Genomic DNA, 72,089 nt, shown 5'->3' with positions numbered 1-72,089 from the left:
CTGCTTGTCGTTAGCTGTTTACCGGCACAGCGAGGAGCGATGGACTCTGGGTAAAATCTGAGTGGGACTGGGGTGTATTATGTCCCGTTCTGGTTTAGCTGCAGAGATTAAAACGGCTTACAGTCCAAATGTACTGAGCATCTTCTTTTCTTTTTTTTTTCTTTTTTTTTTTATCAAACATCAGCTGCCGTTTGAGTAGCGGATTAATTCTGCTATCAGACTGTGTTTTTGATCCAAAGAAGAACTAATAAAGAGGTGGGAAACAACAAGGCATTTTAAAGGTGAAGGTGGCAGATACACTGTAAGTAATTAAACCTAATTTGAAATGACATCTGTAATAAGCTTCTACTGGAGGGTGTGTGTGGCTGTTTGTGTGTGCAAGCGTCTCGAGTGTGTGTGTACGCTGCACACATGAGTGTACATGCGTACAAATTGATGAAAGGTGGTGCTGTCATTTTAGATTAAGTGGCGTTGAAAGCCTCAATGCTTCATCTTACAGGAGATCCCATTTGATCAAAACTCCACCATACCCGCCAATTTTATACCTCAATACCTCTGGCTTTAAACCCTGCAGAGAAATGTGGGTTTTTCCAGCATTCTGTGGTTTTGCAGCCTGTAATCAAAACCAGCTATGCTAACAGATAACGTGGTTTTACAAATGATAATAATATAACTATAATAATAACGACTTGTCATCAGTTTTGTTGGATAAAAAAACAATATAGGTTCTATCACAGTATACAAAAATGTAAATGATGATAGTGACCTGGATATGGAGAGCAAAATGTCATATTAAAGCCTTCAACCTTCTTCTGTTTTATGCGACTACTGGCAGCAAATGATGATGATGGTCTTCCATCTGTCTTTATGTCTTTGTTAAAAAATAAATAAATAAATAAAATTTGAGAAATGGCCATTTTCAATTTCCCTTGCATGTAGCTGCATGTCTGTCTGCTAATCTTACGTGATCCGAGTATGAAAAGCCATTAAAACTGCAAAATACAATATAACACACAAAATGCTCAAACCACTAAATAATAACCAAGAAGGAAGGGAAAACCGAATCTTCTCAATTGACTGAGGGTTTCATAGTGTCCAGAGGATTTTAGCATGTGGACAGGAATGAAATGGTTTCAGTGATATTGCTTCAATAATCACTGTTAGTGTGGAAGCATTCTGAAAAGGAAAAAAAACTGTAAATAGATAGCCTACATTCATCTGTCTGCTTGTAAAAATAGAGTTTGGGTGAATATGCAGCGTCCTTGCCTTGCTATAAATATTTGCATATACATAAACAGGATGCGCTGTGTTTTTATTGCTGCTATTTACATTCCTTCTGATTTATTTTTTTTCAAATGTGCTTCAGGAATGCAATCCTGTTTTTTCTTTTGTTTTCTTTTGTTCTTATAATAAATGGACACAGCTGCAACGACTTGAGTGATCCTTGAACCTTGAGTGGATGTTTGTGTTTGTGTTGTGAGTGGATGGGTGCACAGATGGAGGGTTGCCAGTTAAAAACTATTCACCTGGATGTAGCTGTTGAGTCTTCCTCCCTCGTAAAAACACGTTCAAAAGGCTTTCACCTGAAGTTAAAAACAGCCTGAGCTTGCCAAGGAAGAGCTGCTCTCGGTGGGCGCAATCGAGTGAATAGAAAAAAAAAAATCAATTTGAAGGAGAGACGGAGATGAAAGCAGCCCAATTTTACAGAGTTGGAAGTAAATGACTAAGCCATGATGAGGTTTTTAGATTCTTAATATTGTCATTGGCCACGTTGCCAAAGTGTGTATATGATGCCTGCGGATTTCGTAAAACTCATTCAAATCCACTGGGTGTCTGAGAAGATGGTGATGATGGAAATGAGTCCCTAGGTGTCCTTTTCAATCTTCTAGCTGATGGGTTTATGAAGTCGAAACTCATGATGCTTCAGTGTGTAACCGCTTGTTATTTATTCAAATCGGCTTTTATTTACGTCCTGTGTCTCCGTGTGTATTGCTCGGCAGCGGGGAGGTACGAGCAGCCAATCACAAATGTGAGTTTTCCCCACATGGATATGGAGAAAACTGTGAGGTGGCAGCGGTGACTAACTCGCCACACACACACCAGTCGTACAATGGGAACCGGGGATGACAACCATTTTTGGTGAGATGAACTGACAGAGAGAACAAAGACAAAAATGAATAAAAGAGTGAGTTGAGGTGAGGTTAAGTATAAATATATATATAGTAGATATATTTTTTGGAAAAATACATTCTTCATTCTTCTTGAAGCCAAAAGTTACCCTGATTTGCTGCAGGGGTTTCATCGTTGCTGTGGTAATTAACATAATCTTCATTCTGGTTAAAAGTGTGCAAAGAGCAAACAAATTACTCTTTCATTCGTCAGACAGACGGATAAGAACAAGAGGAGAGAAGACTTACAAGCAAATACAACCAAAAAGAGTGTAAGTAGAGACAATATTGTCAAAATGGTTCTGACAGCAGTAACATTTAGTTGCCACGCTGTCAATTTCATAGTAATTTCAAGAAATATGAAGAGTAACCAAGTACAGTTGGTGCAATACAAATTTGTAGTGAAGTAATCATTCAGCAGTTACTCAGCAATCAGAATAAAATTCAACCAGATAGGTTTTGCTAGGATTGGTATTTAAATCATTATAGATTCAGACTACTTAACATAGTTGCTGGTAGATAGTTACTGATTTGATGGATGAATTTAATTGTTGCAATTGTTATATTTGTTACTTAACTAATGCTGCATAGGTAAGTTACATAACCGCACATTTTCTGTGAACGCAGGTTTATTTTGAAAAGAGAACTGTAGTAGTATAGATAGTAAAAGCTCCCCTTCATAGCAGAGATAACTAATCCTTTGAACCGGTGCGGGTAGTGGGGGCTGCATTTTCACATTTGAAGAATTTAACTCAGAATGTGTGTCAAACTTCTTATTGAATACTGTTGCCCTTCCTTTGTACAATTCAGTGTCACGGTTGAAGAAAGAAGAGAGAAGACCTTGATTTTTATAATTACATTTCACAAAATATTTCTTCTAGAACTCGAAACACGATCTCACACTAGATTAGCTTTAGGTGACAAAACTAACGCTGGCTTTAGGCACAAAAAAACAAAAAATGGTTGGGATTAAAATTAGTATGTAAACACATCACTTTGGAACACATAGGTCTCCTGGTTGAAAGTCCTGTGTTTGTTTGACCCATCCACCTCACCTCCCGCTCACCACAAGTTGTCTCAGTGTTTAATCAAATATACACAAGGGTGCATTTAATAAGTAGGTTCACCACAAAAAGGTGCATTGGCGTAATTTCCGTGCCACGACCACATAATGTGCTTCAAAGAGTCGACGTCTTTCTGGGACATCAGGTCGAGAACTCTTTTGAGAACGTTTGCAGCTGAGCTATTCACGAATCTCCTCCGCATCTACTCCGACGTCGAGTTGATCGAGGGGCCGGCAGCCAAGCATGTCTGCCAAAAGTCAACGATTTCTGTTTGTGTTTGGGCAACGAAAAGAATGCTCGGGCCCTGTCAATTCACCTAATGATGATGAACACAAAACACAAAATGACAGCCTGTCATCCATCAATGTAGCAGCATCAGACAGCCATCTGTGTGGAGCGATGCATCCCGCCTGGTCCCTGCTCCCCTGCTAGTTATTCTTCTGCCCAGTTCTTTATTTATTGTCTTAAAGTGAAGAGCGAAGCTCATCGTCGTCCAGCATCTGCTCTTTTGCAAATGATCTGATATCTCAGTGGAGAGATACGCTCGATACGCTCGTTTGAATCTTTCTCACCCGGCATAACTCAAAACACTAATTTGATTTGCTTCAGTGTGCACAAACACCATAAATCTTGCGTTTACATTTTACATTCAGTGCTCACTGAGCCTTTTGCAAAAATAAATGTGGTATAAATGATGTGTTTTAAAACATAAGTGGAGAACACTACACAGGGACTTTTAGAAACGTTACTTAGAAAGACAGTCTGCAGCTTTGTGAGGCTGTGCTAACATAAAGTAGTAGTTTAAGCTAGGCTAGCGTCAACATGCTGACACACTTACAATGTCAGCGACCTTCTGGTGTTCAAGAGATAATATTTACCATAATTATCACCTTAGTTTTGCATGTTATGCTAAAATGTGAAGTATACACGTACCTCATACATTACAATTAACAAGGAAATGAATTAGCAAAGCAAAGAAACACAACTCATCACAGCACGACGGGCTAAAGTGCTAAAGGTTAAAGGTCTTTTTAAAACGATACCCACTTTTTTTTATTCACTTCCAAAGCTGTGTACAACAAGAAATATATTTAAAATAATGTTTTTTCTCAGGACAAGCAATGTGGAGTTTTTTAGGGAGAATCAGAAAAATAAGCCACAGAAGCATTTTCCCTTGTTTTTCTGTCAACAATGAGCTCAAACCTTTTGTCCGTTATTAGTGTCTTATGTTTCTGAATGATATTATGCTTCAGTGCCGGCGGCAGCCTTTTCCCGCCACGGCCCGGAGACATTGTGTTTTCAGGTGTCTGGCTGATCCATTTTCGTGAACACGATATCTTATGAACGCCTGGAGGGAATTTTCTTCAAATTTAGCAAAACTTCGACCTGGACTCAAGAATGAACTGATTATTTTTTGATGGTCAAAGGCCAAGGACACTGTGACCCCACGCCGTCCCATTCTCGTGAAAGCGATATCTCAGGAATGCCTTGAAGAAATTTGTTCACAAACGTCCAATTGGACTCAATAAGTGATGGCGGTCGAAGGTCAAGATCACTTTGACATCAAAAACATATTATACAATGCTTTAACTCAGGAACTGATATGCAATTTATGACAATTTCACACACATGTGCGAATATGATAAATGATAAATTGATGACATTTAGGACAGGCATGAATAGAAACTTGACTGGTTGTTGAGTCGGTTTCTAGTTTGATCTGTGGGATAAATACCTATAAGAGGAAGATTTTTTGAAGTTATACTGAAATGAACAGAATACAGATGGGCAGACTTTATATCTTAGCAGTCTGCCCATCCTGGTGAACTTTAAATGCTCCCTGACGCATACACTTCATTATACTGTACAGAAGGAGATGCACTGAGTGAGCATTCAACATGGATGGACAATCTTGTTTGTTTTCATTAATTTCCTTTCCCCCTCATTTCTTGTTCCTTCCCTCCACATTTCTTTCTCCCACACACTGCCTCAACCCTGCTTATCATTCAGAAATCCAATTTTATTGGCTTTCACAGACTTTCCATTCGTTCTCCTGACCTGCATGGAGCAAACAAAAGCAGGCAACCGACATGTCTGTGTGTGTGCGTCAGGGGGAGAAAGACAGACAGAGAATGGAAATGTCAGTCAGAAAGCAACTTTCATAAAAATCAATAACAATAGAGTTCACATACTATGATTAGGCTTGGCGTGAGCAGAACGGCAGGGTGGATTGGATCGCTGTTGTCATCGTTCGTAGCGTATTGTTTCCTGCAGAGCTGATGAGGTTGGGTAGTTTAAGCTTGACATCAGCCTTTTGAACGTTCAAGGCCACCTCGGTTGCAATGCGATTAGGACCTTGTGTGAGCAATATTATACACTGTCAGTCAATATCAGCGGCCACAGAGGAGGTCTTGATCAGAAACCTTTCATTAGCTCTGCAAAATAACCAACACAGTTCTACAGTATTATCGTTCTGCACACATATAACACCTCCGGTACGGTGCGTTCCACACATGTTCCCCCTATTTTATGTTTCATTGCTGCAAATAAGTTCTCCGCAAATGATCCGTGTCCCACTATTTCAGTGGTAACAAAGACGGAAGCAGCATTACCCTGCTGCAAATTGGTTACAATGTAATAATAAATAAAGAGATGTAGGGCCTTTAAAAAGACGAGTGTGGCTGATTCACTTCCCCTGCACTGTTGTCCTTAAATAACTCAATAGTGTGGCTTGATTTGGAAGCACAGCCCCTGGAAAAGTAAAACACGTACAATTGCAATTATTTTGTCTTTTGTACGGAGTGTTGAAGTTTTCTTCTTCCGATTCCTCTGATGTAACTGCAGTCTCAAAATAAAGAAACTGCCTGCAAAGAAACAACCCTCTCAAAGAAACAGATTCTGTTTTATTATCTTGTTGATTTGTTTCTCAGAAAATAAAAGAATGTATGCTGTAGGTGTAGAAGCCCTTTCCCTGTTATCAGTGGGGTTTTCTAAGGGACTCAACTTTTACCACTGATTTTGAAGTGGAGCTTGTTTCGCAGACAGTGTAAGCCACCTCCCAAACATGGTGCAGGCTAAGTAAGTCTATGTATGTGTGCAGGAAAACAAAAGAGAAAGGAAGAGAAGAAAAGAGGGATCTTGTCATAGCTGACATAAGCACAGAGAAAAACACTTCCAGAGGGAGCACGGTGATGATGCTGTAGTCAAGAGTATGACATTGAACAAGGCCCAGATCTCTATCCTGTCCCATTGCCATGGTGACAGGAATAGTAATGAAAAAATTGACTGCACTATAAACCCCTTTCAGGTGTTCCAGCTTGAATCCTGCAGTGGACATTCACACTACAAGTTAATTTAAAATAAATGGTTATTATATATTATTTTGTATAGTAAATTCTGTTTTTGAGTATGAATTTTTGCCAAAATAGCTGAGATGAAAGCAATCCATGTTTTTGGATTAACAATGGATGAACTGACTGCTGCTACTCTGCTAACCAAACACACTGAAACACAGTGCGGCTTAATGTATTTTACAAGGAGCACCATATACAAATATGAACACATACGTCCCTGACAACCTGCCTGCTAATTAATTACGAAGCTGCCGTTAGAGTGAGGTGCAAGCCGAGCCTGAGTTAGATGAATCCTTTGTTAGCTCTGTGATACAGCTGTCTGCACACACTGCTTCTGTAATAATATTGTTCCAAGTCATTAAGTCTGAAAGACTCTCTGGGCGCAACAGGTGGAACGCTGTCTATCTGTAGATCAATTCGACTTGTTAAATCGTTATGATTGCATAATATTGTAGCATTTTCCTAATCACTCGTTGAATATGAATCCCCTTTGCTGACTCTACGACATGACCCGACTGCGTAATCCAACTGCATTTAGGTGTTCTGTGTGGACATTTCTTGTCTGTACTGGATTATTTTTGAGTCTCCCTTCCGGACAATCCTCTGCAGACAGTTTCAAAATGAATGCATGGTAGGCCATTCAGTCTGAGAGACCAACACACAGTGTCTATTCATAGGAGTCGCATAAACAGATTAGCCAGACAGCATTATTTTGAATGTATATGAGAAGAGTGTAATCAAAACAGTTAATTGGTTGACTACTCTACTAGCATCAGTCTGTTATTGCGAATGAGCTCTTGCTTTGGTCTCTACTGATACAGACAATACAATAAACAGGATGTGTGTGGCTGTGTGTGTGTGTGTGTGTGTGTGTGTGTGTGTGTGTGTGTGTGTGTGTGTGTGTGTGTGTGTGTGTGTGTGTGTGTGTGTGTGTGTGTGTGTGTGTGTGTGTGCGTGTGTGTCTGTGTCGGCTCATTAAAATGTCTGCATTGAGTACTTGGATCCAGACATGGAATTGAAAATACAAAACCCTGAGCCAGCTTGCTTTGAAGTCTGATTTCCTGTTGTACTGATGTTCACGCCTCGCCTTTAAAGCACCTGAAGCACAATTATTATACAGACAGAAGCACAGAAAATTAGAAAGAGAACCCAAATACGGATCCATCAGGGCATCAATAAGTGCAAAGTAAAGCCTCTTTTCATCTGTCTACCAAAGGTAATAGGATGATTATTGTTGATAAGTAGTTGGTCACCAGCCAAGGAATTTGCAATTAAATTGTTTACTTACCACTTTAGTCCTGGAAGACGGACATGATGCTTTATTAATTCTATTTTGCTCTTAAGTCGGTAAACAGCTCCAGGCCATTAAACGAGGCGGTAATTGCAGTTTGCTTTGTGTCGCCCTAAACACTTCTTCTTATGACTTTTAATATAAATTCCATCTATCATCAAGGGGAAATGCTGTGATATCCTCTGTTCTCCAAAGATGACCTCTTAGGAATACATTTTTGCAAATAATGGTCTATTATTCATATTTGAAGTCCTTTTGCAATATTTGTGTTTTTTAAGTGCATAAATAAATTGCATAGGTCGAACCAGGTGTTAAAATTGTATTATTGCTACTACTGTATCTGTCTTCCAGATATGTTTTTATTAAGAAACAGTTCCTACTGCACCTATGCAGTTGACCTTGCAACAGGCTGATTACTGATAAAAGAAGTTAGATGTTATTGTGTTTTTAAGGAGATATTGTAAGATTGTAGTGAAAACGTGCATGGTGATGGACTTAATCAGAATCAGCATTATTTGGCCAAGTATGCATGTACATACAATTAATTTGACTGAATATTTTTGCATATTTTACAATGTACTTAAAGATGAAACGACGCAATGTCGTTGGCTGGAAACAACTTTTTCAACTTTTCAGAGAAGCTGCTCTTTTCTACTCGGATCTCCTTTGTCAGTGGGTTCTCGGCCTGGTTATACAGGAGTCCGTCTGACAAAGCTGCATGAGTTCTGCAGTAAACCACACACATGTCCTCACAAAAGCTGATGGAAAAGATATCAAAGAGTCGGGAAGTACATCTAGATAGCTGCAGCTTCAAAACCGCTCTAATCAGTGCAGTCAAGGCAGACTGGAACTCCAGCTTTGACCCGATGGTGCATCTCCTCACAATCTTGACCACAGGCTTAGCAGATCTGAGTTTCTGGCTGTAGGTCAGGAGGAGATGAAGATTGTGAGGTATCAGCAAATTTAGGAATGTTTTAAGAAAACGTGACAGGTTAGGTAGCTTAAGATCAAAGTGCATACACGTAAAATCTTTGAAACTTTCTTATTTGATCAGCAGAACATATTATTCCTTACAATATATTATATATATCAAAGTGAGGAATGGATTTTGTGAATTGTGGATTCACCACCATGAAATAAAAAGGGTCCCAAACCCCCAAATCAAATTCTGCTTAAAGCCGTCCTTTGGCCTTGGGCTGCACTGTTGTCCCGAGCATTTATCAGCTGGGAGTGTATGGTACGGTTTACCGACGTACAACTCCTCACGGATTTGTAAGCATCAACACTGCCACCAACAGGTCTTAACACAGAAACATTTCCTGCCCCCTTCATCCACTCACCCACGGTCCTCTCAACCTAATGATCTGCTTTGTGCTCACATATCATGCAATTCTTCTCCACTGTGTTTCGGTTTTTTTTCTTTCTTCTCCTTTCTCTGGTGGTCTCATTTTCTCTGTACAAAGAATAGAAAGGCGAGATGAAGAGAAAATGAAAAAAAAAAAATGAAAATGTGATTGTCTCGACGTGCACACTGAGCGTGGCTGCAGAAAACTGCTGAGAGCAAAACAAATGTAAGATGAGCAACCAAAGATAAAGAATACGAGACTATGAGAGAATATTATAATAGTTGCAGAAATTAAATATGGCAGCATGAAGTGAATATAATCAGTAGGCTAAGGGGGAAAGGACTGCATGGTAGGTGGAGATTTTTATATATAAACAAAAAGGAAAATTTAAAAAGAAAAGGCGATTCAGTGAATGATAGAAGTACCAGTAAACAGAAATATTCACAGTTTAAAGGATTCTTCAGCGATGAGTAGATGAGAGCCATCAGCGGTGATATTGTTTCATACTCTGTTTTGGGAGGTTAAAGTCTATTATCTGGATCATGATCTGCATAATAATGGTGTCTCTTTAAAAAAAAAAAAGCTATTTTCTTTATTCAAACAAGCCATTTACTTTTCATTTACTTCCGTGCTGATTTTGAGTCGGCACAAATAAAAGCTAATATCCGGACTTATTGACCTGAACAAGGGCGAATTCTCTGAGCACTGCCATTTTTGTGAGGGGGGCGAAAACGCATAATATTTAGAAATGTAAGCAATTTCCCCACTAATGAAATACATCCACATGAGTGCTGATCGACGAAGGAAAATCTGTTCTTTGTTATGTTGTTCAGGTGCCGCCGTCCCTCCAGGATACCCATTCTGATGTGCCATTACAGTTTCCATTATCAAACCTCTCGGAGTTTACAATGAGGGGATATTACACATTAGGCCGTTCTCAAAGTGTTTTTAATTTTCAAGTTCCACCTTATCTCAGAGAACTCACACTGTAGCTTTTCACCATTTTCCTGAATGTTTGGATAATTGTGCCAGTGGTTTTTATTAATATTGAATATGATTTGCATTCAGTGCTGGTTACTACGGTGACTGGGAAGGGTGGAGCATGAATAAATCATTTTTATTTGTGTTGTAGCTTTTGCTTTTTGCATCACAGCTTTTGCATCCGTTTGAACGTTCTCAGCCACCTTAGATTACAGCCATAAAGTGTAAACTCATTACGTCTGCAGGTTAAAAAGAAATTGGGGATTGTTCCCGTTTGTACCAAATGTGAACCATATTGTGTCCTCTCAAAGCATCCCGAACAAGGCCTCCAGGTTCACAGTGTCGTTTGGTTCTCTAAACTCTAAGTGCAATTGCCAACAGTTTCATCAGACATCACAGCTCTGCGTATGTCCGCAGAACGTAGTCACCCAAAACATTTTGAACACAGCTTCAAAATCCAGTTATTGGATCAGTCAACTGGCCGATGCATGAGCTGTACTGGTCAAAAAGTTCAGATGTATTTCATCATGGCAGTCAACTGTGGAAACGTTTCTTACATACAAATCTCTGTTTTGGTCTACCTTTTTAATAGTGGAATCTGAGTTTTTCCAATTCCAAAAAAAAGGTTTCATGGGAAAAATCAATACATTGTGTTAATTGAATGGATCTTCACTATTATCTCTGCCAGGAGGATGATATTATCGGTTGCTTGTGTGTGCATCCTTGAGTCTGTCCACGACGGATCTCCCATTCTGCTACAGAAAACTGCACAATATCTTGGGTGACCGGTTATGGCTGAATGTTCAAGGACTTCTTCTGGTTGTGGTGACTCACACTTTCTCAAATCCCCTTTTATTGCCTGTTTTATGCCGTCATTGACTTCCTACTGACTCACTCACCACTCACTTCACCTTAAGTTTTTAAGCTAAGAGGCCGTGGTCATTTCATATATTTCTGTGAGATTTATCAGATTCCTTAGACTGCTCTGCACCTGATTTGATCCACCTGTGTATAATAAACTCCTGCTCCGCGTTCCAGCCTTTTGCATAACCCTTGTCTGAAGTGTTGCTGTCTTGCTGATTGGTCTCCTGTGTGAGCAGCATATTATTATTATTATTATTATTATTATTATTATTATTATTATTATTATATAATCTCCATTTATTATACATTCTGCAAAATCAAAGGTATTGAGGCTATTCACAGATGAAAGAAGAAGATCAACTGGTCCTCAACCTGTTCCTTGAACAGTATTCTCTCTAGCATCAACACGCACCATGTGACCGGGGGGTCAGAACAGTCACTTGCTATTGTTCTTCTAAAAGAAAGCTAGAATTAATCATTGCAAGTCTGAACCAACATTAGCACCATCGTTTCAGAATGATGATTTCACCCATCATTAACATCCTTTCTCCTGAGTCTCCGCATAAACAAGGAGAGAAGCAGAGGACGGACAGATGAGGTCATTGGAGGCATTTTGGCCTTGTGAGCTCTGACTAATTTTGCATGCAGTTAACACACCAATTATCGTTTTGTTTTAGTAAAAAGTTTGGGATTTGCTCCAGATGTTCTTCACTTCTGTTTTTTTTTTGTTTTTTTAAGAGAAAATACCATTTGGGATGTTTTTTTTCTTTTTGCCATGGCATCAATTTTTTTTATATACTAGTATTCTATCAAAGATTAGAAGTCCGTTATCGTGACAACTTGCGTACAAAGTCAGAGCGCTTGAACCTGGAAAATTTTAATTTCAAACAATTTTTTTTATCATTTCGAAGCAAAGCACCAAAGGAATAGAAGAGGGTTGTAGAATAGCACTTCTGACACATTTCCTTTCATAGGGAACCTGAAACGTTATCACAACCTTTGAAATTTAAAAAGAGACATCTGTCTTCTTTCCCAAATCCCTACACACACACACACACACACACACACACACACACACACACACACACACACACACACACACGCACACACGCACACACGCACACACGCACACACACACACACACACACACACACACACACATATTGAATTTTAATATTCGAGACAGAGACCTCAGGACCAAGGCTTGGGACAATCAAAAGATTCTGGAAGGCAAAAACGCCTTCAATCAGTATCACCAAACAACAGCAATTACAGTGATTGCTGCTATATAACAAAAACTCTGGTTTTCCACATGGTTTGATAATATTATCTCTCTGTGTCAAACTGCCATCTAGTGTTCAAATATTTTCAACTGGTAAACACTATATATATATAATGTAACATCTAGTATAAAAATAGATAAATAGTATAAAAACAAAGTTATATAAAAGGCAGCATGTGAGACAAAGTTTGTAAACTCAGAGTCAAGTATGAAGTTTTTTTTCTCCTCTGTCATGGATCACTGTCGGCTTATATATAGTCTTCCAAGTTATCATCAAATCTGGGCCGACATAGCGTGCATCAGCTCTGTAACGCACCCTTCATATCTGCTGTTCAGGCTTCTTCCTCCCTCTCCAGCGACGTCACGGCTGTGATCAGCGATGCTTTCCAGGAGTCGATCAGGTTCATCTGCTCCAGCTTTGCCTTGTCAGTGTCCGTTATCTGAGCCTCATTGGTTGAATACAAGATGAGCCTGCAGTTGCAGCACAAGGCTCGCTCATCTACCTTGCCCTGTTATCATAAAGGATCTCTAATAAAGGATCAATCCAGTCATGTGGTTATAGGCCTATATCTGGATACGCAGCGAACGATTAAGCTATTAAAAATGACACTTTTGATTGATTGGATTATCCCTGCTTCTGCCTTTTTGGGCTATAAGCTTTGCAACATGAGCTGAATATTCATAGTTGATATGGAGGTGCTTTTATTAATGAGATTTTCAGGTCAGAACAACCTCAGACGTTTTATTCCCCATCCTCTTAAAATGATCACCAAACATTGTTAGGGCTCAAATCCTTCATCCATTTTTTTCCATTGAAAATGAGGCAGTATACATAAAACCATTATATGAGTCGCTCATTTTATGCACTTTTTTAATGATGCCCTTGTTGTACCACGAATACAATTAGTTTGCTCATATAAAACATTAACCTTGCAAGTGTTGTTACTATACAACAAATGGATTCCTCTTCTTGCCTGAAAGAATATCTATTTTATGTATGCTATTCTGTGTATGCGTTTCGCTCCATCTTCACAGTAAATATAGTTTTCAGCCACCTCAGGATGCAAACCAATCAGAAGAGTCACATATCTCCCTTTACAATCCTCCTCTGGGTTTGTTTTGGCAGCTATCTGTCAGTTGGGGCTCTTAAATTGCCATGCTGCAAATTTCCCTCAACCTGACTCTCGGATTTCCGTGAAAACATGATGGGTACGGGTAAGCCGGGACAAAGAACTGCACTTAGTGTTCTTTTCCTGCCCTTCTCAAACTAACTTGAAACCACAGAAAATCAATGTTTTTTTGTGTCAAAAGAATGTGCAACATGGCACCTTTAGATGCAACGAAGCAGTGCAGGCAGCTTATTAAGAGAGGGAACAAAACCAATGGCAGCCGGGTTCAATGAGAGCCCAGACACTCATTTTTGCAGAGATCTTTAGATACAATAAGTTTGAATAACTGAGCTACTGAGAAAGCAGTTGAGTGCATCATAAGTTCATCTCAAAGGTTTTGGAGGCTCAGGCCAACATTTTTGTTTACGTTGTTATGACCATGTTAAAAAAAAATCTTAATTTATCGCAGAAATTGTGCAATTCTCAACGCAGAACACTAATTTACAGGCTAACTTTTATCAACTCTAATATCTTTATGAGTGAATCGTATTCTGTGATGCTTTTCATAGAAACCCCAATATAAATGTTTCTTGAACCAGGCTGATGTTTCAGTTTCATCTGAGATATATTTTTCCGCCACTTTTTCACAGCCACCGACTTGAAATTGATCTTGACAGGGTGAGGATCCCGTCCCATGCTTTATATTCAATACTGTTATCTCCAGTTGCTCGGAAAGAACCCGAGGTGAGTAGACAGGAAACTTGGAGAGACTTCACACTGACATTTCAGAGGTGGAAAGAATGGTTAGTCATTTTCAGAGGGGCTGGTAGCACTGCCATCGGTAGGGGATAGATTCAGTCCAAAGGAAAGAGCTGAAAAAGACTATACCACTATTGACATTTTGACCTTTTGAACTACAAGTCTTTCTAATCATAATCACCATGAGTTTCTTTCAAAGTTTCTCTCTTTTTTTTGCACAACTTTCTCATGAAAGTTTCTCTCTTTTTTGTGAAGGTTTTTCATGAAAGTTTCTCTTTATGGGTGAAATGTTGTCATCATTTTGGGGAAGATCCTCATGAAGGTTTCTCTTTTTTCTCTTTCTCAAAATAATGAGAAACGTTCTCAAAATCAATAATGAGAAACTTTTGAGTCATTATTTTGAGAAAGTTTCTCTTTTTTTCTGACAGTGAAACATCAGCTAAAATTAAAAGCTTTAATTTCCCAGCCGGAGGAAAGAAGCTACTCTGAAGTGTGGTGATACTATATCTTCAAACTTTGTGCATCATCATCTTGTTTGAGTAAAACACAGCCACCCTTCAGGAATCAATAAAGGTCACTAGTGGTAGAGTAACTCCCATTAAAATTACAGGTATAAATAAATGAAAAGTTGGTATTATCAGCTGATACACTAAAGATGAGCGAGGACTCAATCCCTGTCCATGCTTCGTGCTGGACGGCTGTAAATATAATATACAGTTAATGAGGTGGAGGTATACATTTACTCTCCAATATACTCCTGCCAGGGACAACATCACTCCTTATTTCTTATAATGGCATTTTAATAGATCGTCATTTAAAACTGCAGAATCAGTGCAAGGGACAGCAGCAGGGTTGGGGATAGGAAGGGCAAATGGGCGTGTGTGTGTGTGTGTGTGTGTGTGTGTGTGTGTGTGTGTGTGTGTGTGTGTGTGTGTGTGTGTGTGTGTGTGTGTGTGTGTGTGTGCCGACAGTCGGAGAGACTCGAAGAACTCAAAAAAGGTGATTGTATAGCATGTCAAAAAAAGTCATGAAAAAGTGTGATAATATACCATGACAAAAAATGTGTAGCATGTCAAGAAAAAGTAATTAAAAAATGAATAGCACAGTATGTCAAAAAAAATATATATAATCAGAATCAGACTCGGAATCAGCTTTAAGCCTAATAAATGCATTCTCCCTTCCTTTGGCTGTGGTCCAGGATCAGCCAGCAGCAGCTTCACAACTGTCAAAACCTGTTCGACCAAATACAACACAAGTTCAGAGATGACACCTGCCTGATGGGCTGAATCACGAGGCTATCAGTTGTTAACCAACTCAGGGTGTGGAGGCAGCAGCAGCTTTATCTGCTGAAAGGCCTGATGGAGCGTTGTCCATCAACTGAACCGCAATACTTCCGTTTACAGGCAGAGGGCAGCATTGCACACAGTTCTAATGCAGAGTGATTGAGATAAAACTTCCCTGAAGTGTTAGTCCCTTCAGATGTATTTGATACTGCATAATAATTGCATGATTTGCAAGTATATTATATAACTGGAAATAAACATACATATTCATCACTATACTGACTACAGATGTGTACTATGTATCTATTTTCTTCTGTATTTTCTCATCGGTACTTAGGCCTTTTAAATTCTGTATCTTTTTTTTATTATCTCAGACCAGCAGAAAAGTATACTTTTGCTGAGGTAGAGCGAGTCATCCTCCAATCAGAAGATGAGGTTTCAATCACTCCTCCAGTCTGTAAGTGTCCTTGGGAAAGATGTTGAACCCCAAATTGATTAGAATAGATTAGGTTCCTGATGGGCAGGCAGCTTCTCTGCCATCAGTGAATGTGAATGTAGACTGAATGTAGTGTAAAGCACCTTGAGAGTTCGAAATGACAAGAAAAGCGCTGCATAAATGCAGGTAGAAGAGACATAAATACGGTAAACTGATTCAATCAGTCAACAATATCTGGATTAAATTCACAAACATTAGCCAGAATAAAATACTGTCACACTAGCCCATGTTATATTTCTTCTAATTCAACTTTCCATGTGGAAGATGGAGACTGTGTTATTCCCACATAGTCTTTCTTGCCTGCACCAACTATTTCCGCACTCGTGACAAAAGGTTACATAGGTGAAGAGCCAAAGCAATACAATCTACTTTACAAATCACTGCATCCTAAAAGTGTACGATTCGGAGAGAAACAGGAATCGGGTGAGAGGAAAGAGGGTAACCCCTCTAGTCGTCCTGACCTTTTAGCCCCGGCTCTCTACCTCCCAGTGACTGTGTTGACCCTGAGCACACATTCCTGGAGCTGAATCGGAGAACCTCTGAGGGGGTTAACTTGAAGTTTGAGTTAGAGTATATTGAGGGTGAAATGGATATCAACCAAACCCACTCCGAACCTGTATGGGTCCAGTTTGTCTGTGTGAGAATTCAGGCCATGTGTACGTTACATTATTACGTGTGTGTGTGTGTGTGTGTGTGTGTGTGTGTCCATGTTACTGCTCCAAGTTCAAGCTCCCAGTGTGGGCTTCCTTCTATCAATAACACAGCCCAAAAAAATAGTTCCTTGTGAATGGGATCCATTGACCCGGCCTGTAACTGAGTGACACCCTGTGGTGTAGCACCGGCTCACAAATGGTTCATTTGTTTAAAAGCTGACAATCACAGGTAGACCGACCCTGAGAGGCTTTGACAGGCATAAACAATGTTTTTACTCCTACCGAACAGAGAAGGAGATTTGAAGTGTAGTCTACGTAGCTGGAGGAGAAGCCAAGGGGAAAATGAGTCATGATTAGTCGCAATAACAATTATTATTATTTTAATATTATAAGAGGAACACAGCAGATGTTCATGCAATATAATATGTATTAGAAAATAAATTAAAATCAAATTCCTTAGTTTATCATAATGCAGGCTTGGCTTTTGCCTTAAGTACACTTTTTCCAGTGTCTTCTGAGTGGAAAACTTGACAATAATTCATAAATATTCTATTTTTGTGCAACTGAGGGTCCATGGAACTTTTTAACAGCTGATATTTTTGACTGGTCATTATAGGAAAAGCATAGGTGTTTCTAATAACATTAACAATAGCTTTTCCATTCAGGTGCCCCAATAAGTCATAGGACCCTGAAACTGAGGACCCTAAAGGGAATTCAACCATTATTTATTTCATTATTTACACCTGTGCTATTCATATTGTGCCATGTCAAAATGTCTGCTGTGAAAAGTCTTTACTTGTCACAAAAACTCCCATATAGAGACACACTGGCTATTGACAGTTAATCACATTGGAGTTCTCCATTCCATTCATTCTATGTCCAATAAAAGGCTTTATTGGACAGCATAACTGAGTGCAAGCAGGTGGCAGTGTTTCGTTTCTATGTCAAGTTGCTTTTTGAATGATATCAATGTTTGCAACATTTTTAAAACTGTCCAAACAATTATTTATCCACCTTTTCTTCAAAACTGGTACGTAAATGGGCCCTCTAGATTTTTATTGTAAAACCAATTCCCAGTCCTTCAAATGGGTTGTTGTAAGTACCTCCTGAATATGGTTATAACTAATAATAATTTGGAATAGATTATCTCATGGAAAAGTACAGAGCATATTGAGGAGAAACAGATGCACAGACCTCTGCAATCAACATAATCCAAGCCCTGAATATTTCCAATAGATGCGTCTTCCATTGTCCGTACAACTGCTTTGAATTCACTGAGACTAATAGGTTCCTTAAGTTTAGAGTATTATGAATACTGCGTTCAGTCCACCAAGCCTTTTGCAAACCTAGCAGATGCAGCATTTACATTCACAGGTAACGGTGTCTAAAACTCAAGGCTGAGTGTCCCTGTGAGGGAATATGCAGCAGAAAACACATTCTTTGTACAGGAAATATACATTTTGAAGTACTTAAAAGTGTCATAATTGAGGAAACTTATACTACACCTACTTGGATCTTTCTTTTACTACATGCTAAATAAATAAGATGTAGAATGCATTTATATTGGCCAAAGCACATGAAAATGTAGTTTATCAAAAGTTGATTTGAGAAGGGAAAAAAATCCTCGAAAAAAATGATGAAGCCATTCATGCTGAAGCCATTCATCAAGCAAACATGGCAAACAACAATTGTGAAGATTTTGCTTTTCTCTTCTTAGAATTCTCTGTGATAAAAAAATACATATTATTAGTAGTGATTAATCAAAAATGAATTGCTGCACACAAGGAAAAACATCATTAGCCACCAAAGCTAACAAGACAGTAAAGACACACAACCATTGTCTACGGAGAGAATGAAGAATAAAAGCAGGAGGAGGGACGAGATGACAGACACACATCATTTTTACTTTTTCTCTCCCTGTGTTAAAACTTTGATCGACAACCCGAGAAAAGGCGTGCTCTAATCCAGAGAAATCCTGTCGCTCCCATTGGTCGAAGCTCTAACCTGCACTGATAACATATTATATACAACCCCAAGGAGATTTCCAACATAAATAAACTCAACGGAGCACTTATTATTAGCACGGCTTCTTCTGACTCTTCGACTGATGAAGTAATAATAGCCACGGTGAGACCTACTCTACACACATTTGGCTTATTTGTGCAAGACTGTGAGGGATCGACCAGCGCTACATCAAATAAACAATAACATGCTGGGCTTGTTTGAACAATGGGAAAAGTGATTTGACCTCCTGGCTCAAAGCGAACAGAGGGAATGCCCGGATGCGTGGCCCGGACCGAAGCATAATCGGGTGGATGTTTCGAGGATTTGTAATAATCGGTCAAATTAGTATCCATGTCTTCACAATAAAAACATGAGAAGTTCTGATCATCCGGATCAGATATCAAAGTCTTTACGTAACAGACTCCTAGAATAGGATTCTCTGAAATATTTATTTACTCATGTCATCAGCTGTTCTACATTCCACAAGTTCTGCTTCTCATCAAATGCAGTTTGGCATCGCAAGGTGTGATTTTCAGACTTTTTTCCACCCGGGACCTATTTTTTAATGAGGTCTTTAGTTATACCAGCAAGTGCCAATAAATAGCGGACGATACTCATTTTTCCAGGACGTAAACTACCGAAGATTTTCAATGCCATGTCTTTATTTCTTCCTAGATTTTGTGCTCCACAGGAAACAGACGTCTGCCTGGACATCTGCTTTCAATTTCTACAGGTTTACTTTGTCCAAATCTGGCAACCCCACCTCCAGTCCAGTGTGGCGTGTTTTCATAAGACCCGTTTTCTTATTTGATTTTGTTTTGAGAAGTAGATGTCTGTCAAGAGCATATTTATTGCATACAAATGTGATGAATGGCTGGATAATAACAGCAACAACAAAAAATCCCACACGCTAGTGTAATAACAGATCCGGATGTTCTGTTATGTTATGGAACAGATTTGAATGTCCTAACAAAGATTCACATGTCTAGATAACATGTCAAAATGTTCACTTCCATGTGATGCAAAAGTGATCCAACTGATTCTGGTTGAAATCAGGCCTCCTGGAAATGCTCACCTGTTATCAACATAAAGGCTTTATATCGAAATGACTGATGGAACACGGTTGGGATTTGGGAAGGTAAAAGAATACCGAAAAAGTGTTATCAAATTGGATTCAAAGTGTGTCCTGATCTTGTTGATCTTGATCTCGTTTCATGTCTTGAAGCCGTTCTTCTTGTCTGGATTCGGCTCCTGTGGTACTCGATTTTGACGCATTGGAATTCCCATCATTCTTTGTGCAGCGTTTCTGAGCTGTAACATCTGTCAGTGAAAGCACTCAACGGGAGGCAATTAGGGGAGTGACCTGCACCTTTTGTTTGTTTATTCTTTCACAGAATGACTGAGTGACTTACATGGTCTGCTGTTGCGAGCGCTTCGTGTTACACAGAGCGGGTTTTTGTGCAGTTTGTGTGGCGGCTTTTATAGGCCGTCACTAGTTCGGAAATCTGGTTCCACTGTGCACATTTTTTTTTTGGCACTCAATCATACAATGATAGTTACAGATAAGCTGATTTTACTTCATTTCCCAGAGTTCCTTTCACCAAAGGATTAGCCTTGGCTCTGCATGCAGCCGTGAAACTTCTTCCCTCTTAGTTCAGTAAAAAAAAAAAAAAAAAAAGGACATTATTAAACACCACACACATCTAGGATTTTCAACGTCATATGCAAGAAATCAAACAAGCAGATAGAAAAACATGGATTGAAATACTCACCTCTCATACTCACGTTATTTACACCCATAAATCTTCAGTGTTAACATTACTCAGCCCCATCGGTAACACACAGACCTCTATGACCTCTAGCACTGTCATTCCTAAATCAAAGCACAAACTAACAAGTCAATTAGCGTTCTCTTCCTGTTGATACAACAAATCAATTAACTCTCATTTCCTGTACATCTGAAGAGTCTGTTGGCTCTCGTTTCCTGTTTGTTTCCTGCAGAATGGACGTGCGCTGGCAGAGCAGCCGCCTTGTTTGTGGCGGACCACATGAGCACATCAAACAGCTTCTAATAGCGGCCTTATCACAGCACATTAACGTCACATAAACACGCCGTGGACCCCGGGGTCAGGGCAGCGGGGCAGCATGTGTTCAGGACAGCCAGAACACACAATCAGCGTAATGGTGTTGTGAGACCACTGAGACTCCGGACTTGAGACTACAATTAGTAATTTGTCTTAAAGTGCCTCAAGACATATTACATGCTTAAGTATTTAATCTTCTATAATGTAAACATGTTCAGACGTATTGACAGATTGTATTGACTCTGAAAATCATGCGTATATATCCTCAATGTGTTAAGTGTCCTGGGATAACTTCTGTTGTGATATGACACTATAAATAAAATTGAATTGAATTAATAAGTTATTTTCTATGTTGAGCTGCTGTTGTGCATTTCTAAATCATTTCTGCTTTCCCTTAATGTTACATAGAGTATTGGCCAACATTGTTGGCTCTGGGTAGTTGCGCCCCTCGTTCCATGCACTGTCAATGGAAGGGAGTGTATAGTGGCTTTTTTACAAAGCTTTATTTATTTAAAACAGCTGCATTTGAAAATTACATTGACGAAATCTGTGATATTGATCCAAGCCAATAAACCTGTGAGATGGAAAACCGAAACAATTAGTAGAAGATGCTAGTAGTCCAGTGGTTGCATGCCATACATACTCAGTGCCCTCTCTCAAATAAAGGGAAACATGCCCCCAAAAATCAACTTCAAAGAAAAGAGGGGAGCTGCAGAGTCAGGGGCTCATAATCTGTGCATGTGTCATGGCAACCTCTTTAAACACTGTACATAGACATTTGATTATTGATCATAGCTGCTCTATCGTGGCAACATACTTGGACGTCCCGGGGTAGAATAAAAAAAATGAAACATTCTGAAGGGTTCTTCACACTGATTTGCTTTGTAGCCAAGCACGAGCGATAAATATGATTTTAATCTAGATACATATTTTATTGTCGTCGTGATAATACTATTACAATCACCTCATGTCAAAAGTGAGACCTAAAGCAATATGCTTGTGGAGACAGCTTCATGTGAAATATTATTACCATTATATGCATTTAAAATCATATCTGAAAACATTTGTAATAATATATTTGGACATCGTCTGCAAAAAAAACAAACAAAAAAAACAATGGAAATGTTTCATATGGCCTACAGCATAACTATAGAAGTTAAATAAATTAAACAAATGAACTCTGTGTGAAACACATAGAGCAAAGGAAGTGATAACACTGATACATAAAGTACAATACGATTATATGTCCCTTCCACAAAAAAAAAAAAGTAATTTCAATGAGACACTTGACACGGGCTATGGTGGTTAGTTCCTGATTTTCTTTTCAAAAAATATACTGCATATCTATTTATATATTTATATAAACAACAACAACAAAAGGTTTTGATAATTTTCATTTTTGTCATAATTCTAAAATACATCTATAATATTTAGAAACAATATGTACAATTGCCCCCCCACCCCCTATTATAGGCTTTTATGCAACACATTCTTCTAAAATTGAAGAATAAATAAAAGTCTGGAGAAAAACATCTCTGTTTGTAAGGTTTGTAAGGCAAGGGGGGTTTAAGAGCTGATAGACTTTGTTTTTCAACACACACACACACACACACACACACACACACACACACACACACACACACACACACACACACACACACACACACACACACACACACACACACACACACACACACACACACAGAGGACACATGGTTCCAGTTGTACTTATTGAAAGTATTTGATATTCAGCAATATGTTTGGCAACGTTCTTGCGTTCATTCATCAAACACTTGCTTCGGTGAGAACTTGAATGTTTTGACTATTGGAACACGCATGTTGTGTCAGCGAGATGTCCAACATCACTTCCTGTTTGTGAGCTTTTCTTTTCCCATGCTGCTGCGTTCTGTTCTCACTCCTGCTGTGTGTGTGAAAAACACTTGATACTTTATGAAACCCTTATGCTCCGAGAATGACACGATTTAACATTCAACACAAACTTGATCTAAATTAACATCCATGGGGTGTACTGTTAGCTGACAGCTAGAGCTGATTTCACATCCTTTCTCCTTCCTTTTTGTTCTGTTTTTTTGTCTTTTAGCGTCACCGCACTCTTTTTCAGCCTCTTCTAGGTCGAAAATCCACCACATGTGAGAATTCATCCTCATGGAGGCTGGCTGTTTTCATCGAGTCCCAACTAAGGCTCTATTAGAGGAATGCAGTCCATGCCTGCGGGATCACTGTCAGCAATGTGCAGAGGAGGACGAGTAAAGATGTGGAGGATGAGGAGGTGGTCCATGCTGAAGACATGTGATGGTAGTGGCTGTGGACTCTGTCGGGCGGCTGCATTGTGATGTAACCGTTGATGATGCGGACCAGCGGGGGAGGTGGAGACTGGAGCATCGGGCTGCGGGGAGAGGAGAACAGACCAATTATCTTTATTCATCTTTTAATACAGATTTTCTACATTCGATTCTTACTACGGATGATGGGGTTCTACAGTTACAGTTAAATCCTCTATGGTTGGTCAATGCCAACTACTGCCACTCCAATCAGAATTTAGCAACATAAATCAACCGTTGTGGGGTTGTTTGCTCATGTTGCCTGGCAACATGAATCGGGTGTGATCAAATTATACTCACAGTCCTCGTGAAGCACATTAGCATTGTTTTTTACTAAAATTTAAGGATGTTTTTTTGCCCTAGCTTGAAATGTGTGCATTGCTTATCCATTTATGGATTTTTCTTATTATTATGTCAAGCTTGAAACCAAGTCTGCAGGCCCTACTAATGAAACAATTCAAAGAGCGGTGTCCAGATTTCTTACAAGATGTTTCAACAAGCCGTGTGTAATTATTTTTCTTTGCTCAACAAAAAAAAAACACTGCTTCTCACTCCCAACTCGTCAAACGCTTGCTCAGTGCCGCTCAGCGTCTGGATTCACATTCATTCTGGAGTCGGGAGAGAGACCGTGTTGCTCAAAAAACTCCTCATATTTGGGAGTTACAACAATCTGGGTAAGACTTTCCAGACTAATTTCCATATATATATTTTAAACCGGCAGCGTTCTGTGAACTACCAAGCCAATATACTGTTCTTTGGGACTGAAGGGAAAATCATAATAATCTGCAGAAGAACAGCACTCTCTCTACATCCCCATATCATCCACAATTGCCAGAGAAAATATGCAGACTGCAGGAAAAAAAACAAACAATGGAAATATTAATGATGGTGATGGCTACAAAGGGGAACGGAGGAATCCACCGCTAAACCGTTGTCCAATCAGCACAGATTTCACAAATACAAAAACTCCTAGGCGTGCAACTGATTGATCAGCTCATGGCAAGAAACCAACAGCCAATCAGCCTGCATGCTTCTGCTCTCTTTATATCTCCCAATATTATACATCCTGTCTGTCTCTCTGTATCTGTCCTTTTCTAAACAAGTCTGGCAATTAAATCATTTCTGATCTCCTGTTTGATGCAGAGACTGCAGTGCTTGTGTGGTTCGGGGCTGGGACGAGGCCAGGCAAAACAAATACACAAGTTCCTGAAGTCGGGACCTCCTCATACCAGCGGGGCTGCAACAGCAGTTTGGCCAGAAAAACGTGTCTGTCGCCAGTTCAGAAAAGGAATTCAATTATGTCCCAGCCCTGAATTTCTATGATCAGTCCTCATTCTGACTGTCGGCAGACAAACGAGACTACGCTTGGAGGGACGAATGAGTTTCAGCTTGGATGGCCGACTGCAATCTCCCTGGCTGGAAAAGTTAGGAGTTAAGCGCCAGCGTAAATAAGATGGAGTGAGTAATAGATGAGAGAGCAACCAGACAAATAGGCAACAGCATATAGATCCCAGCGACAGCTAACAGACATCTCCCCAATCAAACAGAAGCTTTGCAGCAGATTAGCTTCTTTTTAGTACGACTTTTGGAAAAGCAGAGATCACAAATCTTCAAATATTTGCTCTCACACTTAACCTCGACTGATTTCCTTTACTCACAGATACTTGAAGATGATAATATTCGCTTTTGCAATAATTGGAGTTGGTTCATCTATTGAATACATTTTCAAATGATTAAATATAATAATTTAAAATGTTAAACTGATTTGAAACATGGACGATTATTTCAGACTAAACAGGCAGAACACTGGTCGTTTTTTAGCCAGATTTATGTCTTTTAAAGTGCCTGTAAATCATTAAAGCAGCTGTTTAAAAGGCGAGAGGAAACATTTCTCTTTTTTTTTAAAGAAGTGAGCAGGTTTATTTAGGTTTGAGGGCGAGGAGAGACGTAAGGAAACCAGGTGTGACACATCGCTCCGTGGCCATGCATCACACAACAGGGTATTGAGGCTACAGTTGCCTCTGGTTTTTCGACTCCCTCCCTCCCTCTCTCCCTCGCCCATCGTTTCAGACATTCAAATATACAAAGGCGTGCACCGTGTACACCAACATGTGTACACAAACAGTCTGTTTCCTCTCCGCTCAAAACACAGGCTCTCTCAGAAAGAGAAAACATTTCTGCAGACATAATGTACATAAACGTTCACAAAACGCCCCTCTGTTCCCACGGAGAAAGGTTGGACATTCATTTCCATCGCACATTTGGAATATTGTATATTGTACATGAACAAAATCCAGAAATTCATGGTACAAATCCCCTAGATGCCTAAGAGCAGAGCCCTGCAGGATGGAATTTTGCAAACCTGCAGGTTAGCCACAATTATTGATTATCACAATTTAAAAATCACTGAGAAACAAAAAGGAGTCTGCTCACACCAGTGCATGGTTTACATTCTCCCACTCACATGACCTGCAAGTGTTTGGGCTAGAGCCCGACCGATATATCGGCGGGCCGATATTATCGGCCGATATTAGGCATTTTCCAAACTATCGGTTTCGGCATTTATAATGGCCGATAAATTAATATTTTAAAAATAAAATAAAAATGGACGAAACACCCTTATAGAACTTAACAGAATTTGTCTCCAGTCTTGTTCGAAGTTATATTTATGAAGCTTACAAAGTCTTTTTATACTGGTAACTTTGTGTTTGGTTGTTGTTGTTTTTGTTCAAAGAACTTTAAGTTTTATATCTTAAGTTTGTATTTTTATACATTTTATTTATCAGAACTTTAATATATTTTGATGTTCCGTTGTGACAATAAAATAAACGTGTTTTTTTTAAACTGCATTATCATATTATTTTAGTGAAGACTCATAAATAACTACAAATAACTAATCTGTTAATGTTTTGTTACGCGTTTCTGAAACAAAAACAAATCGGCTGATATATCGGAATATCAGATTTTTAAATCAACAAACATTTGTATCGGTATCGGCCTTTAAAATCCTTTATCGGTCGGGCTCTAGTTTGGGCTGTGGATGAAAACTGTAGCACCCAAAGGAAAAATGAATGTAAAGATAATCTGAACATGTTTTAACAAAGGAAGAGTCGGGGAAAGTTACGTGACTGTGGACAGAAATCTTAGAAATCAGAACCTCGGATTTCATGTTACGGAAATGATATGTGTAGCCTGTGGCCACGACAGGACTTCATGTCCCAGTGTAAACAGTCTCCACATGTTTAATTTTATACTAGCCATAAAAAAAACGTCTCTATGAACCACACAAATTAAGAGTCTGGAAAGGTTGCATGTTCATTCAGGAGTCAGGTAATAGGAAAACAAATTATACTATAATACTCAATTATGCCTTTCCTGAAATTATACTCTAATTTGATTTTGCCCATTTATGCTCTGTTGTCACTATGAGCCGCGAAGCAACAGGCTACAAGCAATTTCCGATGAAATGAAGCATCAAACAATAACATGTTTTTGTTTCATGTCCGTTCCCCCTTCTCTCTGCCCACAGATTCATGTTCCGTCAGGTCTAAAAAATGGAAGAAAACCCTATTCTTGCCGTTAGCCAGTTTCCAGAATTTAACTACGTAATTAAATCAAGGAGCGCTTGGATAACACTTCAGCGGCGACGATGCAGCTGGCCTCACTTGGCAAATTTGTAGCTTTTGTCGACCGTAGTACGAACATAGCATTGGGCTGATGATGCTGTCAATAAAAATCCCCTCACGGGGCATTGAGACGATAATGTAAGTGAAGTTGTTCCAACTCAAAGGTGTAAAATATGCATATAAAATGTGTGACCCGGGTTGGTATGGTGGTTATATCTGTCTGCTCACAGCACCGAGGGCCCAGAGCCTTTCCTTGTGTTTGAGTGGTTTCCGTCAGCTGCTCCAGATTTCCTCCCCACAATCCAAACACGCTTCTCACCAACGCATGCTGAGCCTCCGCGCGGGATAAGTGGGTGTAGGCAACATATTGTCAGGTCAAATTATTGGTTTTTGCTTCATGCATCATATTCCAGACAACATCAAATGTTACCCTTGAAACAAACTGAAATTAGACCACACCTTGTGCAGAGGTCTGCCCCTTTTGTCTGAAAGGTGAGCTGGTTTTTTATTGTCCGGTTAGATCCCTGCGTGCAGCTATTGTGAGAACAAAAACCGGATACTTAGTAGGAATTCCCAGGCTGCTTTTTTTCTTTTAACCAAGACACTTATACCAGCTAGGAACTAGTCTGGACTCTCCTCTGCGGGGAGTGTGTGTATACGTGGTGATCTGTGTGCAGATTGCATGGACAGTATGGTGATACGTGATACGATACGGTGGCTGTTTGAGCCTGCGGCATCGCACCAGGAAGTGTCAGTTCTATTCTATAAACAGGTGGAAAGGCTGAATTACACATTTCCAATTTCCCCTCTCTCCTCTCACATCCTATCTCTCTTTCTTCTCTGAGCTTTTCCACCATTATACTCTTTTCTTTTCTTTTATCCCCACCCGTGACCCTTCGTCTCACCCTTTCTACATTTCCCACTTACCTCTTATTCACAGCAAAAGAGACAGACAAGTCATTGATGACAGATGTATATCAGAAACAAGATCCCATGTACACTCATCCTTTCACCCCCCGGCCCCCCTTCCCCCTTACCTCTCCTCGATGCGAACCCAGAGGTCGTTAAAATGCCGATGCCGCTGTTTCTTCTGCTTGTTCCTCCTCTTTTTCTTCAGCATTTTCCTCTCTGCTTTCTCCAGTAGCTCCAGGCTATCCGCTGGCAGAAGCATGTGGGGTAAGAGATCATCCTCCAGGGGACGCCCCTGATCGTCCTCTTTGTGGGGGAGCTCGTGGAGGAAAGGCTCTAAAAGAGGGGGCTCGTCGTGGTGATCGTCTGACTCCGGTGAGCCGGGTCTGGGTGATCTCCTAGAGGGTTCACATTGGTTAGGGTCAGATCTCAGTCAGACATACAGCTGGTCAATCAATAAATATGCTATAGTCCTGTCTATCAATCTTCTCCGCTGCCCTTTCAGGACCCGGGACAGCACTCACACTTGCACCTCTACACACAATAACTCATGTTTAGTAAGGGAGAATGTACAGCGAGTCGGTCATCATTGCAAAGCATTAAAAAACAACAGAAACCCGAGATGCATTCGCCTTAATGCCTGGAAATTCTTTACTGATTTGAAGATTTTCTTTAATAAAACTAGGGCTTGCAAATGCTTTGTAAGATTTTCCTCTGTTTTTTTTATGCATGTCCCCATAAGTGGGTTGCATGTTAAGTGAACATTTGCAAGATCCCAATATGAGCTGAGTTCACGCCAATACATAATTGAGTTTTGGTTTGTAGAGACCAGCTAAGCCACCTCAGGTGGAATCCACCAGCAAAAGCCAAAAATCCTTTAGAATCCCGATGCCCATGAGATCCTGAACAAATGGATTCATGGTGGAGAAATTGATTTTGCTGCAGGATCCCTTTTCATAGTCATTGTGATACATTTTGTGCTATGACAAACTCACAAAACATGTGACAAACTCATAATCACACACACACACACACACACACACAGATCTGCACTGAGATAACCACCCGCATAGTGCGCTATGGTAGACTGCACTACATGCTTCACAGCAGGAGGTACAAGCTCTACTTCGGTTGGCCTTTTCAACAACACTTCATTGGTGGCCGGTGGGGTTTTGTCTGATTTATCTGTACCACAATCTACATAGCGGAAAGAAATAGCAAAGCTTCAGTGAATAATGGACATCACAGAGCATTCTCCTTTTTTCTTAAACTGAAAAATCAAAACAAGAGATCCCTACAGCTATTCCACCACCACCGTTTAGAAAACACATCAAAGGGATTTTATTGCAATAGATAATTGATTTGCTTTGCAACTCATTTACTGCATAGTGTGGTGTTGGGTGGCTTCGGTTTTACACTATGATGTTGGCTCTTTGGCAGCACCAGTGGGCACCGGATGCACCACTTTGCATTGTTTAATGTGGATTCATATCTCCAATAACGGTGGCCAAGTCTTGGACCAAAGGTTCAGTGGGCAAACACGTGTGATTGGAGGAGGGTATTACCCATATAGTCCAGTAGGGGGCTGTGCTTTTTGAACTAGGGTGTCGCAATTGAGGTAGGACCCAAATGCAGAACACGGGAAGGATTTAACAAAAATATGAAGCGGGTGTAGGATGGTCTGTTATACTATGGGGTCTGCATGTATTCGGATGGGTATTCTGACTGACCGGCTATGCTTTTGCAGATTTCCAGTGGACGGATGTCACTATGTTGATGATTGGAGGAGAGTATTACCCATAGAGTGCAGCAGAGGGCTCTGCCTGTGCTTGTAGATCTAGGGTTACAATCATAACCTCCACTTTGATGAATGGTCACGGTCAGCGCTTATTGCTGTGACCACCGCATTGTTTCTTGTAACTGCACACACAGAAAAGGCCCGTCCATGTTTCGCCAGTTAAATGCTTTTCATTCGAAGCAGCAGCAGAATGCACGAGCAGTAACTTAATACAGCTTTGATAGGGCCTCGGGACAGTGAACACAAAACAATGCTTCGTTTATTGTGACTTTATCGTCTATTTGAGGGCAATTTGAACGAATATTGCTGAAATAAATGCAAATTATAAATAGTATCAAACCATTAGGTTTTCATGAAAATCTGAAGGATTTTGACTTAAACGGTTGTCGAGTTTCATAGAATAGTTCAAGAACAAAAAGCTAATTTGTGTAAAACTGATTGTTGGTATTTAAAGTTAGTTAAGTTGATCATTCTAATGCTGAACGTTTAAAGGTCTTTTGAATCTCATGTAATAACAGTGCTCTGATGTGATTAGTGGATTTGTTGTTCTTTTTCAGTAAATAAACCAGAGTTAACTCTGCATTGTCAATAGTGGGTCAATAAAAACAATTAAGTTGAGGAAATATAACAAATACTCGATATGTTTAGGGACACTTGGAGAGAGTGAGTACTGATGAAAGGTGAATCACTCAACTACTGAGGGCAGTTTTTTATTATTTGCAGACAAAACACGTCTCACAAGCAGAAGTTGAACATCTGTTTTGGGTCTGAACATGAACACAGACCAAGAATGGAGTTGTGCTTACTTGGAAAATGAATTCCCATTTGAAATCCAGTAAAAAAAAAAAAGAAAGTTGAAATAAATATATTCCTGCTAGGACCATAAGGTAGTGGTTTCCCTGTAAAATGTGGCATGGAAATGAAACCTTACACCCATTTAAGTGATAAAATATGGGCCTTAGAGTTTTGCAGACTCATGTTTCCAGAAGAAATCAGAATGTGCAACAACTATGGTGAAACAATATTTTTCTAGTTCTTCCTAGAAAATATCCTGGTTATCTATCCATCTTCCCTGTATTTCTCACTTTCTCTGCTATTTTTTTTTTTTTTTGTCAGTTTTTTATGGATTTTTTAATTTTGAAAAACCTGTTGGAACACAATTACCATTCCGTCTTTGTCTCCCTGAATTCTTTTTTTGAATCTATAACCCAATATGTCCTTCATTATAAATCATTTTAGAGTAGATTTTCAGATTTGTAATGGTTGTGTGTAAAATTTCAGGTTTGTCTCAGGTCTGGATTTGAACCTAAATCAGCAATTTCCTGTCATTAGTGACACTAAAGCTTTTTCCGTTTTGTGGCCTATTTAGAAAACACAACTCACACAACACTACTATACGAAAAAGAGGGTTTTGATTCCAGAGGGAAGGATTGCAGTACTTTGTTAAGGATGCAAGGTAGAATATGCATATGTATTGTAATAATAAATCCCAAAATGTGGTCTAAATGTGTCACGTGTGTGTGTGTGTGTGTGTGTGTGTGTGTGTGTGTGTGTGTGTGTGTGTGTGTGTGTGTGTGTGTGCATGTTTAAGGGCCTTTTTAGCAGTAAATATACCTGTTTACGGGCTGCCCAGCAGGGGTGTGCTCCACCTCGTATCCCTGGCGACGGAGCACATCAATGACTGTATTGTTGCCCAGAAAGTGACCTGCAAACCAAAAAAAAGGAAAGTGATGACTTCCACTTCTGATTTGTAAGACGGAGTACTGCAAACAAATTGAAAGAAGACATTTACTTCCCATTTAACTATTTCAGAAGATCACAGGAAAAGTGTCATGAAGTGCTGTTCAGATCCAGACGGAGGGAGGCAGTTATCCTGGCTTAGCGTAAGCATTGCAATATGTTAATTAGTGAGCTTTCCGGCTGTCAATAAATATATTTTTGGACTATTTCTTTCCCCTTGCGTCCAGTCATACTTGTCTCCTAAATGCTCCCATTTCTTACTTTTACACCTGCTGTTTTACACTCTTTCCATTTGGCCTCTTTTTCCTCTGCTCATCTATGTTCATGGAATTTGTTTAATCTCTCTTCCTGTATCTCAGATCACCCCCCCCCCCCCCCCTCCATTTTCATCTTCCACCTTATCTCTAACTTCCACAACGTCTCCCTCTTCCTCTCTTTCTCGCTGCTGACCCTCTCAGCTACATGAAGTGGGGGCATTGAGGCTTCAGGTTGCCATGTCAAGAGGTCTCCATTCTTCCCCTCACTCTGACAAGGGGGAGCAGGGGCCCATTGTTTGGGCCTGCTCGGACGTGGCACCACGGAGCTGTGTAAACAAAGAGCCCCGGCACTTTAATCTGGCCCCGAGCCACCGATGGAGAGTCTGGCCTCGATTCACTGTGGGTGCCATAATGCCGCCCTATCTCTAGAACTAATAAGTGCTGGCTGGAACTGCGTCCCAGTGTGTAATAGCCATGGGAGAGGACAGAGCGGACACTGCTGAAAAGTGCACCGTCGACATTCGATCTGGTCTAGTGACACAAAGTGAAATAATTTGTTTTTAAAAAAAAGTATTTTCAGAGAAGTGAATTTCGTCCACTTAGCAACTCTGAGTGGAACAGTGACCACAAGAATAACATTTGATGGAAAATTTAACAAGTTTTGTGCATACTTTGACAAATAGCCTTTCTATTTGGCTGCTTCTGAGGTTATGTTTTACCATTTTTTAAGATTAAGGCTGTCTTTATCTAATTTGGGCACCACTCTAAATCATCTAAGAGATCCTTGGGAAGGATAACCACATGCAAGAGACATGCATTTATTTTCTACTCAGAGCAGAAAAATCAGTATCAATACAGATGGTCATTTAAATGAATCCCCAGCAACTCTTAAAACTCTCCATGGGAGTTGGAAACCAGACAGAGAGTTTCCCAGCCTGCCCACGTTTTAGAAACAACTCAGTGTGATTTATGTGAGTTCATGTCAGAGGATTAAGGTGGGACAAATGGAGCTGTTCGGCACAATACAGGGCCACAGAAGGGTGGGCGGACTTTGAAACTTCAAAGGGATACACACACACACACACACACACACACACACACACACACACACACACAAATACGTATGCACTCCCAAATTCTAATAGGAGGTAAACCATCAGTTCTGACGTGCCCCCCAAAAGGATTTAATGCGTTCTAAGGGACAGAGTTTGAAGAGTTGAAAAAAAAAATAGTGCTATTATATGCTCGTGACAAGAGAAGAAAATATTTAAATAACCATGTGACACAAAAAACAAACCGAAGGAAATGCTTAAATATAAAACTGACCAAAAAATGTATTATTTTTTTTACTTCTACCACCACCAGATAAATAGGCTTGGGCAAAGAAATCATATCCTGAATTAACAAACCCCAACTCCAACCCTAACCCACTAACCCTAACCCACTAACCTTAATCCTAGACTTTAGCCAAACCCTTATTGCCTGGTTTTATCTCGTCAAACAAATCCGCAATCATTAGTATATTGGAATCAGAGAATGTATGATGATTCGATATAGATATTTAAGTATATATTTATTTATTTATTTAATCTATAAATTATTATTTTATATTTATTTAATTTTTATTTAATTTATATTTACTTCTACCACCACCAGATAAATAGGCCTGTGCAAAGAAATCATATCTTGAATTAACAAACCCCAACTCCAACCCTAACCCACTAACCCTAAACCTTAGCCTAACCCTTATTGCCTGGTGCTGTCTCGTCAAACAAATCCACAATCATTAGCAATATTGGATTCATAGGATGTTTGTATGACTATAATGCTTTTATATAGATATTTAAAAGTCATAGAAACACATACATTCTTCTTCAAAGTGTAATTCCAAAAATGCCTTCCATCATTTGGAGCAGCCAGTGTGTCCTCTAGTAATATCATAAAAAAATAATAAAAATCATAAATTAACTTAGATTAGTCTCAGTGTATGGGCCAACTGCAAAATTTCACACGTTTTTAAGTTTTATTTTTTTTATTTGACGTATTTAAATAATTGAAAGATGAATTTGAATGGAGGCCATTTTTATGACAAGCAGTCCACCTTAATAAGAACATGTTTTATACTCTGGGAGGGGGGGGGGGGGGGGGCAAACCTGCAGCCTGCCGGTGCGTCAGTGTCATGGAATCACAAACAAAAATTCAGACACCTTTGATTGAAAATGATTGATGCCCCGGAAAAAGGGGCAGAGGGTAGGAACAGAAAATTATGTTTCAGAACGTCTGCATTTTCCTGAAATTAGGCCTTGTGTATGATGTAGCCTTTGGCAACTGGCTTGAACTTTGGGGCCTAAGTATGCCAGGTGATTTGTGACAACCGCCTCTCTGTTTCTCTCTCACACTGCTAATAATAATAATTGGTAGTGAGCAATATATTTGAAGAAGGTAAGAAAAAAACCGCATGAATATTCTTCGGCCTATTGAGGGAATTAATGTTCTCTGCAGAACACTATGGAAAACATCTACATAGCAATGTTGGTGCAGTCAGACTTGAATGGGGGCTGAAAAACACCTGCATGCTTTGCCAAAAAAAAAAAACGATCATCAATGCATGGGTCAGAGAGGACATTTTCAGAGCTTTGGGACTCACACGGTGACTAACCACACACAGACAAACTACTTCCACATTTACTTTTCTACTTCCATTCTGACGCTGTGGTGCTAACTCGGCATTTTTCTGCACTTTGTTAACGCTGCTTCTGCCACGTCGGCTTCACAGATGTTTTGTTAAACTCAGTGTATCACAATGAATTTGTTTCTGGTCGCCTGGTTGTCGAAATCGAAAATCATAATGTTTCTTTGTGCTCTAGCTATAAACTCTCGATGTTGCTATTGGGTATAACCCCTCCCCAACCTCACTCTAATTGTTTTGATCTGGAAGATTATGACACTTTTCCACTTTAAGGCCCAAAAACGTGTCACGTCCGTGTTGCTTTCCCCCACATAAAAAAGTAGTAGCAGTCATATCCATTCAGGCTCCTACTAGAAAGAGGCAGCTCATGTTAGGGCCCAACCCACAGTTTAAGAAGCACACTTCTGTAGCGACATCTGACATGTATTTCCACAGATTATTTATTTAGGCCAATTTCATACATTTTAAATCTATAAAAATATGGACCTCAATGCACAATACGTAGACTGTATGTCTTTCCAGCAGCACAGAGAGAGAGGAGATGCTAGAGATAAAGACCAGGGACAGACCTGAAAGCTCTCATTCACAGCTAACTCCCGACACGCAGCGACATTCATACATGGCACCGGCGAGTTCCAGGGTCGTAGATTAGCTCATGTCACGGTCGTAGAAACGTACAGAGTTATTATATGTTGCACTGAACTTTTCTATGAAGTGACAGCTTTTATAGTCGGTTATAAGTGACATTTGGAGGAAACACAATTGCTGTCTGGATCCAGGAAGTGGAACATGAGAGGTGGAGGTTCTGAAGTACAAAGAACACAACTTTTAAAGCAGACACCAGGGTTCGAGTCCTGAGAGCCGGCTTAAGGATCCCAAAACATCTGGTTACTGTTTCGGTTACATAAGATAAGATAGATAAGATAGTTTTAACAAAAATCTTTAAAAAAATCCACATTTTGCAGATATATAATAATAATAATTCAAATGCATCCTTGTTTTTGGGGGGACTGAAATGCTTACTTTGATTTGTTACGTTTATGTATAATAAGTATGTCTTTTATTATAGTGAATTTCACTGAACTTACAAGTGCTAAATGTAAAAGAAAGGTTGAAAGAAATTAAATTATTAAGTCGTTGAACACATTTAGCTGGAATGAAACCTTTCTGCACACCTGAGCTCAGTCGGAGGAGCACCAGAACCGGAGACTGAGAACCGCGGCGGCGTCCGTCCTCAGAAAGACATCCAGCCTCCATAATCAGCCACGCAGATTATTAGAACATATGGTAAGCCTTTAAGAGCGTCCCATTTCCATACACATCAATATTTACATTACGACTTGTAACCAGGGCCCCAGCAGCAGTTCTCATAACATTACAGCACGCTGGATAAACAAACGCTCGGGCAGCGCTGAGGCCGTTTAGGCCCCATATAGCCGGCTGCTAGCATGTTCTCAGCAGCCCATTATCACTAAGACCTGTGTAAAGACTGCGAGGTGTCTGCTGCGTTATTCATTCTGTAGTATGCAGTGTTTTAACATACTACACTAACATTTTTACTTGAATATAAGTCGCAACTGGCCTTTTTTTTTTGTGTCTTCATATTCTCGTGTAGATATTTGACACTACGGTGGTTTTAGGCACATAAATTACGCTGGAAGAAAGAGAGCTGTTGAGAAAGAGTGGAGTTAAGCTATTCTAACTATTGTCAAAAATAAAAAATAGACTGTCGTTCAGGATTTGACGTTTCTGGGACATCGGAAGTGCTAACCACCCAAAAGATTTCAGTGGAAAATCACTGTTTTGGCTCAGCGAGGCCGCTAACAGTCGAGGAAAAAACCTCTGTCTTCAACAGTCGGGGAGACGCGGTCATCCATAAAAGTGACAGACACGTCAAAGACAAATAACGGGGAAGATGATTGGTTATCCACTGGCATAAAGATCACACAGTTGCCCTCGTGTTTTGCAAACAATGCCAGCTCTGTATTAACACTCGTATCGAGTGTCTGGAAAAACAGCCTCTGCTTACATAGCGCTTGGTCTTATCCCCGGCTGAATCATACTGTTTAATGTCTTTGATGGACAGTCGAGTCCTCCCCGTATTAAACCTCAACCTCATCCATTATCAGTCCAGTGCAATTTGCTTGAAAAGAGCAAGACACCCGTTGTTCTCGAAACTGAAGCGATCAAACACTGTCAAGACGCTCGAGAGCAATAACACGAGTTAGCATTACAACGCAGTCCATCAGTCACGTATGTCATTATTCTTTAAGCATTTGTGGTGAGATACATTCAAATTTCCATAGCCTCCAGTTAACCGTACTGTACTTTTCGACATGTCATGGTATATTTTATTCATTTAAAAGAAAAACCTCATGGAAGCAATAGATCAAGAGATCACCGAAGTCAGTCGGATTTCTCCTCTCAGGACCATGACCGTGCTAAATTGCAATCCAGTAAATAGTCATTTCGGTCCGTAGCAAAGTGGTGAACCCTCCGACCAGCCGACACTGGAAGACAGGAATCCGGCGGAGGAGCACTCAGTGTTTTAAGATATCTTAACCACAATTCAATTATAGGATAGTAGCAGTTAATGTAGCTTTTCTTTAAGTCAGACTCGGGTAATTTATGTAACGTAGCCAACCTGTGGCGTTGAGACCTCTGTTAATATGATATTCATCCTAGCAGGCACCAAGATTCTTCACCACTGGATGGGTCGTGGAAAAAACAGCTTTCAAAAAAAATGGATGTTTCTCGGCTGGAATCAATTTAGTGTGATGTTCCCTGCGACTGTGTGTTGTCATTTTGATCCTCTCTGCAGGATAAGGATATGCTTAATATAATAGCATAGGAGACAAAGTCGGTAGCCAAAACCGAGATATGTTAGGTTAAATGGGTCTGCATGGAAGCCCGCAAATTCAGCTTGGGTCACAAGAAGCTCTGTCATTGGTTGAACCAGTCCAAAGCCTACAGCGTATTCAGCGTTGGCTCCGATCGGTAGCATCTCCCAATCCTCCCTCCTCTGTATTCTAACTGAAAAAACCTAAATGGTACCTATGTGTATAAGTTAATTAAAAAACCATAGATTGATGTCGAACCAGAGAAGTCCGGTTTCATGTCGAAACTGACTGACTGAGCCAAACTAAACCGCCACATGTTGTTTTAGTGCCTTTTGCCGCTCGGCTTTTAATGACCTACTGTATGGGCCTTGTTTCTGAAGATGATGTCATAATTTCCTTGAGAATTTCAAATCTACATTTTTTCAGACAATACACTAGGTCCTGCAAGGGGAGCTGCGGTGGCAGAGTAGCTGGATAAATCATGTAGTTTTGTTTTAAGCTTCGGTTCAGGCTGAGTTTGTTTTTGCTGAATTTATGTGCAATCATTTTTGCATTTGTTTAGCCCAAACTCGGATGTAAGCCTGACTTGTATTTTGTTAATTCACATATAAAGTTATAAAACTGTCAGAAATCCAACATGAGAGATGCCTATAAAAATGTATACACTTTTAATAATCACTCAAAATTGTTAAGGAAACAGAAATTCACAGACAAAAGTTTGATGAATGGGTTACGACGTTAAAGCCCCACATCTGCACCATCGACTGGTGTTCTCAGCTTGTCTCTGTGTGGATTATAAATAATGATATGTTACATAAAAGTCATGTTGCTCTAAATAAAGCATGCTCAGTGTATCCACAGATTACTCCGAATGGTTGAATCAGATTTTTGTGTTAGGTGTGATGTGATTTCAAACAATAAAACTCAGCTCGCCATCTGTTATGACTTACTGAATGGAAGATACCAGTGATATGGGAAAGCCGTGATAAAACACAGCTGTCATATGGTTGTGTGAATTTGAAAGAGACCAAAAAAAAAGCGAAGCGAAGGGCACAAACACAGCTCGGTTTCCCTGAAATCAGCCTTTCTTAAGTCAAGCCAAAGAATGCTAACATCTCAACCGCCACCAAAACATTTCCCTTTCTATTTCCCTCAGCCATAGTGAGACATAGTGAGTTCAGAAACGGGCCGAAGTCAATAGGTCATTCCTTTACTGTCAAGTCGATACCGATCACTGTTTGGTAAATGCACACAGGCTGTCGGAGGAGACTCGGAGGGAAGAAGAAAGACGAGCAGATGCGAAAACAACGCGCGGGACAACAAAACAAGACAATTCAAGACAGACAGACGTGGAGACGAGGGCAGAACAAAAGTGCTGATGTCAATTGTTGAAATTTAACATGGGAAAAAAAACAGGAATAAAGACAAAGAGAAAGGGCATGCAATACAAGGCAGGAATGTTAAGTCGTCAGATGCCAGACTGCGATAGCCGAAGAGCATCCTGCAAGGCCTAAAACACCTCTCTATGCAGGCTGTGTAGAGTGTGTCTTGACTTGGTGCCCATGTAAAGTCTGCTGTACAAAATAGGAGTGGAGCTGTTGCTGCTTGAAGTGATATCTCAGTCTGGCACGCAGGTTTTCCAACCATTTAGTTAAAGCACCGGGTGGAGAAAATGCAGATCTTTGAAGGGATGGAGGGGGGGGATCCAGTCTCACCTCGAAAACATCTTATTTCATAAAACTTCAAACATACAGTAGGTGGGGATGAGCACCTCACCTGTGATGTTTGGCCGACTCATTCATGATCTCAAAGACGTGTTAATGTTGTGCTGAAAAGCATCCAAGTGAACGTTATAATGGATGGTATTTGAGGGAATGTGACAGGAATGATTGGAGAGGCGGGTTGTTTGGATTAAAAAGAGAAATTGCGTGCAAAATGTCTAATTTGCTGCGGCTTCAGAATCACTCGCCGCGATTAAAAAAAGACGGATGGTGAAACACGGCCACAGTTTAGTCACTTTGTCTTTTCTTTCACTTGAATTACGCCCCGCCGTGTTTATGGAGTAGAAACGGCTAAATTGTCTGCACGAGTCCTCTAGCGCGATCGCTAAGCAACCTACAAATGAGAAACACATTAAGAGGCGTGTGGTGTGAGGTTGTTGTTTTTTTTTTTTTTTTTTAAATAAACCCTCATTCAAAATTTGTGGTGGCACACAGCACTTTGGAGCCGTGTTAGGGATTACATCTGTCGGGCCGCAGTAGTCTCTACACTCTCCTCGGTTTTTGCTCTTTCTGCCAAGAAATCATGGCGCTTGAGCACACACAAGCTCATTCACTGTTGGCCGCATGAAACGGTGATCAAAGTTATAAAAAAAAAAACTGTAAAAGTGAGCAGTTTTTTTTTGACAAAGTAAACCAGAGCGCTGCCAGCCGCGAACGTCCCCGCCACCGAACGTCTCCTTTTACTCAGCAATACCGTCTCGGGGAATATTCTGACGCTAAAAGAAGAGAAGAGATTTTATACGAAGAGGGGTGGGGGTGAGTTTTTTATGTCGACTGTAAAAGTGTCATATAAAAGCTTTGTTTGTGTTTAAAATCATACTTTACACTATTGAAGAGTAGAAAAATAAAGTAGAGCTCCTCAGATTTGTACTTGAGTAAATGTGTCTTCTTTTTCTTTAATTTACTAGAAGAAAAAAAGGCATCTAGATTTGGAGTATAACGATTCTTACTATTAAACACAGTACAAGACTCACAAGATCAATCTGAGGGTTCGCATGGAAGTACAGGATAGGAGCGCGTGTTTTAAACATGTTTTCTAATCTTTGTATTCTGTTTGTGAATCATTAAAGCATCTCAGTGTTTGGTTGAAATAGCTAACATACATAGATGTGGTGTAACGCCATTTGTGTGAAGGGGCTGCAAGTAGACAAAGCTTTGTTTTAAGGGTTTAAAACACCCAAAAAGCCTGTGAAGCCACATGAGACTGAATGAGGCTACACACACTGCCGAGTTGAAGGACGCATTGTGGGTTCAAACGGACGAGACTGGCAGCAGCGAAACCAAGAAAACAGCCCCAACACGTTTTGAATTGTTCAAAGACAAATTCAATCCAAGTGGACTTAAGTAGGAAGTGGTTTCCAGCCAACAACGTGACCAGCTGTGTTACACTGAAACGGGTTGCGGGCTGTCATTCACTGGAGGTTTGATCGCAATCGTTCGGCCCGTTCGAACCAGCGGGAGTTCTGAAGCCGCTGAGCTTTTTTTTCCTCTCCTTTTCTACAAAAACGTGTGCTTTTGCATATCCGAGCCTTCCAAAATGTATCCCTGCAGTTTGCATACTGCAGCCTCCAGTCTGCTTCCTCTGAAAACACACGTATCCCTGTCAGCCCGGCGTCCCGCTGCGAGTCTCAGCTCGGCCTTTCAACCGTCTCAGGCCAGAAAAAAAAAAGGGGGATGCCAATGGGGAGTCGGGATGCAAGCTCACTTTTTAAAAAGCATTCCACATCGTCGTTTTTTGCCTCAGATGTTTTTCTCACAGAGCTTCCATCTAAAACATGTGGCTTAGAGGGCAATTTTGTGCCTATTTAGTTTGAGTAATCTGCAAGGGATCTTGTTGATGTCAAACGAGGCCTGCAGATCATCTATCGTTTAGGTCTGGATTATAACAGAGAGCAGATCCACAGGATCTGTTTTTGGTCGTCTTATCTCTCCCTATTCCCTGCGTCCTTACTAATGACACTAGGTTTTTCTCTCTCTTTGTTAATCACTTAATATCTGTTCATATCTTATCTAGCCCTCCCTGACTACTTAACCAGAGTGGTTTCTGGATTGAACAGCAGGCAGAGTTTTTCCTACAATACTTCACGGCCAACTTTTACATCTGCGCCGACTAAATCATCTGAAACAGTCTCAACAAAAACAAGAAGATTGTGTTTTTGTGGTCACACTAATTTGCTCCAGACCTTTAAGCGCCATAATCCTACTAAAGTAATTTCAACATGAGTTAATTAAAATTGAGCCTGTTTGTGTTTGTTTTGCATGAATGCTGAAGGGTTTTTATTTGTCTGTTGTTTTTTATTACTACATCAGAGACAGTTTCACATAGCTTTCATTTTCTTAGGGGCAAAAAGATATATAGAGGAAGAAACTGACCGAGAGACAGATTCTTAGAGTTAAATAATTCATTTAAGACGTCTCATAAGATATTAATCACATATCAATAATGAACATTATATTTGTCTTTGTGTTTTGGACTTCTTTTGGGTTCTTTGGAAACGCTTTTAGTCAAGCTGGGAAAAGAAGTCAATTAAAATAAATATCCATATCGGTGCAGAAACCCCAAATCTAACGCCAAATGTAGTCTGGATTTATTAATAAAATAAGAAACTAATTCAAAGACAAAAACTCAAAGGGCTGCTCTGAACAACACAGCCTCATTCATACAGTCGACCAGAAAACTCTCCGTTCCAGTGAAACAAAAAAAGTATTCAATAACTCCACAGTGAGAGACCACAAATCACACGAGTCATGTTTTCCTCTGTCTCTTCATATCTTCATCCCCTCTGGGAAGTGTGTTGCTCTCCTTTATGTTTAAGGCACCCCGAAATGAGAAGGGACAGCTCCTTCATAACAATTCCCTCTCAGAATCATCAATAGATGCACTGCTGCTCCGCTGGCTACACGTATAATTTCCCTCCCTTCATATTGACGTTCGAAAAGGAACGTTTCGCCCCTGGGCAGGCGAGTAAAGAGGCCGTTCCAGGTGCATCAGGAAATACTGCCGGGTTTGAACGGGGTCATGGGTGAGGAGTTCAACTCTTTCAATAAATCAAAACGAGCTGTTGTGACAAGCGCTCGCTGCTCCGGCGGGGAGCGAAGTGTGCGCTGGATGCAATATGTCTTTCAAGTGCACAGACGTGAGGCCTTTGACCCGATGAGTGCAACTAAATGTATGTGTTTAGGTGCCTTTCACTCGGCGGCTTAACAGCCAGTTAGTTCTCCGAGAGTGGCTGACAGGTTTATCCTCCCATTTAAGAAGAGACAGAGACGCGCATGATGCATCGCAGACGCTCCCGACATGTTGACATCCATGGTTGGATTCGGGATCATAGATATGTAGGCTCACGTTACACTTCTGGAGAGGAGGAAGATCAAGAGGACAAAATAGTGACACGTGTTCAGTAAGTCGGCGTGTCGGAGCCCACAAATGTAAGGCCGACGTTGTCATCGCCATTTTCTATCTGTTTAGAAGAGATAGTAAAAGCAAACATGAAGAATCGCACTGTTAGACATCGATACAAGTAAATACACTGAGTTTTTATACATGTAATATCAACATATTGATGGAAAATGTCTGGAATATCTATTCACATGCATGCATGTAATCCAGCATGACAGTCCGTAATTCTAGCTCACTCTCCTACAGCCGCATCACGTTAGGTCACTAATGCAAACCAAACATTTCTCTACAAGTTTACATTAAAAGCATTAAACTGGCGAAACACGGGTCATAACTGTGGAGCGGGCACAGGAAGTGGATTTGATTGACGACCGACTGACGTCTTTTTATTCAAACAATGCAGATTTGTTTGGGTTGCACTGGAAACGAGAACGCTAGTTTTTTTTCCTACTATTAAACCATACTGGCTGTAATGTAACTTTGTATCCGTCTGTCTATCCTAGGGTCCGTCCTTTGCATATCTCAAGAACCAATCATCCGGTCTGCATCACACTTGAGTGTATTGCGGGGGGACCCAAGGAAACGCAATGTCTAATATGGTTTTTCAATATTGCTGATGCGGGATGCTGGGTAAAGTAGCATTACAACCCAACTCTTCTTCATTTCCCTGGAGTCAGCCAGTGGTGAGTGGTTCTTGACAACGCTGCAAGCAGCAATTACCCAGAGTCAAGCAAATATGTCTGGTTTCTCATCTGCCACCTCAGTAGTCCAAAAATACATTAAAAAAAAATTAATTCAACAAGATGTAATGTTTTAAAAAAAGGAGAACATAAAGGTGTCATGCAGACTTAAATCCGGGACTTAATCCAGGTTTTGGCAGACGTTTGGACTCTGCCGGGCCTGCTTCCCTACCAAGTGTGTGGTGGGTCTGGACTGGATTTTAATGGTGCTGTATGACATGTGTGTACTCATGTCAGCGACTGCCCCAAACAGTTGTAAACTGGCTGTTTATGAGGGTGAGGTGCTGTGAAAAAAAAGCACCACGTTTTCTGACTTTCACACCATCTGACGGAGAGAAAAAAGTGAAAGAGGGGCAGCGACCGCGGGGATGCAGTGTTCAGTGTGGAAACACAGTGGAGGGCTCCGGGCCAGCTATGTGTAAGGTTTGGCCAGCGGATTTGAGAAGGAATGTCCAGTCAATCAGCTACAACTCTGAGCCTGAAATGTTATGCTAACGGGGGAAGTCAAAGCACAGTTTATGTACACAAAATGTATTTGAACAAAGAATCCATTAAATGTTTTTGAGATATGAGATGTTAAGAATGAGGGATGTTTGGATGCACTACTCAATCCGATGGAAATATTCCAGATGTCTTGTGCATCATTCTCATGTCTGGTATCTTATGAAACGTTGAGATCTCCACGAGATTTCAAAATAAAGGCCTGGGGGTTTGACTGTTTGGCATGCTTTCCTGGATAAGTGATGACAGCATGTCAGAATAAAAGTAAAACATGAAAACTTCTGTTTTAGCTTCTCAATGTCTCATTATATATTCTTATTCGCAGATAACGCATAGGACTGCTAAAGGCGCCGTTCCACCAGAAAGTACTTAAAAATACCACCTTTAATGCTCATTATGTCATATCCTTTCTTTTATTATAAATCCAAATGTACATTAAACTACAGTGGGGTACGGTGTAATAAGTGACCGTTTCCCCGCTCCGGCACCCACAGCTACCCACACACTGACAAGTCAAGGTGCTCGCCGTGAGTTATGAGTTCACGTCAACCTCTGTCATGAGCCTCAGCTCCACTTCTTACGGCGTGCCCACCGCACTAAACAGCCCGCTGACCGAAGGGTACTCGCTTTAGCGTGGCCCTGCGCACCTAAAGAGCAAAAAAGATCCAAAGGTGAACCTTAATTGTCTGTGAAAAGAGTCAAACATGTCAAAGTACAGTAACCGTCAGAGCACTGCAAACCACACGGGGCAATTACGCCACCGCAAATATTCAAATGTGTGGCTTTGGAGCGGAGTTGGAGGGGGAATGGTGATGTGCTAAGCAGCTTTTGGGTTGAGCAACATGGATGCATTCAAAAGCTCGAGCCTGAAGGGGTGGAAAAGACAATAATTAGCGAGAGCTGGCAGAAACGAAGTCCGCCGCCTCCGGCAATATGTAAACACCTCGTTTTATTAAAGCCAAGAGTGCCAAGGTATGGCAGAGATTATGAAGGGAACACGGGTTCAGATTGTATACATGGATTGGGTTACTGTACCTATGGAGCGCAGCAATAACCGCTTCCATATGCCTGTCTGAACACATGGCACGTTTTAAACATCATCATTTACGTTGAGTGATGGCCGCGGTATTTCAGACAAACAGATGGGGGGAAAAGACAAATTTCCAGGAGGTATTTACTTACAGTGCAGTAAAGTATAGCGAGGCATGACAATACCCTGAACTCAGAGCAGGGCAAAAAAAATCATCATATTCTGCACTTATGGATAAAACTGTTGCCCTTTATGTAAAGTTCCATCTGAGGTACTGAGTTACTCAGGCCGGCTGAGATTCAAATACCTCCTGAGTGTAAGAATGGGCAAGTCCTATCTGTCAAAAATGCTACTCCAGCCAGTAAGCAACTTTTGTTGCAACAACAAATAAGCAGCACTGAAAGCGTGCCAAATTCCCAAACTGCTGTCTGAGCCTGTTTCTTCAAAGCCGTTGTGTGTGTGGGTGTCAGTAAAGGTCGAGTCAAGGGTTCTGTGACCCTGCTGACCCCCTTTTTTTGTTTAATCTAGCACGGAGAGGCTGAAAGCTACTCAGGGATATGATAAGGAACGTTGTGTTACATGCTATAAGATTCTTATTCCATAACTCATTTCAGTGGCCCAATAATATTCAACAAATACTGGGTGGTCATCGCGGGTGATGCGCTACATAAACACACGATTGTTGTAAGTAGCTCTTATCATCCTCGTTCTCTTTGTTCGTGTCTCTGTTCTGTGTTGAGGAGCGAAAAAATGCAGCCAAGACTTGGTGGGATGCAGACGGATGAAAGTGAGTGTACGGTTTGGGGTTAAAGAAAGACAGCCAGTGTACGGAGAGAGAGAGAGGAGAGAGAGGCATAGAAAGACGTGGGTGTTCCTCTGGGCTGACCAGTGACCACTTCAGTTTGTTTGACTGTTGCCTTTCTGACCACCACTCTGACCAGACTGCTGCAAAAACAACTCTACTCCAGCAGCGAGGGCCGGGATGCAAAATCGGTCGGCAGGCCTCATTCTGGTGAGTCAACTGGTTTCATAGAGGAGGACTCTTATACGAGGAGTAAATCAGTTAGATATTTAAGATTTGGCTGACTAATTTCTCAATCTCTAACAAACAAAATGTTCCTTTTTCCGGTGTTTTAGCATCAAGGTGTAAATGAGAAATGGCAAGAAAACGTACAGAGGTTCTGTATGAATAAATAAATGCCTGTATGCTAAAAAATGTATCCATGTAAAAGCAATGATTCTTATCTTCGTCTTTTCTTGTCCAATAATGGCTCAAGACTTGGTCCACGAAATACACTTACGTGTGTGTGTGTGTGTGTGTGTGTGTGTGTGTGTGGGTGTGGTGTGGTGTGTGTTACGCTGTAAGCACATGAGAAATCATTTAGGGTTAGAAAATGTTAGCTCTGGTTTGGCGGCATGCGACTGTCGACCATTAATGCTTTCTCCATAAACAATTTCCAAAACCACACACAAAAAAAAAAAAAAAAAATCACTAAATATTTCTTCCCCCATAGACACAGATAAGAATGAAAAACAGCACATTTATCCGTTTTCCTTCACTACCGTTATAGGTTTAATACCACATGAGCATAAAGTTGTGGAGTTCAGCTTCTTTCAATTAAGATTTTATAACATTTCTGCCTCACATGACAAGAAGTTATTCAACTATAGATCAAGATTGATGATCTGCTGGAGGAGCGTTGCATTTTACTGCGGCGGTGGCACCAAAACGCAAAAGATATTTCATTTTTTTAAAACGTGATTAATGATAATGATAATGTACGTTATTCATCACTTTTAGATGGTCTTTTTGGGCCAGGAAGTTTAAAGAGTTATCAGATTAAAAGTTGTCGCGATGCACTTTTCTCCAAGTGCTCATCAATCCTGGCAAACAAACATGAGCGAGGCTTCCACAAACACTAAATCACCAGGATATCCAAACACTTCTACGCTCCGCTCCGAGATATCTAAGTTTCCTTTGGCAGAGCACAATCTGCAGCCAACTAGGCAATTTGACAGGGAATACATGATCATGTATAAACTGTTTTGTTAACTTGTTGTGGCAATAAAGCTTATTATGGGGGGGGGATGAAAACCCTCAACAATTTTCCACATAGGTCAGTCAGGAATCTGCAGGCCAACCCTCGCAGGCTAATGGGATCATTACTCGGGAAGAGAGGTATGCTAAATATGTGGCATATCCCTCTGAATCCAATTTAGCTTGAAGTCTGGATGAATTTCAAGTAATCATAACTCACCTAAAGCTTGCAGCGTTACAACTTAAGTTTGTTTTTTGTCACTGAGACGCGTCACACTGACGGTTCAGTAAATTATCAGCTCAAACGAGTCAGAATGTAGAACAGACAATAATCACATCCTGAATCTGTGGACATGAGATGGTGGCTGATAAGACTGCTCTCACACCTGATTGGAACAGGGAAGTAAGTACGCCGACATAATGGGCTCCATTGTAGTGTGTGTGTGTGTGTGTGTGTGTGTGTGTGTGTGTGTGTGTGTGTGTGTGTGTGTGTGTGTGTGTGTGTGTGTGTGTGCATGCGTGTGTCTATGTGCATGTGTCCTCTGACCCGTCCAGGGATAATTAAGGACACATTTTACCCAGATCTGTCTTGGGGGCTGGGTAGGGTGTGCATGTGTGTGTGTGTGTGTGTGTGTGTGTGTGTGTGTGTGTGTCCATACATATGCACATGTGTGTGCACCCTAATGTGCCCCATCCCGTTCCTTGTACATGCCGACCCAACCTGCCCTCCGTATGTCTAAGACTAGTGCTTCTGGGCTGATTGCCCATATCACTTTCACTCACCAGCTCTCTCACACACACACACACACACACACACACACACACACACACACACACACACACACACACACACACACACACACACACACACACACACACACACACACACACACACACACACACACACACACACACACACACACACACACACACACACACACCTTTTTAGACCGAGCCCTTGTAAAGGCACCTCCTTAGGGACACCCCGTGAAATGTACTCCTTGTTAGGACTTGCGTGCGTGTGTGTGTGTGTGTGTGTGTGTGTGTGTGTGTGTGTGTGTGTGTGTGTGTGTGTGTGTGTGTGTGTGTCTGCTTTTCCTCAGCTGTTTCCTGTCAGCTCGGAGACCAACAGACTGTGAAGGCCTCTCTCTCTCTCTCCCTCTCTGCTCCTACTTTGCTGCTTCTTTGCTTCTCAATGACCAAAGAAACGTTGGACAAGGTCGTCTCTGACGATGTCATCACGAGGAAAATGTGATCCCCTCTCTTCCATACGTTTCCCATAATGAGCTAAATCAAATTTTGGGTGAACGGATTCTTTCCAACGTGTATGCTTGAAACCATTAGTTCTTTACATCGGGTGATGGTTTATCCCTGGATGTCCGATGGTACATTGTATCACGTGAAGACATTAGTTCATTAGGTGGTTGTTTCAATTTTGCATTGAAAGTGTTACAAATTAAGTATAATTCAAACTGACTGATCAACACTTGATATTTGATCACCTTTAGTGGAAATGATTTTAAAAACATGATTTTTTTATGTCTTACTGTTGGTCAAATAAAACAAGCAATTCAAACATATTCCATTGGCTTGTCGGGAGTTCTTACAGGGATTTTTCCACAGTTTTCTTACATTTTATAGTCAAAATAATGAATGGATTAATTGAGAATATAATTAAATTAAGGTTATAGTTGCAGTCCTATCCTACTGAATGCAGATGTCCTAGAAAGAATATAAAGTTTGGAGAAATCTGGCCAAAACAACCAAAACTAATTATTAAATGAAATAGTAATTTAGCCGGTAGATATGTTTACATGATTAGGCTTGTGGTAATTGTATTTCTTCTGTTCTTCAGTGCACAACTTACATTTGTTACCTGACAAGATGCAAATATCGTGTTATGGTTCATATGCTTGAACTTTGTGGATCCTCTTTGCTGTTATCTAGCCTCTTTATCCTCTCTGTCTTATCAGTCTCTTATGAGGTCGCTACATAGTTATAGAAGAATTCAAAGAATGGATTTGGAAACTGGGAAGCTGTGAAAGGTCTCAACAGACCAGATATCTGTGTATGGACGGTCCTGAACTGATAAACAGTGTTTTAGTGAGCGTCTGCGTTAGAGAAACACCAACGCAGTTCTGCTATAGACGGACGGACGGCTGATAAAGCTGTGGATCCATGGTTTTGTCTGGTCTGGTTTAGTTAAGTCGGCTTAGCTGCTGATCAGCTGCAGGGCTGCTTATCAACAGAATGGTAAGTAAGTGAAGTGTCCTGGGAAACGATGTGAAATCCTCAAAGACAACATCGCATCCAAAAAAGAAAAAAGGGACTTGTGGAAGCAGATATATGTATATTTTTACTACATTTCTATATCTGAAAGGAGCCTCAGATTAGAACGAGAACGCTACTCAGCAAGTTCCCCCTCTCTAATCAGCTGGCTTTTTTGTCCCGGCTCTCTTAACTCGTCTTTGTTTTCACTTTCTCTACACGGGTTTGTTAAGCTGCTCAGTTTGTTAAGCTCTCCTTTTGCAGGAGTGCTCTCCGGACAAAAGGAGGAATTTAAGTCATTTTGTTGTCGAGATAAAAGTAATCTCATCGGGCGCTTTGATGAACAGAGACTAATAAAGACCTAAATGTCATCTGTTTGTCCGACCTTTTAGCCTGAAATACTGGCATCCACTGGCTGATGCTTTAATATCATCCCGTGTCATTCCTTGATAGTATAGTTAACACCAACCTGCTCCAAAGGCGAAAAAGAAGCTCTTGTCAGGGTGCTCCTCTAGCAGTGCCTTGACCCTCTTCCCCATCCTCTCATTCCTCTTGTAGATGAGTTCCTGGCGAAAGTAGCTGTCTATTTCCTGGGCGGTCACCTGCTCGCTGGGTGGCAGCGTCACATTGTTGAAGTTAGGGACCTAGACGGAACGGGAGCACACGGGTGACAAGACGGTGAGGAGATTCCTTTCCTTCCAAGCGCTTTCATTCACTTTTCACAAAGTAAATTCTTTAAAAAAGGTGCATTTGAACTGACTGAGGCGAACGGGGGATTTGTTGGGAGGAAGAGGAGCAAATAATAGAGGAAGACGTGGCAAAGGGATGATGGGAGGAAGAACAGAAGGACTAAATTGGCGAGAGGCTTGTAGAAGGGAGGGTTGTAGGAGGAGGTGTGGGGGGATGAAAGGTCGCTTAAAGGGTTAGGGGTGAAGGTAAAAGGTCAAGGGTCGTGTCACAGGGACACTCTCAAAGGTCAAAGGGGGTCAAAATGACTCGTAGTTTATTAACAAGATTGGAAGTGATTTAAGTCCCCGGCTACAGAAGATAATATACGAGAAGGCGAGGCTGACCTGTGAGGTGTCGTGATTGAAGATGATGGAGTTGAGATCTCCACAGTTGTAGTGCCTGATGAGGTCTTCGGTGGTGTACGGGACCTGCAGGCTTCCTGCCCTTAAAGACTCCTGCTGTAATAACGTCTGGTTCAGGGCAAAGATCACCTAGAATGAGACAAAGGTAGTCGGTCATTGATCAATTTAGTTTTACTCGGATGGGGAAACCCCAAACACTCTCTGGTTTCATAGTCCTGCTGATTAAAAGATCACCTTTACGTTATTAGGAGGGGAACATGAGTGTCCATCCAATATTTGTGACATTTCACTCAAAGCCAAAATTGGGAACCACATGGAAAGGTCATCTCAATTCGTCTTTTTCAGTGACAGAACCCCAGATCTGATCGAAAACCCAACCAGGCAGTGAACTGTGCAAAACTTTTAGACGTGCTGAACTAGAGCAAAGGAGTCAGCTGCATGTTTTTTCCCCTCCCTGTCACAGCCCTCTGCTCCCTCTCTGCAGAGACGCAGCTATTGTGCGAGCGTGAAATCGTCCAGTGTTCGGTGAGAGGACCCTGGTGAGACTGCCGCCTGTGATCAGTGCCGCGAGGACACACATATGCATACATGCGCACAAATACACATTAACCCACACACACACACACACACAGAGAAACCAACCACTGATCCCTCCACCCAACACACGCACACCTTCACCCAGACGAGCCGCGGATCTCAAGCCCCATAAAAGAGGAAACTTTCTTTGGCTTATTTGTCCCTCAATGGGAGCAATCAGTCAAAGTGAAGATGTGTTTTGTCAGCTGTGGAACGATGTCAATGCATCTACAGTATGTGTGCGCGTACGTATGTGTGTGTGTGTGTGTGTGCGTGCTCTCAGATCTTTGTCACATGAATTGGGGTTGATGTGCATACCCGTACTCGAACCGGGGCCAACCCCGAGCGGCTGTTTTTCTTCTCCGTGTTCTGCTTTCTAAGGTGCCCCGATGACACTTTTCTCTGTGGGCCGGCCCATTGTGGGAGCCTCGGAGGAGAGGAGGAGAGAGGAGGAGAGGAGGGCAGCTCGGAGCAGATGCCTTCTTGTCAGGGGACAAAGAACCCCTCCGTCACCCTCTCTTCTCCTCTCCCCTGCGCTCCCCTCCAGCTTTCATCGGCCGTGCATCAAAGTAGCGCTCTGCATATGAAAAGGGCCCCCCGTCTTTATGCCACGCAAATTAGCCTATCGCCGCCCCTCCCCGACTCGTTTCACAAAAACACCCTCACATCTGTGCCACGTCCGTGAAGGAAGGCCCTCATCTGCAGGGTCTCCCCTTTTTTTTCTCAGCCCTCTCTTCTCCTCTTTCTCCGCTCGCCGTGCCTTTCAGCCCCTTAAATTATGGCTGTGAAGGGAGGGGGGGGAGGAGAGAGAGAGAGAGAGGGGTGGAGGATCAGTCATAGCCAGATAAAAAGAAAGAGAGTTAAAAAAAATAAATGGGGGGGGAGGTTAAGGGATGGAAAGAGATAGGCAGGAAGAAAACACAAGCGAGAGGGCGAGAAAGGATACAGAAAACAGGAGCGGAGTGAAAGAAAGGAAACCTTAATGAATGATTTCTTTCTCTCCGCTGTGATCCTCCTCTTCTGTTAGTGCACTGCGGGTCAGCGGGTGCATTTTCTCACTCGGCTCCTTTCATCAGGTCCCCCTGTTTCTTCTTCTCCTTCACTGCTGCTGACCCCCTCCTCTCCCCATCACCCCTCCAGCATGCACACACACAGACACACCCCTCGCTGATATCAAAGCAAGCGGAGCCAATGAAAGTCAATAATTGTCCTTTGTCATGGAAATGTCTCCCCTTGTTGAGATGGAGTGGGGTGGGTGTGTGCATCCAGAGCAAACATCATCACAGTCGGATTCCCACATGTGGAGATTTGGAGTGTTCGGCGGCCCGGGCTGCGCGGCGCGCTAGCTTAAGTTTGAGATTTGCGGGAAAACGTAGTGAGCGTTGGGGGAAGATACATTAAGCTCGTGATGCAGCACCACGAGGAACGGTTTATTTGGAAATCCTTATTTGAACATGCAAAAAAAAAGGGATTTCTACCAAATTCAGATTTCCAAGACTATAATTAATAAATTCTTCTACTCCATTGAGGTCTCCACATACTCCATTTCCACCTGTTCTCATTCATGCGAGGCCAAGAGGGCGTCATCGATGAGCAGAACGAAACTTTAAAACCTCAAAACGACCTCCAACATCCGACTCCTCCGTTTCGACCTCCACGCGGCCGTCTCGCTCCGCCGCAGACATAACAAGCAAAGACAACTCTACGTATTTAATCCGACTGTGTCAGCAACACATTGGCTCTGTGTATAAATGTACAGTGTATGTAAACGGCATGTGAGGTCCTGTCGCTGTATGAATCCGTCGCGACGTGAGCAGCTTGTAAACACGGAGATAAACTCCTTGTATGGTAAAGCCCTCCGGCTAATTGATGCTGTTCTGGCTGCAGAAAACAGGAGTCCACGCACACATACAGCACTTACTGAAGACGTCCTGGGTTTCCTCCTCGCTCTCTGATGTTATCGGAGTAATACAACCCTCCCTCTCTCTCGCTGTCATCCATATTGCACACACACAGAGGGGAGGCAGAGAGAGAGAGGGGGGAGAGCGGTCGATGATTTCACTCAGAAATCAGCTGGAGGGAAGGAGAGACAGAAAAGGAGGATGAGAATGAGAGAAAGGGAACGCTCGGTATCGATACTATCGGTGAAATCTCAGGAGGGGAGCACGGAGGCAGGCAGAGATGGACGGAGATAGTGATCCTGAGTTACATATGAGCGATGTTATCAGTGAAACGCTAGTCGGTCTTAAAACAAGAGCCATCAGGAGCACAGCAGCACTGCCAGGGTTCAGGAGTCCTCAGGTAGTCCTGCATTTACACAGCAACACCTGCTTGGTTTTTCTTTTAACTGCAGGAAGTAACTTGACCTTTACTTTGTCTTAAATCGGGGTTATGGGGCAGATTTCAGAACAGCTGTAACCACATCTAAATAAGCAACAATATATGGATAGTGGAGGAGCTGATTATACTGCGATGCCGTTGCCAATATTGATATTTTTCTATATTTTGAAGGGTTTTTTGCCATGCCATTGGGTCAGAATTGGAAAGTCATTAAAGTCCTGTGAATCTAAGCAGCCGTCCTCTGAAAGAAGTGAGATCAAAACTCTTTCAGACAACGTGGAATTTAAAAGACACGTCTGGTGGAGTATTACACGAAAGTAGAAAGATGTTTTTGTTCTTATTGAAACCTTTTATTATTATTATTGTAAAACATATACACGGCGGTGGAAAATGTTGCTCATTGAGGACTGGGGGCTAAAAATGTGGGGAGGGAAAAAAAAAAAAGATGTATTTTCAAATATATCCACATTTATAAGAAAGGACAATGTCAATAATATGTAATGGGTACTGCAGCTGCAACAAATGGGCAGAGCTTCATTCAACAGGTATTCACTGAGATGACACACACACACACACACACACACACACACACACTAAAATCTGCACATGCATAAATCTTTCACCACTGCACAAGTGAGCTTTCACTTTCTGGCTGAAAACCCACCATTGAAACACACACACACACACACACACACACACACACACACACACACACACACACACACACACACACACACACACACACACACACACACACACACACACACACACACACACCTGTCGGTTTGAGTTATCTGTCTAGTTTTTATGCCCTCCATCCTTCCTCGTCCCCAACATCCCCCCATTTTTCTCCCCGTCACTCCTTCCATCTCCCCCACTGAGCACATTTTCTGCTACTTTTCTCCCCCCTTTGACTACACCTTCGCTCTCGCTCCTCCATTCATCCTCCCATCATTTCATCCCTCCCTTTCCCTCTCCTCTTTGATCCTGTACATTCCCTCCCTCTCCTCATATGCCTCCCTCCATTCATCTCTCCCTCCCTTTCTCTCTCCTTTGATCCTACACATCCCCTCTATCAGCCAGGTCTTTAAAGGTTTGACCCCTGCATTCCTCGGGTCACTCATGACCTCCTCGCCGCATGTACGCGCGTGCGTCTTCACGCGCATGTACGCGTGTATATACACCTGTACGAGATTAGGGCTTCCCTCTGCGTATTCCGTCGGTTCATATATACGTGAGCATGTGTGTAAGCACGTTTAACTGCTTCATCATTGAGGATTACCGCAGCCTCTGCAGAGCTTTGAACTTAGCTTTATTCATTTTCAAATAGGAGACAAAAGAAAGGGAATATGGGGCCGAGACTCCCGACTCAGGAGAGAAAGAGAGGATGGAGCAAAAGACAAAAAAGAAAGATGATTTCATTGCCAAGCCGCACGGAGAAAAATCCCCAGGCCTACATCTTTGACAATAACGATGACCGAAAATTGTTTTTTTCCCCCTCTTTTTTTTGAAAGGAAAACTCACCCTCGGGTATAATTGATATATCCTATTCCTTTTGATCTCCAACGGTTCAATCAATGAATGTTGACGTGAGCAGCTCTCTCACAGAGTCAGACAGCTGAGGTCAGTCTCACACAAGCAGTTTCTTTCTCCTCAATAATGTGCAAGGAGAAGCATGTTTTCACTGGATGGGATGTCATTGAACCAGGTTTATTCTCACACGGGCAAAGCTCTGCAATGGTTCAGTGATTACTCAGTCAATTATTCCTCTTATAACTCCATCTTTTAATCTATAAAACAGCGTCCTGTTTCGTCTGATCAATAGTCTGAAACCAAAAGAGACTCCACCTGCAATAACTTTTCTCATCTCTCACTTCAACCACTGCACATCTGACATTTTCTTTATGACTTTCCAAAAGTAAAAGGTCTAACCGGGTGGGAAACTGTCTTAATCCACAAATCACCAAATTGACATGTTCCACTTCAGCAACACATTTCCCTTTCAATTATTTACCATGATAAGAACTAATGTATCTAAAGAGACATTTAAGTGCAACAAGTGCAAAAACCTAAATGTTGATAAATACATTAATAAATACTTAATTATGTGGGGGTGCTCTTACAATAAAACATTTGATCCACGTAGGTCACCCTGATGGTCAGCACACAAACCACATGTAAATGTTGCAGTTACAGTTCTTCTTCTTCTTTCTGTGTGTTCCCTGTTTCTCTCTTTATCTGTGTCCAAAACCTCTCTCCCCCCTTCTTTCGCCCTCGCTCTCCCCCTTCTCTCTCCATCTCTCCCTCCCGTCCTCTCTCTCTCTCTCTCTCTCTCCCTCTCTCTCTCTCTCTCTCTCTCTCTCTCCCTCTCTCTCTCTCCCTCTCCCTCTCCCTCTCCCTCCCTCCCACTCTGTAAAAACATTGTGGGGTGCATTTACCTTGGTGCCCAGACGCAGCCAAATATTTAGGCTGTCACAGAGAATCAGTGTCAAACCAAATGGCTGGAGGTCTGTGTGTGTGTGTGTGTGTGTGTGTGTCCATATGTGTGTGTGCGTGTGTGTGTGTGCGTGTGTGTCCATATGTGTGTGTGTGTGTGTGTGTGTGTGTGTGTGTGTGTGTGTGTGTGTGTGTGTGTGTGTGCATATGTGTGTGTGCATATGTGTGTGTGCGTGTGCATATGTGTGTGTGTGTGGATTGAGGTGATTGAAATGTCAACTTCTCAAACCCTTCACTCTATCCTGCTTTACTACACCCCGAACACACCCTTCGCCCTTCGACACACACACACACACATATGCCAACGCTACATGTGTTGGATACACGTCTGTCATCGTGAAACATTTAATGGAAATTAAAGGGAAATCGAAAGAAATAAAGGGTCACTCAGTGTCAGCGATTAGCCAACCAATCGACTGACGGTGGACGAATCGCCGACAGTTCTGATAACGGTGTTGAGCAAAAATGACAAATACTTGGCGGCCCTGGCTTCTTCAATGAGCAAATTTGCTTCATGCCAAATTGTTTTCAGGCCTTTTATAGCCTGGAAAAATCATCGAAGATAAGTTACTGATAGATTAACTGGTCTTCTATGTAATATAATCAATATAAATGTGTTGGACACGACTCTCAATCAATAGAAACATCCATTTATAACTGAAAAAAATCAACACACACACACACACACACACACACTAGTGGCACCTGTCATCACACACTCAGTGACCAAGCTGGAGAGAGAGAGAGTTTGTGAGAGTTGGCAACCACAGACACGCACTTTCCCTGCCTCTGTCTTTCTGTATGTCACGCTTCCTGTCTCTCTCTCTTACACACACACACACACACACACACACACACAAAGACACACACACATGCACGTAGAAAACCCCACAGAGCAGCCGCTCGGCCCGTCGGTCCGCTCAGAAACAACACGAGCGTCTTGAAAAACACAGCAAGCCACAGAGAAAACAGCCATCAATCTCCACCACTCGTCTGTCGACTGAAGGAACGCTGTTAATCTTCAGGACGGCACGAGTCAAGAAAAACACGGTTCCATGCCGGGATTCAAACCAATACAGCTGCGAGCACTTAGGATGGACACACACAACATCTCTGTGTGTGTGTGTGTTGGATTATCACACAAACAGGGACAGAGGACTTAATAAAACTATAATCAGCGTCACTCCATTAGTTGTGTTCACTGCATGTGTCTTTAGAGATCAGGAATCATCTTATAACCTTCATCCCCTCGATTTCAACCCCTCAGACTTAATCTCCAAGAATCCATCACTTGAGGGAATACTACTGGCACGCTTCATATTTCAGTACACACACATTCACGTGGCTTCTGCCGAGGTCAGACAGTTTGACCTCTTCGAGACTCGAAAGGTCACTAATGGACTTCCTACACTGACCGCTCCATTACGGCGGTCACATAAACAACATTGCTTAAAACACATGGAGCTCGATTAGCAACCAGCACCGTTAGGCTGACTCACACTGGTAACAGGATCTTAATCGCATGGTATTTTCATTCTATTATGCTATTATGTTAGATTTAAAAAGTCATGTTATTTTATTACAACAGTGTTAAAATATATATTTCCATATTTTAGTGGCCCCTAATACTGTTTTCAAAATATTGTTGTTTTACCAACCCAGATATTGTTATTTTATTCGGCTTAAATTGCATTTAATATTTGCTTCGCACATTCTGTACACAGCAAAGGACTGTATCTTTAAGATCAAATTAAAACCCCTGCATGTTTTGCAACATTGCTGCCTTTACTCATGCATTTTATTTTCTCAGGTTGGTGTGCAACTCCAAGGTAATGATGCATTCCTTCCCTGAAAATCTGTATAAACATAGCTGGCCAATCACCGACCTGACACTTTGGAGAAATGTCTGGTTTTCCACAGGTGTTTAATATGCATTTAAACATCTACTCATTTGCATCGATGTCCTGTGTTTCAGATTTCTCAAAGTGTTTCATTGCAATTGAAGAGTCACAACATTCTTTCAATAAGGTGTTCAAACATCAGGATTACAATTTATCTGAAGCCCTGTTTCAAACGGACACAGATCCCCTGACTTCATGGGACGATGGCTTAAACGTCGACAACATGTTTCCCAGCAGCTGGACAACAAAAAAACAGCAGACACCAGCGCCAGAAATAAATCTCCCAACATCTGACTGTGCAGAAGTCAGATAGAGAGAGACAGCGGGCATCAAAAACCCACACAGCGGTATTTACGAGTATCCGAAAATTCCCTTGAACCACTGGCCCAGACTCAGAACCAAAGCACCGCTGGCAACGCAAAACTGAATGAGCCACGCACACACACACCAGCGCTCAGCCGCGCATGTTCACATTAATATGCATGTAAACACTTACCGTCAGCTTGCATCAATTCCCTTGTTCTAAACAAACACTCTGACTGAAAGCATAATACGCTCGACTTTTAACACCAGCGCAAATCCTGAGCCTCACGCATGCAGAGTGAGCGTGTGTAATGGAAAATGGGGCTCGCCGTCCAAACCATAAATGTATCTGTTTATTGTGGTGAAATGCTGATCAATAAAGGAGACAAAGGGATTGAGAGAGAAAACTTGAAGTCAAAAACAATTACTGAGAACCAGACAGTGGGAGGAAGGAGAGAAAAATGCCTAAAGGGAAGAAAAAAAAAGAGAAGGCGGTGAAGAGGCATAGGTGGAGAGAAAGAGAGAGAGAGAGAAGAAAGAGAGAGACGTTGTTGTTGTTGTTGTTGTACAGACGTCTCACAACCACAGATGTATAAACAGCCAACTAAATATGAAACGCATCCAAGCATCCTAAATGTGTTTGAGTTCAGTTTTCCGGAAAAATGCATCCACTCGGGATGGTATACGCAAATAAACACGCTCCTGTCACGTGAGGTCACGACCAAAATAACAACCGTATAAGTCAAAAAGATTTCCACTGATTTCAACGCTGTCGGAAGACAGACGGCCGTTAAAATGCAAACGGGGTCACAGAGTTGTTTGTACATTCCATGACATTTTTTTTCGCATTTATCTGCAAAGTATTTGTAAAACCAGAGTCAAACCAGGTGTCACATCTGTCCTCTCTCTGTAGTGGCATGCTCAGCAACACTCCGTTTGACCTTTTGACCCCAAAATGACTACATTTGTGTCAAAATTGTTGCATGTCATGCACAAAACTGAGTGACTTAATGTAAAGTATGATCAGTGATCTACCTGATACATAACAAGATGAAGTGTTAAGGCTGTCCTTTGAGCTAAAGTCAGAGGATCAGCATCACATCCAACACAAAGGGATCTTGACCTCCCTTTCATCGAGCCACTCCATTTACAAAATAAGCATTTTAAACGTTGTTTGCTTCTCATCTTGCAGACAGACCGAACAAACCATGATTTTGCACTTTTCACAAATCGTCATCATAAAGTAGTTATTTCGGCATCATTTTGTATTCATTTATTGGAACTAAATTGCAACATAATTGATCCAGTGTGTTCATCCCATGGGGACCATGAACGTCTGTACCAAATCTAAGAGAAACAGAGCGGTGAAATGGGCTGCAGGGGGCACAGTGGCGTGGCTGTTAAGCTCTCGCGGGTTTTTATGATCTCAGTCGCAGGTTTTGGGGTAGAAACGACTCTGGAAACCTTTGACCACCTGGGTGGTGGGAGGACCCCGCCATGGGTTTATGTATATGTAGGTCTGACATGTGTGGACGCTGTGTGTGCTTTTGACCTCTTTTTAAAATTGCGTTCAAACATTATTTTATAGAATAGAGGAAATCGTACATGTAAATACAGGGGAGGGAGATAGAAAGGGGAAAAGAAGTGTCAAAATCTGCTACTTGCTTCATAGGAATCATCACAGGTGAAAACACAAGCCCACACATCTCCCCTTCTCTCTTTTAAAGGCGCAGAAAAGAGTCTGAGCAGCGGACCATCACATTTCTAGTTGTGTTCAGATCAATATCTGTCAGTCAGCCAAGAAGCAACAACTATCAATCAAAAGGAAAATGTGCTCCGCTGAACAGATCTTATCTAGAAGCTCCAACTGCACGCTGTCCGAGCTGGCAAACACCGGGGTTTTTTACATGCTGGAGGGTTGCAAGATATTGGTACGTGGAGCATCTGGAACGATGATGGACATCAAGCAGGAACATTTTAAAAACTATTTCTACTCTCACAACGCCTCGCGAGGCCTCAGAGGAAAGACAAGCATAGTTTAACAACGTCTATCATGTGCTCCCCAATGCTTCAGCCAGCTGATGACATCCCGGACAATGGAAATGTGTTTCTACTCCTTTCTGGCTCATCTCTCTCTGCATATTCAAGACAGGAATTTACATAAATCACTGTGATCAGCTGACCTTAAGATGGCTTGCTATTGGTCAATGGCGTGAATCTGTGCAACAACTTTACAGATGAGCAAAAGCATGAATGTTAGAGAGCGACTTTTGCAGTGTCGGCTGATTCACCGCGGTGAAAGAGACTCCTTCATTTCCCTCCCCGGTACGTGTGAAGGCGTGTGACGTCCTCAACATATTTGCTTGTCTGGGTCTGCTCAAAACATCTGTGGGGGAACAGCAGAGTCTCACAAAAACCCCTCATGTGTGGTGCTCACCTGTGAAATTCCACTCAAGCCACCAAAAAATGTGGACCGGCGCCAGAAAGACACAAGTGGATTTATGGTCAGGTTAGCTCAGAGACCGTGCGCTCCCTCGGACTGGAGTTCAGCTATTTATAGGCTGAAATGGGTTTTATTATCACCTGTATTTATTTAGATTTAGCTTTAGTTAGAAAATCATTCTTGGGTATTTCTATTAAATGGTAAAATAATGAATCCTCACTCTTTTCTGCAGTCAAAGAGAAGCCTTTCTTTTGCTTCTTTGCTAGTCAACAGCTCCAGCACTTCTGTTAAGTGTGATACCGGCTGAGCGGTGTTCCCTTTCCCCATTTGCAGTCACACACACAAAAAAACAAATCAATTTAATCCAAAATCACAACATGGCTGCTGCGCAAAAAAAAAAAAAAACCTTTTCCACAGATTCCAGGTGACACTCTGCAAGGAAGCAGAAACGATTAATCCTCTGTGTCGGAGCTTGCGGACAGCTTTGACCTCATATTGCTCGGCTCGAGTCCAGCCAGGTTTGGCTCATTTCTACAGGCACTGATTTAATACAGACCAGCCACAAACCCGGAGGCCAGTACAGAGAACGCAGGAGTACACCAGTGGCATTGGAAAACCAACCACCCTATATTAAAAAGGCATGTTTATCTTTTCATTTATTCACATTTGAATTGAAGTAGATGCAGTCATGCTCATGGTCCTGATTCACAAAACATTTTCACAACAGTGCAGATGCAGGTTTCCATTTTCTATTTTTCCATCCGTTTGACAATATTAACAGATTTTAGGAATTTAAAACTCAGACTATGAACATGAGCATGAAGCGTTTTACTACTGATGTGTATCTACATGTCTTGCAAAGAAGACACTACAGCATGTAGACATCGACTCGCTTTCACACGTAGGCAACACCTCAAAAATGGTTTTAATGCCGTGTAACTCACACTATATAAACATTACAGCCAAAGCCACGGCTACAGGAAAGTAGAAGTGTCAAGTCAAAGGTGTGGGTTAACACGTTCTCACACTGTGTTCCAATGCTTACTGCGTGATGATTAAACAGATGACGGAGTATTTCAACAGAACAACATCAGTTCAAGGTGAATAGGCGTTCAAAACCATTCCTGCGTGTTTGAAATCAACGACTAAAAGCTAAATTAATGCTAACGCTATGAAAGTTGAATTAAAAAAAGTTGATAAAGTGACTCTGAAAAGCTGCTTTTGGATCATTTATGGGAAAAAGTCATGTTAAAACCTCAAAAGCTCTGATATTTGCAGTATGTCGCTGCAACAGAAGACACCTGTTGTTCTTCACAAGTACTGTATTTTGATACTGTAGCTAAAATTATGCACATGCATTAATATTATTACTTCCCCCCCCAAAAAAAGAGCATGCATGGAACTTCTTAATTTTCATTAGTCACATGCTAATTCCCTGCCGATTGATTGGTCAGAGCTCAGGACCAACAATGACCCTGGGGTCCCGGCCCGCATTCAGGACTGCAAAAATTTTAACTTGCACGACAATGAGAGGAATGATGGGGAGCAAACAAATTGAAATGAGCCTCGTAATGACTCTAATTGCTCTTACGTATAACTTACATTAGCTTTAAATGTGTGAAGGCCGCTGTTAGTGAGTGTTAAGTACATTTGTAGCTGCTGAGCTTTTCTTACTTAAATTGAGGTGGAGGGGATTCTCTGCCGGCTGCCTGCCCCTCTGAGAATGAAAAACTGCCTGCCAACACAAATGCTTGTTATGCTCTATGTTGTGTGTTGTTCATCTGTAATTGCAATCAGAGTTGCAAGCAGATATAGTCATTAATTAATGGTAAAGAACCACGTACAAGTTGGACGTCGATGTGCCTCCGCCAAAGTGCAGATAAATCACGGTAACAAGCATTAAGCAACAGGCACTCGATTATCTTTGAAGCATCATTAGCATGGGCTGCAAGAGCAATGATCTCTCCCCCCCCCCCCCCCCCCGAACCTGCATATGTTTTCATGACCCAGTGTTAAGTCAGAGAGACAAGCTATTAAATCCCCATTTGAGCTGCAGAAGCCTGCGTTACACAACCGGAGGGGGAAAGGCCTGCAGCGCTCTCCAGAAGTCGGGCTTCTCCTCCACCGGAGTGTGTTACTGTATATACTTTCAAGGATCTAAGCTCTTTTTCTTGGCACACGGCTGCCACCATCCAGCTGCATCCGATCCGCTTTCAATCAAATAAGAGTTGAAAAACAAAACGTTGCAAACGGGCGGATTTTTGCACAGGAATGGAAAATGAAAATTTGTGAAATGATTCTACCTTGAGATGACAGCAGCAAAGAGGGGGGGATTTGCTCACGATTATGTGAGAGTGGAACTTACCCTCTTCTAAAAAGGAGATTAAAATCATCTTATAATCAATAAATGACCTCTGGGGCTTTATTTTGTTGAGTCACTTCTCTTCATGTTCACTTTCCTTCTGTCTGTAAAGCTTTTAAAAAAAAAAGGTGAAAAGTGAGCTCAGCATCTCATCCCTGGTGTCGTGTGTCCAGACAGATGGGCAGATAATGTCTGAGATGCGTCAGAAATCTAATATGGGACTGTTTGGTCAACAGCGGAGAAGAAATCAAGCACCTCGTGCCACATGAGACCAGGAACACGGAGGAAGCTGCGAGGACATGTTGGAAATGAAACCACAGAGCTGTATGAGCACGTAGAAACGCACAGGACGGGCAGAAAATCAGCACACACACAGGATATCAAACGGATACGAGCAATCATATGAACAAACACACACTGGACAAACACGCGCTGCACTGCAACTGAACCTGGAAAGTTTACTCCCTTTGATCAAAGTGGAGTGAAGTAAAATTACAAATTGGAAACTATTTGAGGACAAAGCGAAAATAAACAACTTGTGAAACAAATTGCTTCCTACAGTATAAAGAGAATAAATCTGCAGCTTTCCTGCAAAAGAAAAATGAGCATCCAAGCAGGTGTATTTACCTTCCGGGACAACATATTTCACTTTAACCAACTGCACAAATATCGACTTTTTTTTTCTCCCCGGGTTTTAAGAAAATTACACTGCATGTGTTTCCGATTAATATCTCAAACGATGACAGGTACTTGGAAGAAACGTTTCATCGGCTATTTAAAAATGTCCAAATGATTCATCATTTGTCTACATAACAAATGAATATTCTTTAAGCCAAGACATACCTTAATGAGCTTAATATATTCAAGCCCCGGTTTAGATTTACTGCTGTTTTTGTCATTTTTTTGGCCCATGTGAGCGCGTGTATACATTTCATCCCTGCAGGCCATTTTGCTCTGGCGATCGCTGAATCTTGCCTCTTTTCCAGCGGGACAAATGAGACTCGGTGCCGGGGTTTTGCTGTGTAATATCATGCCAACATGTGTTCAATCTCTCCCTCAATTACACACACAAACACACACACTCTTATCTGTATGGTAAATATGAAGCTAAAGGTTTAGCTTAGCTTAGCATCATTCAACTGAAATTGCTCCAGGAATCGGAAAATCAGGGAAATTGTGGGACTCCCAAAGCTTCCCACTCCTACTCATCATCATTTTCATCATCATCATTCTCATTTTGCCGTCTAATCTCGTGACAGACAGATTTTCCTCTGTGGGCAAACTCTGGAAATCTTGCCCCAAAGCGCTGCCCATGCCGGACTGGAAAATAAGGACGGCCATTGTAGCCTCCAGGAAGTGGAGCGCGCCCGTCTAACCGACACACTTAGCAGTCGTTAGGACCGGGACAGTGGGAGTTTCTGGATGCTCACGCTTTGTGACAGCATCTGTCCTGTCCAATGAGGTTGGGTAAAGAGTTCACATGCGACTTCTGGGATCTGATTAATGGTACGAGACGTTTTCCCGCAAATCTGCTGATTCGAGAACAAACTGTACTTTGACTTCTTCGATGTTATAAAGTTGAAAAAATCCACTAACCAAGAGAGAGGCTGCGTTTTTGTTTTGTAATTGAGAACAGACTTCTGAATATTTCTTGACCGAGGGGTCAAGATGATCTGTTGAAAAAAGGGTCTTATGTCAGGAGATGTGAACTGAAGCAGGGAAAAGGCGGCCATATTTAGGGGTTTTAGGGATTCTTTTATGAAATTGGAAATGTCTAAATTACAGACAGGTTGGAAGACATGATAATTGGGTCCAAATTAGTTATGGAAGTGGGTTTTGGTGAGATCAGACCAGCGGATCCAGAGCCCCATCGCCCGCCAGTTGACGTGAAAAGAAAAACATCAGAACCGAAGTTAGAAAGTTGTCAAACAGAGGTAACGTCACGATGGCGTTAATGGAGACGGAGTCACGCCTTCCTTCCCTAATGGCTCCTCTGCTGATCTCGGTCTGCATCTCAGCTCTCTCCCCTGTTCCCGTCCCCTCCTCGTCATGAATGAACCCGAAATGGGCTTCAAACATTCCTTCACCCCGTTCTCATAGACGTACACTGAGACCTGCATTCATCACCCCTCCATGCACCATTACTCCCAGTGATGGGAGGAAAGAAACAACACTTTCATTAGCAGGTCTGCTCCACTGAGGTGTGGAATGTCCCGCGGGTTTCCAACAAACAGTGACAGAGAAAGCCGGCCTTCATGCGGCCATTGTTGTCCTCAACAAGCTCACTTAGTGTAATGGGCAAGGCCGAGTCTGCTCTTCAAAAGGCGAGGGGCACCGCGCGAGAATAAGAGCAGTCATGCTTAGCCAGATTAGGGATCCGAGTATAGAAAGTATAATTCATTGTGGTTTGGAAATAATGAGCTCAATGGGCTTAATATATAGTGGCAGGCAGAAAGGAACACATCACTTGTAAGATGAGCTAAAGAAAAAAGAAGAGAAGCAGCACCCTTTTTAAAAATGCATTATGCTATCTCATAGCCTATACATCTAATAGATTTTGAGCACTTATAACAGGAATCAGTTCGTTAATATGGGTTACATCGTCCACTAAAAAGGCCACATATGAATCCAGCAGAAAAATCTTGCCAACCGTAACCACATTAATAAGCTTAGTGATGCTGAGGATCGATCTGATTCAGCACAGCTGGTGATTGATTGATCATCACATCATGTGTTTGCTTTGCAGCAATTAATCAGGAAGGAAAATGTCTCAACGTTGGGGGGAAAATGAAATAAATCAAGGATTGGAGTTGAAGCAACTTCAAAGGCTCAAATCTGCTGACCAATAGCCAGGATGATGGCGTGATTCACCAACTATTAATGTGACAATATCGAGGTAATATGAACAGAAAATCCATCATGATTCTCCACTGTGGAAATCAGACACAAAGCCCGATGACCAATCACCTGTGCCTTTAATAAAGGACCAGGAGATAAATCTTCATTCCTACAATTCATGACATATTTGAGTTTCCACTTGCCTCCTTTCCCTCTGCAGTCTGTTTGGTGCCAGATGTAAATGGCCAGTGAAAACATTACAGAGACTATTAGAGGCCGTAAATACGTTTCGCGAGTTGTAGCCTCATTAAACAGTGTTTTCGGTCAAGGATGGCGTCCGAGGCGTCAGTATTGTTTCACCGAGAGTGTATCTCACTCATCGCGCTCAATCTGGACGCCTCACACTTGAGTTGAGCTGAAAGGCTTTAAATGAGAAATGTTTACTGAAATATCAAGCGGGCCTGCTGCGAGCCCCGGAGTTAAGGCGGCCTTCAAGCTGCTGTTGATTAGATTGAAACAGAGTGTGGAAATTATGGAGTGCCAAGCCGTGTGCTGTGCCGGCGCGGCGTCGGGGTTGTTTCTGGGACACTAGCGTGCATTGTCGAGCCCTCTGGAGGCTTTGTGGACTCTAATTTAATGAAAGCTGCGATGATGGGAGGTCTCGTTTCTCTTTATAGCCCCGTTGACAAACCCAATTTCAGCCACCCACAAAGTCCCAATATTTTAACATTAAACATAGTTTGTCAATGCCTTCCAGGGCGTTATGAAAATGATTCATAGTGCATAGGCTCTGTAGGTACACACTGGGGCTCCAGACATACCACATGGTGGACTTCAAGAACTGTGATTGGCTGCTTACGTTTTCTCCTATGAGTTTCTGATGCTCCTGGAGGTCGTTGATAGCGGAAAGAACATTGACTTTCCCCCTTTTTTCGGGAACGGACGGGTCCACTGGGAACCGTCAGCTTATCAAGATCTGCTCTGTATCACAGTTAATGAAATGCTACACACAATAAAATATGTCTCCAAACATTTGAATGAGTTTGTATAAACAGTCGTCTCCCATTTAGAAACCAGACGTGGTCTAAATATAAGTTACCAGGATGTAATTGGGGCCCACAAATTGAAGTCAAACAGTTACTGTGGGGAATATATCAGTGGGTGAAATCTGACGCGGGGCTACAAATCACAACCTATGTCATAAGTACCCATGTTGGGAGTGCCATTAGCATAAATCCAGCTTCAAACGGAACCAGCGGAAGGGGAACGCGATGGGAACGCTGGTCTCAGATGTCAGTCAGACACTTTGTATAACAAAATCACCTGCCGTTGCTGCTGAGAAAGAACAGTGATTGTTTGCACGACCACAAAATAAGTCAACCAAATGCTGTATTTCTGGTGACGAACGAAAAATTCCGATCTGATAAATAACGACTTAATAATAACACAAGCTAAATGGAATCATCTCAGGGGATAAAATGACTCCTTGCCATTGTTATACTCGTATGTTTAAGTCTGGATAAACACAAGACTTAAACGTTGCGCCGTTCTTCATCTGTCAGTCGGGAGATTTAAAGTGCCGCTGGGTGGTTTGAGACTTAGAGTCTGAAGGGCCAACAAGGCCTGCTTTAAAATAACAACAATTTAAGCTTCAGGGTGTTAGGGTAAATGGTCAAGTGTAATCCCCTTAGCTCCTGACTAGCATTAGCAGGAATTCCTCAATAATACGCAACATGATTTCATAGTGACTGCTGCCTTTGAGAGATGTTTGTAATACGGAGAGAGGAGAGGGGGGGCAGACAGGCAGGCAGACAAGGGGACTTAAGTGTGCTGGTTTGGGGGAACAAGGTCCCTTTTTTCTGGCAATTTCAGACTTGAGTCATTAGGATCCATTTTTTAATAACAAAGAGTGCAGCGGGGTGTTTACACAGCTGATTATTAACATCGCACCTTCCTCCACTCGGCTAAGCTAAAGGGAAAACACAAAACCAAAGGCCCCCCCGTTGTAAAAATACAAATTAATCTGAATCCATACATCTGGTCTTTGTCATTTGTATTACGCATCTTAGTGCGGGTGAATTTGAGGAAACGTGAAGCCTCTTCAGCAGAGTCGATTTGACATTGAGTTTATTATGAAACAAACCCCCCAAAAAAAGTGTTAGGGGTGAGACCCACCAGCTGCGTCGCCTAGCAACCCAGGACACCCAAAAGGTAATGCAAAGCTGTAGATACACGTAAAAGTCGACTTTCACACAGTGAGATCCTTTTCAGGCTAGTGTGTGAATTTTCATTAAAACCTGAGGTTATATGAAAACGGCATAATTCATTCAAAACAGGAAATGGAAATCAGCTTAGGAGCTCTCAAGCAACCTGGACTAGACAACATAAATATGGCTACTGAGCTTTGACCAGAAGCAGGAGGGGGGGGGAAAGCCCAGGAAAATTGTTGTAAAACTTTAAGTATTCGTTCCCTTGCCAAGAAATTAAAGGGCACAAACAACTCGGCCTATAAATGAAGAGAGCTAAGAGCTAAATTGGAATCAAACTATGTATATTTTTTGTTTTTTGGGGACTGCGAGGAGAACAAGGCAAGTATTCTTTCATGGCTGTTTTTCTGAGTGCAAAAAAACATCTTGCTGCATTCTGTAAGGGAGTTGCTTGGGCCCACTTTTTTTTTGGAAGAATACACTTCTTTTGTGAAAAACTGGCTCGTCTCGTAGGTATAACGCACTTTAAGTGAGCACTGGTCATTTGGTGGTTTTCATGTCCGCCGAACAAATTGCATGATGAGAACTGTTCGTTCGAGAGCTGGAATATGTTCCCCACCCACCAACATGAAAAGTCCGTGTTCAAAAGTAGATTTTTCTTTCAGAAAAGTCATAAATCAAAAAGGGATGGACCTCACATACTGAAGTGCCTTTGGACAACGCAGCACCTCAGCTCTGGGAACTATATTGTCAGCGACAAAGAATCTTTGAACCGAATTGAACGATATGATTCCAATCCAGCTCTGAGCTTCACCCGTTTCCACAGCTAATGAATGGATTATGCCTTGAATGAATGCTGCGAAACAGTTTGTGGACTGTTATATTGCAATGACGCATGTCCGGACAATGCTGGTGTGTGAGAAACATGAGGAAAAAGCAGCCTCAGGTTCTCAAATATTAGACTGAATCCTTCATTCCTAGTTTTTCGGTCAAAACACTGATTTGAACGTCACACAACAATTCCAAAAAAAACAGCATTGAAACTCACCTGGGAGAAGTTCAGCCCGTTGAGCGGATGGCACTGCTCCTCCACCTTCTCGACAGCCCCCGTCCGCTTCCTCATCCTCTCCGCCTCCTGGGCCAGGTACAAGTCCAGCACGGGAACCCCTCGTGTCTTAATATCTGCCTCGGTTAAGGAGTTCACCATCAGCATCACCCAGACGGGCCGCTTCCTCTCCCAGTTCCCGGCGATGGCGTTGAAGAGGTAGTCCGCGTAGAGTCCCTTCCCTCGCTGATCCGGGGTCATCCACGAGGGCATCATGAGTTTGACGTACTCGAGGTGTCTCTTCAGTCTCCGGTAGATGTCTCTGGGCAGGACATCCTGCAGGTTCTCGCCCTGAGGGAGCAGCTGGCAGCTGGTGAGGGCCGAGATGGTGTAAGGGTCCGTCAGGTCCAGTTCAAAGTAGACGATGTTGCTCTCCTGGAAGGCCTGCTTGGAGTTTTCGGGGATGAAGTCCCAAACGCGCGTGTAGGGAACGTGGATTGTACCATAGAAATACGAGGGAGGGTCCCGTTTGATCGTCCACAGGAAGGAGTTTAGGTCAGTTTGCTGGGGGGAGGATAAGAAGCAACAGAGAAGTGGATTATTTGCTGATTAATGGCTTCATGGATGTCAAAAAATGTAATTTACAGTGACATGAAAAAAGAGTCAAACAAAAAGTCCTCACATTTGAAAAGCTGGAACCAGTTTTTTGCAGATTCAGACAGAAATGAGAACCAAACAATTGGCATATCGAAAAAAAATCAGGAAACAAACAGAGAACGAGTGTTGAATTCACAAAAAAGCAAAAACAGAGACGGTCCTCTTCACTTAAGTTGCTTCATTTACTTTACATGAACCAACGCTGGGCCTGTCTGGCACCAGCCAACAAAGCCACCACTTTGTCTGTCTGAGGCTGTTTAATAGTAACAGTCTCCTAACAGAATGATAATGACTTATTAACAGACCACTTAGGACCCAAGTGCCAAACAATCAATACACATGTCAGTGATTGTCAGACTGTTGAGTCCGGCGCGTTTCACCTTCCTGTCTCTGCTGGATCTGACCAGAAACACTCTGGGTGAGCTGAAGGAAACGTGAGCTGAGATTGAGCGGCGATCAATAAAAGAGGAGGTTAAGTCATCTCTGCCATTGTTTGTAATGCAACACAAAAGCACAGTTAGTCTTGAGCGGATGCCACTTTTTCCAAATACACACAACTAGACTTGCATGTTACTAAAAAGCCAATACACAAAACTGTGCTGGAATGATTAACTGATGTATTGATTAATTGATTAACAGAACACATTAATCTTGCTATTTGGGAAGCAAACACATGTCATCCATACTCTGCCATCTTTCCATATTATTATTATTATTAATATTATTATTATTATATAATTATTAGTTGATGAATAGTAAGTTTTGGACTGTTGGTCAGAATACAAACTATTTGAAGACAACTCTTTGGGCTAAGGAAACTTATGATGAGCATCTTAAACTGTTTTTTCCACTTTTTTTAATGCACTAATTGAAACAAATATGATATACATTATAGATTAATAAGAGAAGCAGTCAGACCTGCAGACACTCCAATACAAAGTGGGGACCAGCTTCACTAATTAGACAAGTAAACTGGTCCCAAGAGCAAGAGGGGAAGAAATGACACTTTACACTGCAGAATAAAAGAAGTCCCATCACTTATTAATACCCCACTTCATCAGGACTTACTTTCTTGTTGAGCTCGCAGTCGTCGGAGTCCTTCAACCTCCACTGGTCTGCCCGGACCAGCAGTAGCACGCAGGACTGAATGAATGCGCCCAAAGTGCCCCGCATCGTAGCTCTCTCTCTCTCCAAAAAAAAGTGTGGACGGTAGCTTGTGTTCCGCTCTCGCAACGTGCCGCAGCCGCTATCTCTCTCCCCCCGCGGAAAGCGTGGACGAAGCAGCCTCTCCTACTTCCACAGCCCCGGCTCCATGCGGTCGCGTGAAACGAGCTGACAAGTATCCGACAAACCGCCGGACAGAGTCATGCTGGCTCGGGTCCTGGACGCGGACGCGCTGCTGCTGCTGCTGCTGCTGTTTCACGTGCGTTTGAGGGGAGAGAGAGGGAGGGAGAGAGAGGGGAGAGAGAGAGAGAGGTGGTCATTGGAGTTTACGCGGGGTCACATTACCCTCTCGCTGCCGGTCACACTGCCCTCTCGACACCTCCTTTCTCGGCATCGCCTCCTCCGCGACGCTCTGCGAAAGTTCGCGCGGAACGACGCGCGCGCGCGTCAACGCACCTGGAGCCGAAAGTGAGTTTAAAGCCAAATGGATTTCAGTCGTTTTGATGCAGATGATTTGGGAGTTGGACTTTAGAAGCCAGACTTCTCTGCACACATGCTGTCTGCCTGCTAAGTCCTCACGGATTCTCCCCTCGCTCTTTCTCACACATACACGCACGCGCAAAAACGCACGCGCGCGCACACAGTAGTAATCTGATTAAACGTCACCCCGCCCGCGACACGTAAATCTCCATTCACATCATGCATGTCGATAAACCAGGTGTGGAAGCCTGCTGACCATTAGCCTACTGTTTCACAAGAACTAAAAACCATATCTTTTTTTTATATATATATTATTATTTTCACTAATAGACCAATTAATGCTATCTCGATGCCCTGTTTCTAATTCCATTCCACAGTAGCGTTACCTTTTATTTTCTAATTCCCAGTCTCAGCCTGATGAGGTCTCCTGTTGTCCCCCCTGTAGGAGGCCTGCGGGCAGTCTCGGGTGCCAGCAGAGATCCCGTGGATAGATTATCATGCCCTGGTAGTTAATGCCTGACAAACTGGGGGCATTAGCATGAGAAAACCCCGCAATAACAGCGCTTCGCCCGGCGCGCCGGCGCACCGCAGACATGGCGAGCACAGAACTTCGTGCGGCGGCTACGGGACGATCAGCGCTCACCATGTGAGCTCCCCATATGTCAAGTAAACACAACCTCTTGTATAATCTCACAATGCTGCCCTTGTATTCCCACACGTTTTTAAGGAAGCCTCAATAGTAACATAAAATAATAATATGATGATGAAATGTCTAATGTTTTAGTGGAAAATGAACTTTTTGTGCACATTCATAAAGTAATATATTGTGTTTTTGTTAGAAAGGTGCATAACTGGACACATGCATGACACAAGAATCAATCAAAATGCAAGAAAATATTAGGCTAGATTTGCCACTGTGGAGATGAAATCCCACCGATGAGCCTTCTCATCAGAATCCCTTGGCTGGCAGTCGGAGGCCGATCTATGCGCTCCGATTCTACGCTCGGTCAAACCCCTGGTTCAGGTGGAGGCAGCGAACACATGTCGGTGTTGTCAGACGTCTGAGTAAATACAGGACGGTTTGTTGACGCGCAGAAAATACTTGGGGGCTTCGTGTCGCAGACAAAGAGCAGGAGCTGGGAGTGAGACGGGATGCCTGAGAGACAGACAGCAGCGGGCCAGGATGACCTCACAGCTGTGAGAAATCACTGACTTTGAAAATCAGATTCATTTATGGATAGTTGCATCAATGTTTTTGCTGATTTACTCAGTTTAAATTAAATAGGAAATAAAAAAGCCTATTTAAATGCATGCATGGGCCAATTCTATAATCAGTGGCGGCAAACAAAAAAATATTTTTTTATTCCGTAAATCTTTTAATCTGGAAGCTCTTTGTGCTCATCATGAGCTTGAAAAGTGCTATATATGTATTATTATTATGACTTATTATTACTAGTTATCTACTTTTCAATGAAAAAGAATGATGAGAA

The 72,089-nt window shown here is 41.9% G+C and overlaps 1 protein-coding gene across 1 annotated transcript; it reads right to left on the bottom strand.

Annotated features, from left to right (window-relative positions):
• Nucleotides 1–22,352: 22,352 nt before the first annotated feature.
• trabd2a (TraB domain containing 2A) lies at nt 22,353–70,650 on the bottom strand. The gene is made up of 7 exons (XM_084034576.1): nt 70,024–70,650; nt 68,302–68,862; nt 49,770–49,916; nt 49,166–49,340; nt 31,027–31,117; nt 27,743–28,012; nt 22,353–23,144 (listed from the first exon to the last, which is right to left on the bottom strand). Exons 1-7 carry the CDS (start codon nt 70,126–70,128, stop codon nt 22,946–22,948), a joined length of 1,548 nt encoding a protein of 515 aa, XP_083890702.1. The 5' UTR covers nt 70,129–70,650; the 3' UTR covers nt 22,353–22,945.
• Between the last annotated feature and the right edge of the window lie 1,439 nt (nt 70,651–72,089).

The sequence above is a fragment of the Eutrigla gurnardus genome (genome assembly GCF_963514095.1).
Source record: "Eutrigla gurnardus genome assembly, chromosome: 19".
Classification (NCBI taxonomy): Eukaryota; Metazoa; Chordata; class Actinopteri; order Perciformes; family Triglidae; genus Eutrigla; species Eutrigla gurnardus.
The sequence above is the reverse complement of the archived record's forward strand: the minus strand, read 5'-3'. Positions and strand labels throughout refer to the sequence as shown.

Coding starts and splice junctions, on each gene's coding strand:
- trabd2a (XM_084034576.1), bottom strand. CDS start 70,128: ATGCGGGGCACTTTGGGCGCATTCATTCAGTCCTGCGTGCTACTGCTG. Junction 28,013..31,026: donor GCTGGGCAGCCCGTAAACAG/GTATATTTACTG, acceptor TGAACCCTCTAG/GAGATCACCCAGACCCGGCT. Junction 23,145..27,742: donor TGGGTTCGCATCGAGGAGAG/GTAAGGGGGAAG, acceptor CTCTCCCCGCAG/CCCGATGCTCCAGTCTCCAC.